Below are 72089 nucleotides of genomic sequence, written 5' to 3' on the forward strand. Positions count from 1 at the left end.
GACAGTTTTCCTCTACAGGCCTCAATAGCTGACAAAGGATTGATGGCCCAGTTGGAAAAATGTAAAAACAGTTGGATAAATCTTACATTAAAAGTATGGCAGAAGGTGGTTAATTCATGTGGAATTAATAGCATGTTAAAACTCTTCAGATGGTGTGCATATGATACCGAATTCCTTCCCAGCAGAGGAGATAAAGGATTTGAGCTATGGATAAAGAAAGGTCTTACAACCTACCTCTCATTTATAGATAAAAGAGTATTACAAAGTTTCCAAATCCTGCAGGACAAACATGGCTTAGAACATAATGACTTTTTTAGGTACCTTCAAGTACGAAACTATATTAACCAGAGTTGTAGATATACAGACCTATCAACAGTATAATTAGAATTTTTCAGGATTCTGAATTCGGCTTGCAGTTCAATACCTAGTAAATCAGTTCTTCGATTATATAATGCACTCTCCCAAGCTAAAAATGTAAATACACTGTATATTAAAGAGAAGTGGGAGAAAGAAGCGGGTTTGATACTTTCAGAGGAGGCTTGGGGGAAAATCTGCAGCTTTCGATGATCCTCGACTAATTCTTTGACTTGGAGAGAACATTGTTGGAAAAACATTATAAGATACTTTAAGACCCCATATCAGGAAAAATATAAAGGTACAAATGTGATGTATTGGAGAAGGTGCGGCTCCAAGGAGGCAAATCATTTTCATATTTTCTGGGATTGCCCTAAATTAAGTCTATTTTGGGAAGGTATTCATAGAACATTAGTTAAGGTACTTAGGTCCCAGATACCTCTGAACTTTGAGACGCTCTGTTTGGGGCATGTATTGTTTCTTGAACAGAAGGAAGATATAAAGTTGCTGCAGGCCCTCTTAGCGGCAAGTAAGAAATCAATCACTAGAAAATGGCTAAATCCAATACCACCTACATGAGAAGATTGGTACGAAATTATCTTGGAAATATTTAATATGGAAAAGTTGACTTACTCCCTGAGAATTCATAAAGAAAAAAATTATCAAATCTGGAATAAATGGATTGAATATATAACCCCAATGCGAGCAGACTTTAGATGACTCTCCTAATGATTTATACTGCTCTTCTCATCAACACAGTAATATTGCTAACGTAAGCACCCCTAGTCTAAATGTCTGTTTTTTTTTTTGTTTTCTTTTGGAAAATAGAGAATTAACACAAGTAAAGGGAAAGATTTGGGAAAGGGATAAAAATATGAAAAAAATAAGTAAATAAGTACATAAGGATTGGATAATTATGTCTGCGGGCAGGAGCAAGCATGAACAAATTAGGATATAAACACCTACAATGGTTGTTACATAGGCTTATATACAACATTTTGGACCAGTGGAAATGGTCCAGAAGGGTTATATGGAAACTATTATTACCATTTTTCTTAACAACTAATTCTATTACTTAGCCTAATAGGTTAGATTTACCACAGTACATAATTATCTATTTAAGTGTTTATTTTCCTTTTATATCATCTCAATGTGTACTTAAGAATGTATAAATAATTGTAGTTTTATACATATAAAAAATGGAAAAGGTTATATGTGTGAAAAAAGTACATGATATTTGTGAATTCCTTATCCAAATAAAAATAAAATTTTAAAAAAAGAGGATTTCCATAGCCATAGGAACACATTGGGACATGATGCATTTTGAAAACTTCAATGTCTTCACTATTGTTCCAACCAGTTCCTTTCAACAACACATCCTCCCACCTCCCCCCGCCCCAGTCCTACGGACTGGAGTATGTTCCGACCTGATAATATTTGCTTTTGGTCTCATCAGATTTTCGGTCGTGAACTATAACCTTCAATCCCATCTCCTCTTGCCACGGCTCCAGGAAAAAAAAAACTGCACAAGTTCGTCCAACTGTCCACATAGAGAATGCTTTCTGTTCTGGCGAAATTCCTTGTAAGCCTCATATGCACACCACAAAACAGGTGTCTCTCAATCCTCCAGCCCCTTCTGCTCTGTGAACGTCAATGTATGCAAAGTATTCATGTTGTACCTCGCAGTACAGAAATCACAATAATACGTATCATCCATTAAACAAGCCGATCGCAGTTTTGGAGGGCACCACAGATTCTCTCTCTCTCTCTCTCTCTCTCTCTCTCTCTCTCTCTCTCTCTCTCTCTCTCTCTCTCTCTCTCTCTCTCTCTCCCTCACTCTCTCTCTCTCTCTCTCCCTCTCTCTCTCTTTCTTTCTGGCTAGATCTCTCCCTCTACGTCTCTCTCGCTAGCTCTCTTTCTCTCTGTCTCATTCTCTCGCTAGCTCTCTCTCTCTCTCTCTCGCTCTCTGTATCTCACGCTCGTCGTTTTCTCGTTCACTTTTAGTCATCCTGCATCTATTGTTCTTCCAACTTCGAGTACTATTTTTATTCTTTTACCGGTCTTCCCATTTTATTGCAGGATAACACGTTGCTTTCCAATTATCTTTTGACCTTTGTCAAACTTAGGATGTGTATAAAAGACTACTGCATCAGAAACACCAAACACAAAATGCTAGAGGAACTCAGCAGAATTCTAGTGTGTTCCCTTGGATTTCCAGCATCTGCAGATTTTCTCGTGTTTCTACATCAGCAACGTTGTCAATAAATCGTTTCCATCCCGACCTTTTTCTCTATTGTATCTTTATTGACCAGGATGAAGCTGAATGACTCAGTGACAGATCAAAATGCGAAACTACAGAAAAAAAAAGGAAGGATTCGGACAGCGTCGCTGGTCTTCGTCGAATACTGAATAAATAGACAACAAAATGAAATCTCTAAATGTAGCTGCTCCGTGACAAGGTTCAGTCTTGTAATTAAAGCTACCGGCCTATTTCCACCAGAGACACTACTGAGGTGATGCCAAAGAATTTTCATGTACACAGTATATGTACATCAGAGACAATGGTGTTGAATCAAATTGTTTGTTGTAGTAACTGTAACTGAGAAAGTTAGTGAGGAGTATAACCGTATCTCTGGAGACTGAGCCTCTGTATAAATCAGGGTTGATGTGAAGCATCAGCTCAGTGTCTGCCGGAGCTGTGAATTCAGGAGCAACAGTAACCACAGATTCTCATGAAATGGTGTATCCAGTCATCTGGCGGATACGAGACATTTACTATCCTATTATTTCAGCCTTTGGAATACCCGGTAAGTCGCAGTGTCAGCTGCTGTTGGTGAGAAATAATGTTTAATTCCAATGTTCTGATTGTTCCTGTCACTGCCACATTCCAATCCCAGTATTCCGCATTTCAGGATTGGAATGGAAACACCGGGATAATGGATTTTGGGATCTGGATCTAAAATAAACAGCTGCAGGAATTCAGGGAATCTGTCAAACTCTGTGGAACTGAATGGGTCAGCAGCGTTCTACCAACGGTTTGGATCAATAATGGGATGTTCGTGTTTCTGTATTTTTGGTCTTGTAGCAGCTGCACCGCATTTGCAAATATTGTGTTGAAACAGCCCGCGGACATTCTACCAATTGATTGTCCGTATTTGTATATGAGCGATTGACTGAGTTCGGTGCGGTGCTCAATCCATCGACTGGCAGTAACGCGTTAGCAAATGTCAGGAGTTCCATGATGTTTCACGAGCCTGTTGTGGATTTTTAATAACTGTGCGCAATATTACTGAATATAAAGCAGTTGATGGACAACACAATAAACACGAAACCCCAAGCAGCTTGTACAGAACGAGAAAGCAGTTAACACACGTGTCTGGGGTCTATCCGAGGACAGTTCGTGGAGAACTGTTTTACCACATATTCTGTTTTAGCCGAATTAGCGTTTCCAGTTTTTCCTGTTTTTGTTTCGTCCGTCGGCAGCTCTGTCGCTGACAGTGATCGCCATGATTGTCCAATGGAGGAATCCCGCCATCAGCGTCCGAACGAGACGCGGAAGGCACCGGTAGAAAATGTTCCATCCAGTATTGACTCTGGGGAGGTAGTTACTCATTTTTAGCTTTCCGCGGACATTTCACATTTCGGTCACAGTAAGTAATCCGTATTCAAATTATTTTACTATGTAAACTCCTTCCTTGTCTCCGCCAGATCTGTGCCCTCCCATGCTAAATCCAACAATTAAGTGGCAATATCACAGGATCCCCTGAACCTGCTGCACTGGCTTCTAATCAGTATTTTCTCAACTTGTAGCCTCTCTCGGCCCTCCCACCACTAAATTCAAAAATTAAGTGGAAAGATTACAGGATCCGCTCGAACTGCAGAATTGGATTCTGTTTGGAATTTCTCAAACTGCTGTTCCCTGTCTCTTTTCCAGCGAACTTGGTGGCGATTGTGATCCTGTCCCGAGGAAAGTGCGGTCTCTCCAAATGTATCACTCTCTACATTGTGGGAATGGCAGCGGCCGATCTCCTGGTCGTTATTTTGAATCCGCTACTGAAGTGGACTGCTGAGATTTATTTTCCCCGATCATTCCTGCTCATCACTGCTGTATGCAGACCCGTCACCTGGTTGATGTTTGCGAGCACAGCGACCTCAGTCTGGCTGACTGTCGCATTCACCGTCGATCGATTTGTGGCTATTTGCTGTGAGAAGCTGAAAACAAAATATTGCACCGAGAGAACGGCGGCTGTGGTTATCGGGACAGTGAGTGTGCTGGCCTGTTTGGAGACTGTTCCCTGGGGCTTTGTGTACGGGGCTGGAAAAATAATTGATGGTGTTTCCTGGTATTGTGTTTTAACACCGAGCTTCACAAACTCTCCCTCATGGGCGGCATTTGAGATTTTTCACCGCATTTTCTACCTTTGCGTCCCTTTCATTCTGATGTTGCTGTTCAATATTCTGACTGTCAGGCGGATTTTAGCTGCCAGTCGAGCCCGCAGGGGGCTCCGGGGACAAAAGAGTGGAGAGAATGACAAGGACCGGGAGATGGAGAACCGACGTAAATCCATCGTTCTGCTGTTCAGCATAACCGGTAGTTTCATATTGCTGTGGGGAACACTGGTGGTATTTTCTATCTATAGACAGATTACAAACAGTTATGTTCGTTCTGTCACGGATCCTCTTTACGTCACAAAGCAAACATCGACAATGCTGCAGGTTCTCAGTTCCTGCACCAACACGTGTATTTACGTCCTGACTCAGAGCAAATTCCGAGAGGAACTAAAGAATGCGGTGAAAGACCCACTGAATCTGATTTTGAAACTAATGAAACGTTAGAAATAAATGCTGTAAAGTATTACAATTTAGCTGCCTTCATATGTCCTATTCTAGCTCCCCACTTGTGGGTAAATGGTAACAATGTGATGAACAGAGTTACAAAACAAATACGAGAAAATCTGCAGATGGTCGCAATTCAAAACAACAAACACAAAATCAGACCCTGGTGACCTTTCTCAGAGAAAATGCTGCAGGAACTCAGCAGGTCTGGCAGCATCTATGGAAAAGAGTAAATTGTCGACGTTTCGGGCCGCCACCCTTCATCAGAAACCTGTCAACTGTTTACTCCTTTCTATTATGTGTGTGTTGCTTAGTTTTACAAGACAGCTGTTCAAAGCTGATCCCGATGGCATCGCTGGCTTCACATTCCCAGAGAAATCCCCTTTACACCTCACGTCCCGCCATGCTAAAATTAAGCTCGAGGCGAACCTGTTTCCCCTGCTTCCAGGTTCTGACAAAACTGCCTGATCTTGGATAATATTTTCGACTGTATCAACCACTCCTGCTTCCGTCACAACCCGTCTTTTCCTTCGCCCTCTTTTCTCCTCCTTCTCTACCTGGAGTTGTCCCTTCTCATTGACACTTTGAACTATCTCTATGTAACAGAGATTTTTTTTTTTTACAATTGAAGACAAATTACCTTTACCTTCACTCGTAGCTCTGTGTGATGGAGAGGGAGAGATCGTGAAGGAGTGAGCGTGAGAAGGAGACATCGCCAGGTTTGACGATGGGAAGGAGAGAAAGTGAATGAGACCTGGCAAGAAAGAGGGCGCGGGGAAGAGCGCGCGAGGTAGAGAGCCTGAGGGAGCGAGCGTGAAAGAGAGCACGAGGGTGAGAGCGTGCACAGTGGTGAGCGCGAGGGCAAGCGAGAGAAGCAGACATCGCGTTCGGAGAGAGGAGTGGGACGGAGGGAGGGAGAGAGAGAGAGAGCGAATGAGACTGGGATGGAGGGAGCGGGAGAAGGAGACATCCCGAGGTCTGAGGCGCGAAGGATAGTGAGGAAATGAGACATCGCGAGTGAGAGGGTGCAAGGGAGAGCGCCGGAGGGACAGGGCGTGAGCGAGGATGAGCGTGAGAAGGAGTAATCGCGAGTGGGAGAGAGGTAATGAGTCATCGCGATGGAGAGAGGGAGAGACAGAGAGGGAGAATATGAAGGGGAGGGACTAAACAGGTTGCATGACATTGTCGGATCTCTGTTTCCCTCGAACACTGAGATCGGACTGTGTCTGGTGGATGATCAGCATTATTTTGATTCATGTATTCCTAGTATTGTAGATATTTGTGTTTCTTTCTGTACAAAAACCGTGCGAGTTCTAATAAAGTGTTTTGTTTTAACACGCGTGCAGTCTCCTTTGTTTGGGAACGCATCTGTAAAAAACCTGAGCCGAATCAAAATGAATACTGAATGAATTATAACACAATGTTCCTTACAAAGAGGCTATCAGATAAGTTCCTGAACATACAGGAAATAGATAGATATGAATCACATGCAGCAAACTCTTTAGCCGAGGAGATACAGACAGGAACATCTGTGGTAATGAATGAGATTGCAGGAAGGTGCGTTACCTTCATCATGCTCTGACCAAGGATGTCTGTGAAAAGGTACAGACCATTGTTAAAGGGTAGGATGAGCAGCCAGAAGTCATGGTCCTTATTAGAACTAACAACAGAGAGACAAGTTCCCAGAAGCAAAAGTTAAGGAGGTGAGCAGTGAGTTAAAAAATAAAAATAAAAAACTCTGGGGTGGTGATTTCAGGATTACTTTCGATGTCACATGCTTGCGACGTAAGTGATCATATGCTACTGCACTTAAACGTGTGGCTCACAATCTGGGGCAGGAGGGACGGCATCAGGAACACTCATCATTGGGCTCTCACGTATAGGAAGGATGGGTTGCACTGTAGGGTAAATCATATTCTCACAAAGAATCTTCCTGGAGCCACCCTGATGATTTTGATCATGTAGCATCTGGAGGGTGTGTTGGTGTCCAGAGTTACAGGTGAGTAGGTTGCATTGGTGGAAGGTAGAGATGAGGTCAAAGAAAACCTAAAGGAAGACAAGATGGGATCTCCATAATGAGCACAGTGGCATCGAACGGCAAAAGTGAACGGGGAAAACTGTTAAGGCAGACATACCCAGATCCTGCATTTATACACGGCACGGTGATTCATCCGTTGCAGCGATCTGGTTGAGAGAAGGTCAGGACTGGTATCTTAACATTCCAGGATTTAGATGATTTAGAGAGTCCAGAGGGAGCTAAAAGAGGTTGAGGAGCCGCACTGCTGATCAGTCAGAATGTCACCAGCTCGAAGTCATCCCGGAAGCTCAAACAGTAAGACAATGTGGAGGGACTGAGGAATAAGAAAAGTGTAATACTGTAGGCGTCACAATAGCCAGCAAGAGAGGGGAACAGATATGTCAGCAGGTTACTGACTGATGTAAAACAATGGAACACACTAGTTGGTGAATCATCTCCACAATGACTTGCACTTCCTTACCATCTGAGGCTTGGACGGGGGATTATATGTCAGGTGTATTTATGATGGTTTACAGAAACAGCATGTAAACGGTTCACCAGGGAGGGTACATACTTGAGATGTTAGTGGGAAATGAGCCTAGCGAGATTAGTGGGGTTTCATGGAGATAGATTTACGGATTATAATTCTGGAGGTTTTCCGGTGGTTATTATGAAGGGTAAATCTGAACCTGCAGGTGGACGAATCAGAATCAGGGTCATTATCAACGGCATGTGTCGTGAAATTTGTTAATTAGTAGTCGCAGTTTAATGCAAAACATAATATAGAATTAAAAAAAAGGAATAATAAATCAAACAATCAATAAATAATTAAACCTCAGTGTACATGTATTGAATATATGAGAAATTGTGCAAAAAACTTAAATACTGTATATCAAAACAAGTCAGATGATTTCCAGGGGTTCAATGCCAATTTAGGAATCGGATGGCAGAGGGGAAGAAGCTATTAATGAATCACTGAGTGTGTGCCTTCAGGTTTCTGTATCTCCGACCTGATGTTAACAGTGAGAAAGGGGCTTGCCTTGGGTGCTGAAGTTCCTTAATAATAGATGCTGCCTTTCTGAGACACTACTCCTTGGCTATTTAGTAGGCTTCCACCCAAGATGGAGCTGACTAAATGTACACCCCTCTGCAGCTTCGTTCGCTCCTGTGCAATAGCCCCCCATACCAGACAGTGAAGCAGCCTGTCAGAATGCTCTCCACGGTACATCAATTGACGTTTTTTGAGTGTACTTGTGGACATAACAAATCTCTTCAAACTCTAATGAAGTATAGTTGCTATCATGCCTTCTTTATAAAAGTATCGATATAGACATAGACATAGCATTGTACAGCACAGTACAGGCTTTTCGGCCCACAATGTTGTGCCGACCCTCAAACCCTGCCTCACATATAAGCCCCCACCTTAAATTCCTCCATGTTCCTGTCTAGTAGTCTATTCAACTTCACCGGTATCTGTGCCTCGACCACTGACTCAGGCAGTGCATTCCACGCACCAACTACTCTCTGAGTAAAACAAATTCCTTCCTCTAACATCCCCCTTGAACTTCCCACCCCTTACCTTAAAGCCATGTCCTCTTGTATTGGGCAGTGGTGCCCTGAGGAAGAGGCGATGGCTATCCACTCCGTCTGTTCCTCTTATTATCTTGTACACCTCTATCATGTCTCCTCTCATCCTCGTTCTCCCAAAGAGTAAAGTCCTAGCTCCCCTAATCTCTGATCATAATGCATACACTCTAAACCAGGCGTCATCCTGGTAAATCTCTTCTGTACCATTTCCAATGCTTCCATATCCTTCCTATAGTGAGGCGACCAGAACTGGACACAGTACTCCAAGTGTGGCCTAACTAGAGTTTTATAGAGCTGCATCATTACATCGCGACTCTTAAACTCAATCCCTCGACTTATGAAAGCTAACAGCTCATAAACTTTCTTAACTACCCTATCTACCCATGAGACAACTTTCAGTGATCTGTGGACATGTACCCTGAGATCCCTCTGCTCCTCCACACTACCAAGTATCCTGCCATTTACTTTGTACTCTGCCTTGGAGTTTGTCCTTCCAAAGTGTACCACATCACACTTCTCCGGGTTGAACTCCATCTGCCACTTCTCAGCAAACTTCTGCATCCTATCAATGTCACACTGCAATCTTTGACAAACTTCTACACTATCTACAACACCACCAAACTTTATGTCATCTGCAAACTTGCAAACCCAGGCTTCTACCCCCACATCCAGGTCGTTAATAAAAATCACTAAAAGTAGAGCTCCCAGAACCGATCCGTGTGGGACACCACTATTCACAATCCTCCAATCTGAATGTACTCCCTCCACCACGACCCTCTGCCTTCTGCAGACAAGCCAATTTTGAATCCACCTGGCCAAACTTCCCTGGATCCCATGCCTTCTAACTTTCTGAATACGCATACCGTGTGGAACCTTGTCAAATGCCTTACTAAAATCCATATAGATCACATCCACTGTACTACCCTCACCTATATGTCTGGTCACCTCCTCAAAGAACACTATCAGGCCTGTTATATACGATCTGCTCTTCACAAAGCTATACTGACTGTCCCTGATCAGACCATGATTCTCTAAATGCCCAGAGATCCTATCTCTAAGAATCGTTTCCAATAGCTTTCCCAAGACAGACGTAAGGCTCACTGGTCTATGATTACTCGGACTATCCGTACTATCTTTTTTTGAACGAGGTGTCAACACTCGCCTCTCTCCAATCCTCGGGTACCATTCCCGTGGACAACGAGGACATAAGGATCCCAGCCAGAGGCTCAGCAATCTCTTCCCTCGCCTCGTGGAGCAGCCTGGGGAATAGTCCGTTAGGCCCCGGGAACTTATCCGTGCTAATGTATTTTAATAACTCCGACACTCACTCTCCCTTAATATCAACATACTCCAGAACATCAACTTCACTCATATTGTCCTCACCATCATCAAGTTCCCTCTTATTGGTGAACACGGAGGAGAACTATTCATTGAGGACCTCGCTCATTTCAGGTAGCGTACTACCAACGGTTTGGAATCAATAATCGGATGATCGTGTTTCTGTATTTTTGGTCTTGTAGCAGCTGCACTGCATTTGCAAATATTCTGTTGAAACAGCCCGCGAACATTCTACCAATTCATTGTCCGTATTTGTATATGAACGATTGACTGAGTTAGGTGTCATGTTCAAACCATCGACTGCCAGTAACGCGTTAGCAAATGTTCGGAGTTCCATGATATTTCATGAACCTGTTGAGGTTTATTGATAAATGTGTGCAACATAATTGAATATAAAGCAGTTGACGGACAACACAATGAAATATTTGCTGAGCAGATTATCTCAAGCGAGGGTCTAGTGAGATGGATGAACTGAGGGAAATACATATTAGTAAGGAAGTGGTGTTAAGTAAATTGAAGAGATTTAAGGCAGATAAATCCGTAGGGCCAGATGGTCTGCATCCCAGAGTGCTTAAGAAAGTAGCCCAAGAAATAGTGATAATTTTTCAAAAATCCTTAGATTCTGGATTAGTTCCTGAGGATTGGAGGGGGGCTAATGTACCCCGCTTTTTTTTAAAAAAAGGAGGGAGGGAGAAACCAGGGAATGATAGACCGGCTAGCCTGACATCGGTGGTGGGGAAGATTCTAGAGTCAGTTATCAAAAATGTGATAACAGCACATTTGGAAAGCAGTGAAATGACCGGACAAAGATAGCATGGATTTGTGAAAGGAAAATGATGCATAACGAATCTCATAGAATTTTTTGAAGATGTAAGTAGTAGAGTGGATAGGGGAGAACCAGTCGATGTGGTAAATTTAGATTTTCAAAAGTCTTTTGACAAGGTCCCACACAGAAGATTAGTGTGCAAACTTAAAGCTCACGGTATTGGGGGTATGGTATTGATGTGGATAGAGAATTGGTTGGCAGAGAGGAAGCAAAGAGTGGGAATAAACGGGACCTTTTCAGAATGGCAGGCAGTGACTAGTGGGGTACCGCAAGGCTCTGTGCTGGGACCCCAGTTGTTTATAATATATATTAATGATTTAGACGAGGGAATTACATGCAGCATCCCCAAGTTTGCGGACGATTGGGAAAAGGGGAGGTGCAACGAGACCTGGGTGTCATTGTACACCAGTCGTTGGAAGTGGGCATGCAGGTACAGCAGCCGGTGAAAAAGGCGAGTGGTATGCTGTCATTCATAGTAAGAAGATCCGTGTATAGGAGGAGGAAGGTACTACTACAGTTGTACAAGGCCTTAGTGAGACCACACTTGGAGTATTGTGTGCTGTTTTGATCCCCTAATCTGAGGAAACACATTCTTGCCATAGAGGGAGTACAGAGAAGATTCACCAGATTGAGTCCTGGGATGGCAGGACTTTCATATCAGGAAAGACTGGATCGACTAGGCTTATATTCGCTGGAATTTAGAAGATTGAGGGGGGATCTGATTGAAACGTATAAATTTCTAAAGGGATTGGACAGGCTAGATGCAGAAAGATTGTTCCCGATGTTGGGGAAGTCCAGAACGAGGGGTCACAGTTTAAGGATAGAGGGGAAACCTTTTAGGACCGAGATGAGGAAAAAAAAACTTCTTCACACAGAGAGTGCGAATCTGTGGAATTCTCTGCCACAGGAAACAGTTGAGGTCAGTTCATTGGCTATATTTAAGAGGGAGTTAGATATGGCCCTTGTGGCTAAAGGGATCGGGCGGGGGCGGGGGAGGTTATGGAGGGAAGGCTCGTACAGGGTTTTGAGTTGGCTGATCAGCCATGATCATACTGAATGGCGGTGCAGACACGAAGGGCTGAATGGACTACTCCTGCACCTATTTTCTATGTTTCTATGTTTCTATGTCCTAGCCCAGACCCTCTATCCTAGCCTCGTCTAGGGCCTGTGTCATGTCCAGCATCGTTTCTTTCTCACTTCCCCTGCTTGCTTCACACACCAAGTCCTGTTCTAAGTACTTCAGTGTTGGTATCTTGCATTTGGATCCGCTCCCATCGTCCCCGTTAAGACATAGCTGGAGCTTTTGGAAAGCATATAGTTGGATAAGTCACCGACACCGTACGGGATGTACCTCAGCCTACTGTGGAAAGCGAGGGAGGAGTTTGCTGAGAGTCTGATGAATATCCTTGAATCATCAGTAAGGACGGGAGTTTTTCAGAGGATAAGATGTTTGCGGATGTCGTTCCCTTATTCAACAAAGGGAGTTGGGATAGCCCAGGAAATTATAGGCCAGCGAGTCTTACGTCAGAGGTTGGTAAGTTGGTGGAGAAGATCCTGAGAGTGTCACAAAGGCGGGGGCTTTGGGAGCAAGGGTGGACCCAAATGCAAGACACATCTTGTGAGGTTACTTAGAATTAGTTTATTGTTCGATACCAGGACAGCAAGGCAGGAGCAGGAAAGAGCGAACTGGACAAGGACCCAGGACTACGTCTAAACTGGGACTAAGGGTCTGGGCTTGGACTCGGAATCGGCTCCCAGAACTAGAGGAGACATGAAGAGGCTAGGGTATGGACTCCGAGCCAGAGACTGGACGAGGACCCAGTACCTGGATCCTGCCTCGGACTCGGACCCCAGAACCAGGCAAGGACATGACATGGGCTAGGGAGAGGAGGAACATGGGAACACAGAGCCTCGGTCTCAGGGAGCAGGTACATGGAACCATGGACACATACACAGAACACAGAGTCGGGACCCTACCTTGGGTACAGGACAAAGGGCCGGGACTCATGACCCTTCGCGGGGCAACAGCAAGATGGCCTGACTTACCCCGCGGAGGCGAGGACAAGACAAGACAAGACACGACTCCCCGCGGGGCAACGGCAAGACAGCCTGACTTACCCCACGGAGGCGAGGCGAGGACAGGACAAGACATGACTCCCCGCGGGGCAACGGCAAGACGGCCAGACTTACCCCACGGAGGCGAGGACAAGACAAGACAAGACCAACACGAATGAACACCAGACAGCACCTATCTAGCTCCAGCGATGGAACTAGACCGAAGTGCGGGCGCGGGCTGCAGACGAGGGCTGGAGGCGAGAGGGGCAGAGTAGGTATTCAGACAAGGGGGTGGGACAGGAATCACATACCGCCAGGGCCAGGACTTGACTCAGAACTGGGAAGCTGCCAGGACCAGGACTTGACCTGGTGCTTGAATGCCGCCAGGGAAAGGACTTGACTTGGTGCTTGAATGCCTCCAGGGCCAGGACTTGACTTGGTACTAGAATGCCGCCGGAGCCAGGACTTGACTTGGACCCTCCGGGTAGTGGCGAGCTCTCGACTTGGCCCGGGAACAGTAGACAGCGGTTCTTGATTCCCTCCGGCGGGTTAACTGACGGACCTACCTCGGTGAGGAAACTTTGCAGGCTCGCTTTGGCGAGGTAACTGGACAGGGTTGCTACGGTGAGGAGAGGCGAATTACCGGCACTCGCTTCGGGCGGAGACAAGGCTTGCTCCGGCCAGATGTCACTGGCACGCCGAAAATTTTCAGACGCTCCCGTGCCGAACGGCTGAAAGCCGGAGACTATAAACTATCGGGTCAGCCAAGCGTTAATTGCCTCTAATCACCAAAGCCAAGGGACATGGAAAAACAGGGAATCAACGGTCCGGATCGTAACATAAACAAGGTAAATTTAAAGGGACCCTGATCCGGACCATGACAGAGAGGTAGGATTTCTGAACATTTGGAGAGGCATAATATGATTAGGAATAGTCAACATGGCTTTGTCAAAAACATGTCTTGCCTTACAAGCCTGATTAAATATTTTGAGGATGTAACTGTGAATATTGTTGAAGGTAGAGCCGTCGATGTAGTGTATATGGATTTTAACAAGGAATTTGGTAAGGTACCCTTTGCAAGCCTTTTTGAGAGAATAAGGAGGCATGGGATCCATGGGATCCAAAGGATCTTTGGTTTGTGGATCCAGAGCTGGCTTGCCCACAGAAGGCAAAGCGTAATTCTACACGGGTCATGTTCTGCATGGAGGACCGTGACCAGTAGTGTGCCTCAGGGATCTGTTCTAGAACAACTACTCTTTGCGATTTTTATAAATGACCTGGATGAGGAAGTGGAGTGAGGGGTTAATAGATTTGCTGATGACACAAATGTTGGGGGTGCAATGGTTAGTGTGGCGGTCTGTATGAGTTTACAACGGGACATTGATAGGATGCAAATCTGGGCTCAGAATTGGCTGATGGGATTCAACAAATTAAGTGTGAAGTGTTTATTTTTGGTAGATCAAATATGATGCCAGAATATAGCATTAATGGGAAGACTCTTGGCTGTGTGGAGGATTAGAGGGATCTTGGGGTCCGAGTCCACAGGTCACACAAAACTGTTACGCAGTTTGACTCTGAGGTTAAGATGGCATACGGTGTATTAGTCTTCATCAATCGTGGGATTGAGTTTAACAGCCAAGGGCAGCTCTTTTGGACCTTGGTCAGACCCCACTTGTAGTACTGTGCTCAATTCTGATCGCCTGAGTACAGGAAGGACGTAGAAACCATTGACAGGACGCAGAGGAGATTTACAAGGATGTTGCCGCGATTGGGGAGCATATCTTATGAGAATATTTTTAGTGAACTCGGACTTTTCTCCTTGGAGGGACGGAGGATGACAGATGACTTCATAGAAGTGCAGTAGATTAGGAGAGGCATTGATCGTATGGATAGTCAGTGTTTTTTTCTTTTTTTTCCAAGGGCTGGAAGATGGAAATCAGGAGGAGCTGAGGGCAATACAGAGGTACCTGAAAGCCAGGTTCAGGGAGGCTAAAGACAGGTACAGGAGGAAGCTTGAGTGGGAACTCCAGCAGTACAACATGATTGAGGTCTGGAGGGGGATGAGGACCATCACTGGGTTCCGGCAAACTAGCAACAGAGGAGCTGAAGGCAGTGTGGACAGGGCCAACGAACTTAACCTGTTCTTTAACAGATTTGACATTGTGGCCCCTGCGCATCCCCCACATGGCTCATCTGTTGTCTGGCACCAACCAACGCATATTCCACTCTCCCCTCCTACCCCTCCTAACAGTCCCCCACTCTGCTCTAATGCCTATACACCTTCCCCACATGAAATCACCACTGTGGGCTTCACAGCTGAACAGGTGAGAACTCAGCTGAAACATCCCAACCCATGCAAGGCTGCAGGACCTGATGGTGTCAGTACCAGGGTGCTCAAAGCCTGTGCCCCTCAGCTAAGTGGAGTACTTCGCCATGTATTCAACCTGAGCCTGAGGCTCCGGAGGGTTCCTGTGCTGTGGAAGACGTCCTGCCTCGTACCTGTGCCGAAGACGCCACGCCCCAGCGGCCTCAATGTCTACAGAGCAGTGACATTGACCTCCCACATCATGAAGACCCTAGAGAGACTTTTTCTGGAGCTGCTCCGGCCTATGGTCAGGCCACACTTAGACACCCTCCAGTTCACCTACCTTCCCCGACTAGGAGCTGAGGATGCCATCGTCTACCTGCTGAACTGTGTCTACGCCCACCTGGACAAGACAGCGAGCACTGTGAGACTCATGTTTTTTGACTTCTCCAGTGCGTTCAACATCATCCGCCCTGCTCTGCTGGGGGAGAAGTGTGACAGCGATGCAGGTGGATGCTTTCCTGGTGTCATGGATTCTTCATTACCTGACTGGCAGTCTACAGTACATGTGCTTGCAACTGTGTGTGTCCGACAGAATGATCAGCAGACCTGGGGCTCCACAGGGGACCGTCTTGTCTCCCTTTCTCCTCAGCATTTACACCTCTGACTTCAACTACTGCACAGAGTCTTGTCATCTTCAGAAGTTTGCTGATGACTCTGCCATAGTTGGATGCATCAGCAAGGGATATGAGGCTGAGTACAGGGCTACGGTAGGAAACTTTGTCACATGGTGTGAGCAGAATTATCTGTAGTTTAATGTTAAAAAAAGACGAAGGAGCAGGTGGTAGACCTGAGGAGAGCTAAGGTACCGGTGACCCCTATTTCCAAACAGGGGGTCAGGGCGGACATGGCGGAGGATTACAAATACCTGGGGATACGAATTGACAATAAACTGGACTGGTCAAAGAACACTGAGGCCGTCTACAAGAGCGATCGGAGCCGTCTCTACTTCCTGAAGAGACTGAGGTCTTTTAACATCTGCCGGACGATGCTGAGGATGTTCTACGAGTCTGTGGTGGCTAGTGCTATCATGTTTGCTGTTGTGTGCTGGGGCAGCAGGCTGAGGGTAGCAGACACCAACAGAATCAACAAACTCATTCGTAAGGCCAGTCATGTTGTGGGGATGGAACTGGACTCTCTCACGGTGGTGTCTGAAAAGAGGATACTGTCCAAGTTGCATGTCATCTTGGACAATGTCTCCCATCCACTACATAATGTACTGGTTGGGCACAGGAGTACATTCAGCCAGAGACTCATTCCACCGAGATGCAACACAGAACGTCATAGGAAGTCATTCTTGCCTGTGGCCATCAAACTTTACAACTCCTCCCGTGGAGGGTCAGACACCCTGAGCCAATAGGCTGGTCCTGGACGTAGTTCCTGGCATAATTTACATATTACTATTTATGGTTTTATTACTATTTATTATTTATGGAGCAACTGTAACCCAAATTCAATATCCCCCGGGATCAATAAAGTATGACTATGACTAAATTGCTAGCACGAGAGGACATCTGTTTGAACGTCGGTACAGAGGAGATGTCAGGTATAAGTTGTTTTTTTTTAACGCAGAGAATAGCGACTGCGTGGAATGGGCTGCCTGCAGCGGTGGTGGTGGCTGAAACGACAGGGACTTTTTAGAGACTCCTGGATGGCTACATGGTTCTTAGGAAAATAGAGTGCTATGGGTAAGCCGAGGTAGTTCTGTTACGTCATCAGCAACAATTAATGTAGAATTGAGTCAGGCTTTATAAACAAACAATCACATTTATTAAACTCTGCTCAACAATAGCGAAAAGTATTCAAACGACTAACCTAACCGGAAGTTAACTGCTACACGGCAACTCTGGAACAGTTCTTAAAATGGTAAATACGAACAGTCTTAAAGTGGTAAACTCAAACACAGCCTTAAAATTGTAAATTCTGACATCCAAGTGATTTACACAGTCAATAAGGAGAGACTTCTCTGGAAACGAATTTCTTCGAGGACGTGACATTACTGTTGATTCTGTCCAAAGGATTCACGACGAAGGAAATAAAATGGCTTAAAGTAATTGACCTTTTCCTGGCGAATGAACACTACACAAAACTTCCTGATCTTACAGGGTTATCTCAGATGCAGGTCACTATTTCTGAACAAAGATTCAATAAGGTCGATCCTGTATTAAACCACCGAACGACAGCAACTTTACTCAATCCTTGAGGTTTTCGTACTTTAGTAAGGTTTTCTCTCTCCAATGCTAGACTTACAATGGAAAGTAAAACTCCACCTTAAAACGAAACTGCGCCATGATAAAAATATGCAGCATAACGGAATAACTGACGAATTAAACAACGAACCAAACTGCGTAGCAACAGAGGTCTCCCTTTTATATACCAGTTGGGAACATGTCATCACGTGACCTCGCACTGGCAGGAAAATTGCATCACCTCACCATTACCAGATTATTATATCATGCTCACAAGATACTCAGTTACATCACGGTCATAGGACAATCACGAGATACACATGATGTATGTAACAGTTCTAAGGTAAGGATATCTTCAGCATAGCTTTGTGGGCCGAAAGGCCTGTACTGTGTTGCAGGTTTACTATGTTTCTAACATTATCAATGTTTTCGGTGAAATTCTTAACTCTGCACAAACTTACATATGCTCGTAAATGCAACAAATTTTGCTCTAAGATAATCTGAGTTAATTTTGAAGAAATTGCAATGACACACTACTCTGTTGCTTTTATTATTTTCCATAACATGCCTACATTCTTGTTCCTCTTTCAGCCGGTGGCATTTCCAAGACTTTTGGAAATTGAAGCACAGATAATACAAGTTCTCCTTTATCACCTCTGGGTTAATTCGTCAGAGATGCCCAGTGAGATGGAAGGCACAGACAGTGTCTGTGAATAGCAGTGCAATTATGGGGGTACAGGTGTCTGTCTTTGAAGTGACTGTGTTGTACAAGTGTTTAATGTTGAATTACTGTGCTGGGTATGTGCAGGTCCATGTGCTCACTTCACAGTGCTCTGAGTATTATAGGCCTGTGTCCTGGTAATGAAGGTCTAGATATTGTAAAGTTCACTGTCCCTGTACTCAACTACTGCCTTTCTTCTGCAGTCACATATGCAGGACATGTTTATACCTGAGTTAGACTCTCCCCTTGTAGTACGGGCCAGCTATTGTTAAGTTTTGTCTCTATAAAGTACGCTGCCAGCAGTTTAAAAATCATATTTAACTGCATGTGGTCTGTGTATCCCAAAGGACCAAATAACCCAAATGATTTACCCATCTAAATGGTCTTAGAGTCCCAACAGTACCTTCTCATTAGTATCAACACGCCAGAGAATATCACCATGCCCCCTTTCTGATCACGCTGTCCTCCATGTCCTCCTCTATAGTGAACGCTATTGAATGCAAAATATTCATTTTCTACCTCGCATGCTAACTCTTGCCTCCAGGCAGAAACTCAGTGTATTCATTTTCTGGTTACTGTTCGCGCTCCTGATTCTGAGTGTGACTTGTTTCGTGCTTCTGGTATAATCCTCTAAGACACTATCTATTTTCATCTTCCACAACCTTACACATGACTGCTCTTGCATTTATAAAATAATACAATATTTCTCATCACATCAAGCTCTTGAACGACCCTGCCCTTCTCTACCTTCCTCACAGGAACCGTGAACACCTGATTTCTGACCGGCTAGACGGTAAGTGACGCTCGCATGTCCGACATCCCTTAAAACCAGCTCTATCCAGTAACATCAGCTCCCAGACTACTCTTTATGATTCCTGATCAATTCTTCTGCAATTTGTCTTCCACAAGCTTACATTCATGCACCTGCAGGTCCATTTTTATCCTTATCAATAACCATCTGAAAACTTTCTGCATTATCATCTTTAATTATTTTCCCAATCATCTTGCTAGGCTCATTTCCCAATAATTTGCCAAATATGTCCCTCACTCTGGCGGACCATCAATACACTATTTCTGGAAACCTTTCGGAATACACCACACAAATAATGTCCCATCCAGGCCTCTAGTGTTAAGGAAGCCCCAGTCATTCTGAGAAGATTATTCACCCACGAGATCGATCCTATTGTTTTTACATTAGTCCATAACCTGCTAACAAATCTTTTCCTCTCAGTTGCTAGCTATTGGGAGGCCTACAGTATAACCCCATCACAGTGTTTGCACCTTCCTTATTCCTGAGTTCCACTCTGATTGTCTTACGGGATATTCCTCTGGGATGACCTCAAGCTTGTGACATTCTGCCTGATCAGTATAACAGCCCTCCAACCTCTTTTAGCACCCTGTGACACTGTGACATTGCTAAACCAGGCTCTAATTACACCTGCTTTCACTGTTCTACACTCTGCAGTGAAATAAACTCACTTCTGCCCTTCGGTGCCAGCTCCACCTTCCGCTCAATGCTACTTACTGACCTGCAGCTCCGGATCACAACAACCCCTCCACATGCCCCATGATAAAAATCATCAGGGTGGCTCCAGCAAGATTCTCTGAGTGAATATTAGCTTCCCTTCACTGTAACCCATCCTCCTTACACCAGTCCCTCTTATTCTGCAAAGAGGCCCAATGTTCCATATTCCTGATGCACCTTCGCCCCCGACCTCCACTCCCGCACCAGATTGTTAGCGACTCATTGAGGTGTACCAAATTACGATATCTTACCTCGCAAGCATGTGGCAATGGAAGAAATCCTGAAATCACCACTCCAGCTATCCTACTTCTTAACTCCCTAAATACTCTTTGCAGGACCTTTTTTCTCTGTTATTAGCTCTAATAAGGACCACCATTTCTGGCTGATAACCCTGCCCTTTCAGAATGGCATGTCCCGTCTCAGAGACATCCTTGTCTCTGGCATGATCCAGGTAACGCACTTCCTGCAATCTCACTCATTTCCACAGATACTCCTATTTATGACCACACCCACCACACCCCGGCTAAAGTGAGTGTTGCACACATCAAAGTTGCTGGTGAATGCAGCAGGCCAGGCAGCATCTCTAGGAGGAGGTACAGTCGACGTTTCAGGCCGAGACCCATAGGAAACCATAGAAACCATAGAAAAACTACAGCACAGAAACAGGTCTTTTGGCCCTTCTTGGCTGTGCCGAACCATTTTCTGCCTAGTCCCACTGACCTGCACATGGACCATATCCGTCCATACACCTCCTATCCATGTATCTATCCATGTATCTATTCTTAAATGTTAAAAAAACCCGCATTTAGCACCTCGTCTGGCAGCTCATTCCATACTCCCACCACTCTCTGTGTGAAGAAGCCCCCCGCCCCACAATGTTCCGTTTAAACTTTTCTCCCCTCACCCTTAACCCGTCTCCTCTGTTTTTTTTTTCTCCCCTTGCCTCAGTGGAAAGAGCCTGCTTGCATTCACTCTATCTATACCCATCATAATTTTATATATCTCTATCAAATCTCCCCTCATTCTTCTACGCTCCAGGGAATAAAGTCCTAACCTGTACAACCTTTCTCTGTAACTGAGTTTCTCAAGTCCTGGCAACATCCTTGTAAACCTTCTCTGCACTCTTTCAACCTTATTTATATCCTTCCTGTAATTTGGTGACCAAAACTGAACACAATACTCCAGATTCGGCCTCACGAATGCCTTTTCCAACCTCATCATAACATTCCAGCTTTTATACTCAAAACTTTGATTAATAAAGGCCAATGTACCAAAAGCTCTCTTTACGACCCTATCTACCTGTGACGCCACTTTTAGGGAATTTTGTATCTGTATTCCCAGATCCCTCTGTTCTACTGCACTCCTCAGTGCCTTACCATTAACCCTGTATGTTCTACCTTGGTTTGTCCTTCCAACGTGCAATACCTCACACTTGTCTGTATTAAATTCCATCTGCCATTTTTCAGCCCATTTTTTCCAGCTGGTCCAAATCCTTCTGCAGGCTCTGAAAACCTTCCTCACTGTCTACTACTCCTCCAATCTTTGTATCATCAGCAAACTTGCTGATCCAATTTACCACATTATCATCCAGATCATTGATATAGATGACAAATAACTATGGACCCAGCACTGATCCCTGTGGCACACCACTAGTCACAGGCCTCCACTCGGAGAAGCAATTCTCTGCTACCACTTTTTGGCTTCTTCCATTGAGCCAATGTCTAATCCAATTTCCCACCTCTCCATGTATACATAGCGACGGAAGTTTCCTAACTAACCTCCCATGCGGGACGTTGTCAAAAGTCTTCCTGACGTCCATGTAGACAATATACACTGCCTTCCCTTCATCCACTTTCCTGGTAACCTTCTCGAAAAACTCCAATAGATTGGTCAAACATGACCTACCACGCACAAAGCCACGTTGACTCTCCTTAATAAGTCCCTGTCTGTCCAAATACTTGTAGATTCTGTCTCTTAGTACTCTCTCCAATAACATACCTACTACCGACGTTAAACTTACCGGCCTATAATTTCCCAGATTACTTTTCGATCCTTTTGTTAAACAACGGAACAACATGAGCCACTCTCCAATCCTCCGGCACCTCACCTGTAGACAGCAACATTTAAATATTTCTGCCGGACTTCCGGGTCATCAAGGGAATGGCGGCGTAAGGAAAAGGTCTCTCGACAAAAAAGAAGGTAAACTCCCCCAAAATCGAACTTAGACAAATACAATATTGCATAACTATATTAATAAAAGGGGCAAGGATGATGTCTAAGAACAAGATTAAAAAGTCCCTCCGAAGGCTGATAAACATAAAGAGACGCAGCAAGGCGACGGGCCTAGCTCCCCCACGTCAAGCCAGGACGGAGATAATGAGGCGGAATTGGTGACTCTGTCTTTGATTCTCGGAGAGATTCGCGAGTTCCGACAAGATAACAGCAAACAGCTGGAAGATATTAAAGGAGAAATAGTAAAAACTAACTCGCGGATAGATGAAGCCGAAGCGAGGATTGTTGTAATTGAAAAGAAGCTAGAAAACGCAGAGGAGGTGATAGCAGAAATGCTGAAGCTACAAGACCAGCTCCAGTGGAAACTAATAGATCAAGAAGGCCGCTCGAGAAGGGAAAATGTGAGGATCTACGGAGTTCCCGAAGGAACTGAAGGTAAACCCGGATTGATGATTTTCTTGGTGGAGAAGCTGCTTAGAGAGAACCTTGATATACTGGCCGCAAAAGACCTACAGATAGAATGGGCTCACCGCGCGTTGGCACCACAGCCTCCGGCAGGCGCCCAGCCCAGATCGATTCTGGTCAGATTTCTCAGTTACAGAACGAAGGAAGAGGTGCTTAAAAGGGCATGGCAAAAGAAAGGTTTCATGTGGAACAACTGTAAAATCAGTTTAGACCACGACTACGCACCGGGGATTCTTGCCAGACGGAAGTAATATACGGAAACACGGAGAGTCCCGATGGAAAATAACATCAGATTCCAGACCCTGTATCCAGCTCGGCTGAGAGTCTTTTACGACGAAGGGACAAAAACTTAGACTACAGTGGAGGAGGCAACGTCGGACCTGGCGGACCGGGGACTACCTATTAAAGTTATCACCCAACCGGAGTCGCTACTGGAGAGGATTCGGCAGAAGTCGTGGCAGTTACTGGGGCGAGGACGCTCCACACGAACCAGAGTGTCAAACTACAAGGAAAAGCTGCAAATATTCAGACGCGAATGTACAGAGAGCACAGATTAATTAAGAGAAATGACTGAAAAGAGTAAATCGGACTTAAAGGTAAAATGAAAACTGGTAACTGAAAATAAACTAGGCGGAATAACTTGAATGATAGCAATTTGGTCGAGACATAAATAGGACAAAATTCTCTATGAGTATTCAAACTGCTGAGGGCCCTCTAACACAGGGTGAAGATAGAGGTTATCCCTCTGAACTGAGGCGGGTCGGTGCTCAGGCCTCACTGTGGGAAGTCGGGAAAATTTTTCAAATGTTACACGTTCAAAAATGTCTAGAGTGTGGTTATATGTCTTGGTTTAGTGTTGTGAAGGGATTGCTTAATGTTTGGTTAGAAAAGGAGAGTGCTTTTTTTCTACTAGAGAAAAATGCAAACTGAATTGTTAAAAATAATTTCCTATAATGTTAATGGGGTTTTGAATCCAATTAAAAGAAATAAAAGTATGTCTAAATTGAAAAAAGAGAGGGCACAAATAGCTTTCCTCCAGGAAACACATATGTGCCAATATGAACATGGAAAATTAAAAAGAATGGGCTTTAAGCATGTATTTTATTCATCATATAAATTGAGTCACAAAAGAGGGGTAGCTACTTTAATATCAAGTACTCTTAATTATGAACATATTTCAGAGACTAGAGACAAAGGAGGACGGTTCGTAAAAATCACAGGAAGAATAGAAGGTACAGAAATAACATTGCTGAATGTTTATGCTCCTCCAGGTTGTGAATGGTCATTTTATAGACACATTTTTGACCGAATGGTCAGTTCTCGAGGAGTAGTAATTTGTGGAGGGGATTTTAATATTAGATTAAATCCTATATTAGATTCTTCAAGAATAGTTACTCAGAATAAACCTCTGACTCGGAAAGTGAATTCATTGATGGAGGAGTTGGGAATTATAGATGTCTGGAGAGAATTACACCCTACTAGTAAAGATTATACATATTACTCTTTCCCTCATTCAGCCTATTCAAGGATAGACTATTTCTTTATCTTTAATACAGATAGACTCAGGATAAAAAATCTGTAATATTGCAACAATTGATCTGTCGGATCATAGCCCAGTCACTATGTCTCTAATCCTGGAAAGGAAAATGTGGAAAACACTATGGAGACTAAACTCACATAGACTCAAAAACCCGAAAGTAATGGAGAGATTAAGGGGAGAAATAAAAGAATATCTAGACCTTAATGACACGGGAGAAACATCACCAGTGATCTTATGGGATACATTGAAAGCTGTACTGAGAGGGAAAATTATTTCCATTACCACCCACATGAAAAAAATCAATGCACAAAAATTAGCCGACCTTCAAGGAAAATTAAAACAACTTCAAGTTGTGGATAGCAACAAAAGTAATTCAAATCGAAAACGGGAAATTAGGAAATTGCAAAGTGAAATTGACAATATTTATACGTTGGAAACTCAAAGAAATTTTCTTTACCTGAGACAAAAGAATTATGAAGTAGGAGGTAAATCAGCTAGATTATTAGCATATAAATTACGAAAACAACAAGCAGACAATACAATTCATAAAATAAAGAATCCAAAGACAAAGCTTGTGGAGAGTACAATAGGGAAAATTCAAGAGAGTTTTGAAACATATTATCGAGAGCTGTACTCCCAACCCCGGGCCCCCAATGAGCCCTATATAGACAGTGTATTGAATCTTTTAGATCTACCTAAACTTACAGATTTACAAAATGGAAGTTTATTAGAACCAGTAACTGTCAAAGAACTGAACGTGGCCATCTCTAGGTTAAAGGCTGGAAAGTCCCCGGGTTCTGATGGGTTTACCTCAGAGTGGTACAAGTCCCTGAAGACACAGTTAGCCCCATTATTACTTAACACCTTTAATTGGATCTTACAGAGAGAAGGAACTCCACCTTCCTGGAGAGAAGCGATTATTTCAGTAATTCCTAAAGAGGGTAAAGATAAACTAGAATGTGGCAATTATCGGCCAATTAGTGTTCTTAATTTAGATTACAAACTATTTACATCTATATTAGCGCGCAGATTGGAAAAACCTTTTACCTGGCCTAATCCACTTAGACCAGACTGGATTTATTCAACAAAGACAAACACAGGACAACATAAGGAGAACTCTGCACATATTAGAACCGGTTAATAAGAACGAGACAGAGACAATGGTAGTGGGATTGGACGCTGAGAAAGCTTTTGATTCGGTTAGTTAGGCATTCCTATACAGAGTGTTAGGAAGATTCGGCTTTCAAGAAAAGTTTATTAAAGTAATTCAGACTCAATATGACAGCCCTACAGCCCGAATTAAGATAAATGGGGACATCTCCGACTCCTTCATCTTAGAGAGGGGCACTAGACAGGGATGCCCAATTTCTCCGCTCCTTTTTGCGCTATATATTGAACCGCTTGCCCAACTAATAAGACAGAGCGAAATCGTAAACGGTATCAAGGTGGCAGGGATTGAACAGAAAGTGGCGTTATTCGCAGATGATGTTTTGATCTATCTGAGTGAACCAGAAAAATCATTTATAGGATTGTTTACACTATTTGGATGACTTTGGGAAAATATCAGGTTATAAAATAAATGTAAAGAAAACGCAAGTTATGTCCCTAAATTATACACCATCCAAAAAATTGCAGGATACATACGATCTTAAGTGGGAAGCTAAATCATTAAAATATTTAGGAATAACTCTGCCGAAGGATCTTTCAACACTGTCACAGGTAAATTATGGGCCATTAATCTCAGAGATAAAAGCAGATATGCATAGATGGAATCTTATCCCCTTTTTAAGTTTAAATTCAAGGATAAATACTATAAAAATGAATATTCTTCCTCGGTTATTGTATCTTTTCCGTACTTTACCGGTAGAGGTGGATGATAATCAATTCAGGGAATGGGACAAATGGATTTCCTGCTTCATTTGGCAAGGAAAGAAACCTAGAATTCGATATAACACCTTACAGTTAGGGAAGGAAGGAGGAGGCGTGGTTCTTCCTTGCCTGAGAAATTATTTTTATGCCTCACAGATAACCCCTCTGTTATATTCGTGTAATAGAGAATATAAGGCTAGATGGAAGGAAATAGAATTTGGATTAGTTGACAGTTTTCCTCTACAGGCCTCAATAGCTGACAAAGGATTGATGGCCCAGTTGGAAAAATGTAAAAACAGTTGGATAAATCTTACATTAAAAGTATGGCAGAAGGTGGTTAATTCATGTGGAATTAATAGCATGTTAAAACTCTTCAGATGGTGTGCATATGATACCGAATTCCTTCCCAGCAGAGGAGATAAAGGATTTGAGCTATGGATAAAGAAAGGTCTTACAACCTACCTCTCATTTATAGATAAAAGAGTATTACAAAGTTTCCAAATCCTGCAGGACAAACATGGCTTAGAACATAATGACTTTTTTAGGTACCTTCAAGTACGAAACTATATTAACCAGAGTTGTAGATATACAGACCTATCAACAGTATAATTAGAATTTTTCAGATTCTGAATTCGGCTTGCAGTTCAATACCTAGTAAATCAGTTCTTCGATTATATAATGCACTCTCCCAAGCTAAAAATGTAAATACACTGTATATTAAAGAGAAGTGGGAGAAAGAAGCGGGTTTGATACTTTCAGAGGAGGCTTGGGGGAAAATCTGCAGCTTTCGATGTCCTCGACTAATTCTTTGACTTGGAGAGAACATTGTTGTTGGAAAAACATTATAAGATACTTTAAGACCCCATATCAGGAAAAATATAAAGGTACAAATGTGATGTATTGGAGAAGGTGCGGCTCCAAGGAGGCAAATCATTTTCATATTTTCTGGGATTGCCCTAAATTAAGTCTATTTTGGGAAGGTATTCATAGAACATTAGTTAAGGTACTTAGGTCCCAGATACCTCTGAACTTTGAGACGCTCTGTTTGGGGCATGTATTGTTTCTTGAACAGAAGGAAGATATAAAGTTGCTGCAGGCCCTCTTAGCGGCAAGTAAGAAATCAATCACTAGAAAATGGCTAAATCCAATACCACCTACATGAGAAGATTGGTACGAAATTATCTTGGAAATATTTAATATGGAAAAGTTGACTTACTCCCTGAGAATTCAAAAAGAAAAAAAATATCAAATCTGGAATAAATGGATTGAATATATAACCCCAATGCGAGCAGACTTTAGATGACTCTCCTAATGATTTATACTGCTCTTCTCATCAACACAGTAATATTGCTAACGTAAGCACCCCTAGTCTAAATGTCTGTTTTTTTTTTTTTTGTTTTCTTTTGGAAAATAGAGAATTAACACAAGTAAAGGGAAAGATTTGGGAAAGGGATAAAAATATGAAAAAAATAAGTAAATAAGTACATAAGGATTGGATAATTATGTCTGCGGGCAGGAGCAAGCATGAACAAATTAGGATATAAACACCTACAATGGTTGTTACATAGGCTTATATACAACATTTTGGACCAGTGGAAATGGTCCAGAAGGGTTATATGGAAACTATTATTACCATTTTTCTTAACAACTAATTCTATTACTTAGCCTAATAGGTTAGATTTACCACAGTACATAATTATCTATTTAAGTGTTTATTTTCCTTTTATATCATCTCAATGTGTACTTAAGAATGTATAAATAATTGTAGTTTTATACATATAAAAAATGGAAAAGGTTATATGTGTGAAAAAAGTACATGATATTTGTGAATTCCTTATCCAAATAAAAATAAAATTTAAAAAAAAGAGGATTTCCATAGCCATAGGAACACATTGGGACATGATGCATTTTGAAAACTTCAATGTCTTCACTATTGTTCCAACCAGTTCCTTTCAACAACACATCCTCCCACCTCCCCCCGCCCCAGTCCTACGGACTGGAGTATGTTCCGACCTGATAATATTTGCTTTTGGTCTCATCAGATTTTCTGTCGTGAACTATAACCTTCAATCCCATCTCCTCTTGCCATGGCTCCAGGAAAAAAAAACTGCACAAGTTCGTCCAACTGTCCACATAGAGTATGCTTTCTGTTCTGGCGAAATTCCTTGTAAGCCTCATATGCACACCACAAAACAGGTGTCTCTCAATCCTCCAGCCCCTTCTGCTTTGTGAACGTCAATGTATGCAAAGTATTCATGTTGTACCTCGCAGTACAGAAATCAGAATAATACGTATCATCCATTAAACAAGCCGATCGCAGTTTTGGAGGGCACCACAGATTCTCTCTCTCTCTCTCTCTCTCTCTCTCTCTCTCTCTCTCTCTCTCTCTCTCTCTCTCTCTCTCTCTCTCTCTCTCTCTCTCTCTCTCTCTCTCTCTCTCTCTCTCTCTCTCTCTCTCTCTCTCTCTCTCTCTCTCTCTCTCTCTCTCTCTCTCTCTCTCTCTCTCTCTCCCTCTCTCTCTCTTTCTTTCTGGCTAGATCTCTCCCTCTACGTCTCTCTCGCTAGCTCTCTTTCTCTCTGTCTCATTCTCTCGCTAGCTCTCTCTCTCTCTCTCTCTCTCGCTCTCTGTATCTCACGCTCGTCGTTTTCTCGTTCACTTTTAGTCATCCTGCATCTATTGTTCTTCCAACTTCGAGTACTATTTTTATTCTTTTACCGGTCTTCCCATTTTATTGCAGGATAACACGTTGCTTTCCAATTATCTTTTGACCTTTGTCAAACTTAGTATGTGTATAAAAGACGACTGCATCAGAAACACCAAACACAAAATGCTAGAGGAATGCTTGTGTGTTTTCTTGGATTTCCAGCATCTGCAGATTTTCTCGTGTTTCTACACCAGCAACGTTGTCAATAAATCGTTTCCATCCCGACCTTTTTCTCTATTGTATCCTTATTGACCAGGATGAAGCTGAGTGACTGAAGGACAGATCAAAATGGGAAACTACAGAAAAAGGTAGGTGTCGGACAGCGTCGCTGGTCTTCGTTGAATACTGAATAATTAGACAACAAAAATTAAATCTCTAAATGTAGCTGCTCTGTGACGAGGTTCAGTCTTTGTAATTAAAGCTACCGGCCTATTTCCACCAGAGACACGGCTGAGGTGATGCCAAAGAATTTTCATGTACACAGTATCTGTACATCAGAGACAATAGTGTTGAATCAAATTATTTGTTGTAGTAACTGTAACTGAGAAAGTTAGTGAGGAGTATAACCGTATCTCTGGAGACTGAGCCTCTGTATAAATCAGGGTTGATGTGAAGCATCAGCTCAGTGTCTGCCGGAGCTGTGAATTCAGGAGCAACAGGAATCACAGATTCTCATGAAATGCTGTATCCAGTCATCTGGCGGATACGAAACATTTACTATCCTATTATTTCAGCCTTCGGAATACCCGGTAAGTCGCAGTGTCAGCTGCTGTTGGTGGGAAATCATGTGCATTTCCAATGTTCTGATTGTTCCTGCCACTGCGGCATTCCAGTCCCAGTATTCCTCATTTCAGGATTGGAATGGAAATACCGGGATGATAGATTCTGGGATCTGGATCTAAAATAAACGGCTGCAGGAATTCAGGGAATCCGCCAACATCTGTGGAAATGAGTCGGTCAGGCAGCGTTCGACCAACGGTTTGGGATCCATAATGGGATGTTCGTGTTTCTGTATTTTTGTTATTTTAGCAGCTGCGCAGCATTTGTAAATGTTGTGTTGAAACAGCCCGCGGACATTCTAACAATTGATTGTCCGTATTTGTATATGTGCGATTGACTGAGTTAGGTACGATGTTCAAACCATCGACTGGCAGTGCCACTTTAGCAAATGTCTGGAGTTCCATGATGTTTCACGAACCTGTTCTGGAATTTTAATAACTGTGTGCAATATCACTGAATATAAAGCAGTTGATGGACAACACAATAAACACGAAACCCAAACAGCTTGTACAGAAAGAGAATCCAGTTAACACACGTGTCTGGGGTTTATCCGCAAACACTTCTGAGGAGAAATGTTTTAACTGTTTTCCCACATATTCTGTTTTACCCGAAATAACGTTTCCAGTATTTCCTGTTTTTGTTCCGTCCTTCAGCGGTTCTGTCGCTGACAGTGATCACTTTGACTGTCTAATTGAGAAATCCCGCCATCAGCGTCCGAACGAGACGCGGAAGGCACCGGTAGAAAATGTTCCATCCAGTATTGACTCTGAGGAGGTAGTTACTCAGTTTTAGCGTTCCACTGACATTTCACATTTCGGTCACAGTAAGTAATCCGCATTCAAATTACTTTACCGTGTAAACTCCTTCTCTGTCCCCGCCAGCTCTGCGCGCTCTCTCGACCCTCCCACCGCTAAATTCAACAATAAAATGGAAATATCACAGGATCCTCTGAACCTGCTGCACTGGCTTCTAATCAGTATTTTCTCACTTGTACCCTCTCTCGGCCCTCCCGCCACTAAATGCAACAATTAAGTGGAAATATTACAGATTACAACTCGAACTGCAGAATTGGCTTATGTTTGGATTTTCTCAAACTGCTCTCTTCCAGCGAACTTGGTGGCGATTGTGATCCTGTCCCGGGGAAAGTGCGGTCTCTCCAAATGTATCACCCTCTACCTTGTGGGAATGGCAGCGGCCGATCTCCTGGTCATTATTTCGAATCCGCTACTGAAGTGGACTGCTGGGATTTATTTTTCCCGATCATTCCTGCTCATCACTGCTGTATGCAGACCCGTCACCTTGTTGATTTTTGCGAGCACTGCGACCTCAGTCTGGCTGACTGTCGCTTTCACCGTCGATCGATTTGTGGCTATTTGCTGTGAGAAGCTGAAAACAAAATATTGCACCGAGAGAACGGCGGCTGTGGTTATCGGGACAGTGAGTGTGCTGGCCTGTTTCGAGACTGTCCCCTCGGGCTTTGTGTACGAGTCTGGGGAAACAATTGATGGTGTTTCATGGTATTGTGTTTTAACACCGAGCTTCACAAACTCTACCTCATGGGCTGCATTTTACATTTTTCACCGCATGTTCTACCCTTGCGTCCCTTTCATTCTGATGTTGCTGTTCAATATTCTGACTGTCAGGCGGATTCTAGCCGCCAGTCGAGCCCGCAGGGGGCTCCGGGGACAAAAGAGTGGAGAGAATGACAAGGACCGGGAGATGGAGAACCGACGCAAATCCATCGTTTTGCTCTTCAGCATAACCGGTAGTTTCATATTGTTGTGGGGAACACTGGTGGTATTTCCCATCTATAGCTTGATTAAAATGAGTTTTTTTAATTCTGTCACGGATCCCCGTTACGTCACAGACCAAGCATCAGTAATGCTGCAGGTTCTCAGTTCCTGCACCAACACGTGTATTTATGTCCTTACTCAGAGAAAATTCCGAGAGGAAGTAAATAATGCGGTGAAATACCCACTGAATCTGATTTTGAAACTCCTGAAACGTTAGAAATAAACGCTGTGAAGTGTTACAATTTAGCTGCTTTCATACGCCCTATTCCAGCTCCCCACTTGTGGGTAAATGGAAACAATGTGATGAACAGAGTTACAAAACAAACACGAGAACATCTGCACGTGGGCGCAATTCAAATTAACAAACACAAAATCAGATCCTGATGAAGGTTCTCACACAAAATGCTGGAGGAACTCAGCAGGTCTGGCAGCATCTACGGAAAAGTGTAAATTGTCGACGTTTCGGGCCGACATCCTTTATCAGAAACCTGTCAACTGTTCACTCCTTTCCATTTTGTGTGTGTTGCTTAGAGTGACAAGACAGCTGTTTAAAGCTGATCACGACGGCATCACTGGCCTCACCTTCCCAGAGAAATCCTCTTTACACCTCACGTCCCGCCGTGTTAAATTGAAGCTTGAGGAGAACCTATTTCCCCTGCTTCCCGGTTCTGACAGAACTGCCTGTTCTTGAATATTTTTTTCGTCTGTATCAAGCACTCGTGCTTCCGTCACAACCCGTCTTTTCCTTCACCCTCTTTTCACCTTCTTCTCTACCTGGAGGTTTCCCTTCTCATTGCCACCTTGAACTATCTTTATGTAACAGAAAACATTATTTTTTTTTACACAATTGAAGACAATTTAACATTACCTTCACTTGTAGCTCGGTGAGATATGTAGGGATAGAGAGAGAGAGAGAGAGAGAGAGAGAGAGAGAGAGACTGAGAGAGGGAGAGATAGAGAGAGAGACAGAGAGAGAGAGAGAGAGTGTGTGTGTGAGAGAGAGAATGAGATATCGTGAAGCAGTGAGCGTGAGAAGGAGACAGCGTCACGTTTGACGGTGGGAGAGAGAGAAAGTGACTGAGGCTTCGCGAGAAAGGGGGCGCGAGGAAGAGCGCGCAAGATGGTGAGCCTGAGGGAGAGGGAGCGAGAGTGAGCAGGAGGGTGAGAGCGTGCGCGAGGGTGGGCGTGAGGGAAAGCGAGAGAAGCAGACATCGCGTTAGGAGAGAGGGGTGGGAGGGGGAGAGAGAGATAGTGAGAGCGAATGAGACTGTGAAGGAGTGAGCTCGAGAAGGAGACAGCTCCAGGGCTGAGGGCGCGAAGGATAGTGAGCGAATGAGACATCAGGAACACCCATCATTGGGGTCTCCGGTATAAGGAGGATCGATTACTGAAGGGTAAACTATATTCTCACAGGGAATCTTGCTGGAGCCACCCTGATGATTTTTATCAAGTGGCATCTGGAGGATATGTTGGTATCCAGAGCTACAGGTCAGTAGGTTGCATTGGTGAAAGGTAGAGATGAGGTCAAAGAACACCTAACGGAAGTCAGGATGAGCACAGTGGCACCGAACGGCAAAAGTGAGTTTATGTCAGTGTAGGGTGTAAAACAGCTAACGCAGACGTACCCAGATCCTGCATTTATACTCGGTACAGTGATTAATCAATTACAGAGATCTGGTTGAGAGAAGGTCAGGACTGGTATATAAATATTTCAGGATTTAGATAATTTAGAGATTCCAGAGGGAGATAAAAGAGGTTGGGGAGCTGCACTGCTGATCAGACAGAATGTCACAAGCTCGAGGTCATCCCGGAAGCTGAACCAGTTAGACAATGTGGAGGGACTCAGGAATAAGAAAAGTGTAATTCAGTAAACCTTATAATAACCAGTAAGAGAGGGAAACAGATATGTCAGCAGGTTATTAACTGATGCAAAACAATAGAATACACTAGTTGGTGAATCACCTCTCCAGAATGACTTGCACTTCCTTACCATCTGGGGCTTGGATGGGGCATTATTTGTCAGGTGTATTCATGAAAGTTTCCAGAAACAGCATGTAGATGGTCCACTAAGGAGGGGACATACTTGAGATGTTAGTGGGAAATGAGCCTAGAGAGAAGATTGGGGTTTCATTGAGAAACATTTACGTATTATAATTCTGGAGGTTTTCTGGTGGTTATTGAGAAGGATAAGTCTGAATCTGCAGGTGTACGAATCAGAAGCAGGTTTATTCTCAACGGCATGTGACATAAAATTTGTTTATTAGTCGTAGAAGTTTAATGCAAAGCACAATATAGAACAAAAAATAAATAGTAAGTCAATCAATAAATAAATAAATAAATACACATATATTGAATAGATGAAACAATGTGAAATAAACAGAAATACTACATATTAAAACGAGTCAGATAGTGTCCAGGGGTTCAATGTCAATTTAGGAATCGGATGGCAGAAGGGAAGAGGCTATTACTGAATCACTGAGTGTGTGCCTACGAGTTTCTATATCTCCGACCTGATGGTAAAAGTGAGAAAGGGCATGCCTTGGGTACTGAAGTTCCTTAATCAAGTATGCTGCCTTTCTGAGACACTGCTCCTTGGGTACTTTGTAGGCTTGTGCCCAACATGGTGCTGACTAAATGTACAACACTCTGCAGCGGCTTCTTTCGGTCCTGTGCAGTAGCCCTCCATACGAGACTGTGAAACAGCCTGTCAGAATCCTCTCCACCGTACATCAAGTGAAGTGTTTGAGTGTATTTGTGGACATCAGAAATCTTTTCAAACTCTAATGAGGTATAGCTGCTATCTTGCCTTCTTTATAACTGTATCGATATGTTGGAACCAGGTTAGATACTCAGATATCTTGACACCCAGAAACTTGAAAGTGCTCATTCTCTCCACTTCTCATCCCTCTGTGAGGATTGGTATGTGTTCCTTCGTCTTATCTTTCCTGAAGTCCACAATCATCTCTTTCGTCTTACTGACGTTGAGTGCCCGGTTGTTGCTGCAACACCACTCCACTAGTTGGCATATCTCACTCCTGTACGCCCTCTCGTCACCTCCTGCAATTCTATCAACAATGATTGTATTATCAGCAAGTTTATAGATGGGTACATAGAGGGTAGAACAATGGGCTAAGCACACACTCTTGAGGTGCACCAGCGCTGATCGTCAGCAAGGAGGAGATGCTATCACCAATCTGCACAGATTGTGGTCTTCCGCTTAGGAAGTCCAGGCTCCAACAGCAGAGGGAGGTACAAAGGCGCAGGTTCTGGTACTTCTCAATCAGCATTGTGGGAATGATGGTATTAAATGCGGAGCTATAAAGTTGTGGATGGCAATTTGCAGTAGATTGTGGAGGAATTATAGGGAGTAGTCTCGGAGCCGATGTTACTGGTTATGACCGTAAAAGTATGACACGTAAGAGTGACTTACAGTCCAACTGGTCATAATTCAGGAGTTCCCTGTGCCTGTCAGTAAGGTAGAGAAGGACAGGGTCCTGAAGGAATTCAATGTGATGAGAAATATTGTGTTTGTTTAAACATATAAGAGGTGTCATATGTAAGCTTTAGGACGATGAAATTGGGCAGGGTCTTGGAGGAACATACAGGAAGCAAGGAAGAAGTCACAGTTTGAATCAGGAGAGCGCGCTGTACCAGAAATATCTTCAGTCAGGAGTGTTAATGAATAAAATTTGGTCTTATGCAGACACTGAAAACAAACAGTATAGTGTAGAACGGACAGGACTACTCAAGGAAACTCGTGGCAGTTTATGCCTGGAGCCGCCCACTCCTACGGACTGCAGTATGTTGGGACCTGATGATATTTGCTTTTCGTCCCATTAGATTTTCTGTCGTGATGATGACTCAGAATATACTACAGTACGACATGTGAACAGGCACTTCAGCCTATAATACTATGCTGAAGTAATTGAGCTACTAAGTAAAGGTTCAACTCAGCTAATTTCTTTTGCCTACAGGATATCCATCTCCCTGATATCTCCGCATATTCATGTGCCTATCTAAGAGGCTCTTATTAACCTCTATATGTTGGTCTCTACCACCTGCCTGGCAGTACGTTCTAATTATCCACCACTCCATGTGTGTGACAACAAAACCTCCTCTGAACTTCGCCGTTTTGCCTTAAATTCATCCTTTTCTTAACTGGTGATTTCTGTCTGGCTAAAATGTACTTCTGGCTTATCAATGTCTTTCAGAACTATAACCTTCCATCTCATCTCCTTTCACCATGGCTCCAGGAAAAAAAAAACTGCACAAGTTTGTCAACTGTCCACATAGAATTGGCTTACTATTCTGGTGAGCATCCTTATAAACCTCATCTGCACACCCCAAAACAAGTGTCTCTCAATATTTGGGCCATGTCAGAACTGGGTGACAACAAGGACAACAAATTGTGTGAATAAACAAAAAAAGCAAAATAAATGATAATAAATATGAAGTAGATATCGGAAACATGAGTTGTGTTGTCGCTGAATATATGTTCATTGTTGGTTATGTGAAATTATCCCCTCTACTTGAAAACCCTGTTCATTGAGGGATAATAGCTATTCCTGAACCTGGTGCTGTGGGACCTGAGGCTGCAGTAACGCCTTCCCGATGGCAGGATCGAGAAGCAAGTATCATCTGGATAATGGGGTCCTTGATGATGGATGCTGCTTTTCTGTAAAAACGCTCTTTGCAGATGTGCTCAGCGGCGGGGAGGGCTTTACTTGTGATAGGTTGGCTGCATCCACAACTTTTCATTTCCGATTCCTTTCATGTCATTGGTGCTTCCATACCAGACCGAGATGTATCCAGTCAGGAGATTCTCCATTATACACCTATAAATGTTTGTCTAAGTTTTAGACAACATACTAAATCTGCTACTCTGTTGCTATTGCATATTTCCAATAGCCTGTCTACATTTCTGTTCATCTTTCTCCTGTTGGCATTTTGAAAATAGTTGGAAATTGAAACACGCAACATCTCAAGATACTACTTAATCAATTCTACGTTACTTCCTGAAAGATGCCCACTGGGAGGAAGGGGATAGGCAGAGTCCATGAATTGCAGTCCATTATTAGGGTTGTACAGGCCTCTGTCCTTGAATTGCTGGGATTGCACTAGAGTTTAACGGCGGAGTGCAGGGTGTGTAGATGTCTGTGTGCTCCCTGCACAGTGCTGTGAATTTTATAGGTCTGTATCGTGGATGTGATTGTCTAGATATTGTGAAGTTATTTGTCCCTGTAGTCCACCACTGATTGTTCATGGACAGTCTCATATGCAGGGCATGTTTGTACCAGAGATTCAGCCTGGCCTTCCTCACCATGCTGAGTTGCAGCAGTCTGTGTTCCTGCAGTACATTTTTTGCTTTCTACTTGTCCGCCTCCCTGCTGTGCAGTGCTGGAGCTAAAGCGGGCAGTGTTCATGCAGTCCAGAGCTGGTTTGTGCAGGTCAGTGTTCTTGCAGTTTTGCAGGTGGCTGCTGTACACAACGGGATGAATGTGGTCTGCGTTCGGCTGTGAAATTACGGTTCAATCTGGGGATTTTCATGTCTTTATCTGTAGAGCAAATGGGCTGGTACTTGAAACCTGTGGCATCAGAGAGCTAGAACTGGACGAGACCCCGAAGCCATAACATGGTCGAGGAAGAGACAGGAACGCAGAGCTTTAGTCAAGGGAGAGACAGGAACATGGAACACAGAACCGGGACCCCACTTTGGAAACAGGACGTAGGGCCAGGACTTATACACAGAACACAGAATATAACAAGAGGGTTCCTAACACTAGGTAGCGGCAAGCAGCCAGACGTACCTAGTGAAGACGTGGCACAGAGACAGTTCAAAACCATGATAGACAGTTCCTTATTTTGCTCAGGCGATTGAACTCGATAGTGGTGCAGGCGAGGGTTACAGGCGAGGCAGGGCTTCAGACGAGGCAAGGTGAGGCAAGGCTTCAGATGAGGCAAGGTGAGACAAGGCTTCAGACGGGGCATAGAAGGAAGGGGAACAGCAGGGATTCAGACAGGGTGTATGGACAGCAACAATCCAGCAGTCAGAGGCTGAATCCTGAAGCTATTTATGAGGCCAAACGAGAATCAGCTGCCTCAGCAGAATCTGGGGAATACTAGAAAACCTGGAATGAGGAACCTGAACCGCACCGTTAACCGGAATGAGGATTTCACGGACCGGACCATGACAAATCTAGCTGTTTCCTGGAGACCAATCTGAGTGTTTCAGATCATTAGTGGACACAGGATCATAGGGGGATGCACTAGAATATACAACCCATCATTTCTAGGGGACTCCAGGGGGGGATGTTGCCTCCCTGGTGCAAAGTTCAAGGATGTTTCTGAGCTGCTGCAGGACATTCTGGAGTGGGAAGGTGAACAGCCAGTGGTCGCGGTGCACATAGGTACCAACGATATAGATGAAACATGGGATGAGGTCGTACAAGGTGAATTTAGGGAGTTAGGAGATAAACTAAAAAGTAGGACCACATAGGTAATAATATCTGGATTACTACCAGTGCCACGTGAGAGTCAGAGTACAAATAGGAGGATATTTCAGATGAATATGTGGCTTGAAAATGGTGCAAGGGGAAGGAATTCAAATTTCTTGGGCACTGGAACCAGCTCTGGAGGAATTGAGACCGGTACAAGCCGAACGGTATACACCTGGGCTGGACTGGAATCAATGTCCTAGGGGAAGAGTTTGCTACTGTTGTTCAGGAGGATTTAAACTAATGTGGCAGGGGGATGGGAACAAGTGCAGAGAGACAAAGGGGTGTAAAATGAGAGTAGAAGCAAAAAGTAGTAAGGTGAAAAGTAAAAGTGGCAGGCCGGCAAATCCAGGGCAAAAATCAAAAAGGGCCACTTTTCAACATAATTGTATAAGGGCTAAGAGTGTTGTAAAAGCAAGCCTGAAGGCTTTGTTTGTCAATTCAAGGAGCATTCGTAACAAGGTGGATGAATTAAAAGTGCAGATTGTTATTAATGAATATGATATAGTTGGGATCACAGAGACATGGCTCCAGGGTGACAAAGGATGGGAACTCAACATACAGGGATATTCTATATTCAGGAGGCATAGACATGAAAGAAAAGAAGGTGGGGTGACATTGCTGGTTAGAGAGGAGATTAACGCAATAGAACAGAAGGACATTAGCCGGGAGTATGTGGAATCGATATGGATAGAGCTGCATAACACTAAGAGGCAGAAAGCGCTGGTGGGAGTTGTGTAATGGCCAACTAACAGTAGTAGTGAGGTTGGGGATGGCATTAAACAGGAAATTAGAAATGTGTGCAATAAAGGAACAGCAGTTATAATAGGTGACTTCAATCTACATATAGATTGGGTGAACCATATTGGTAAGGGTGCTAAGGAAGAGGATTTCTTGGAAAGTATGCGGGACAGTTTACTGAACCAACATGTCGAGGAACCAACTAGAGTACAGGTCATTCTAGACTGGGTATTGAGCAATGAGGAAGGGTTAGTTAACAATTTTGCCGTGTGAGGCCCCTTGGGAAAGAGTGACTATAGTATGGTGGAATTCTTCATCAAGGTGGAGAGTGATATAGTTAATTCAGTAACAAAGGTTCTGAACTTAAAGAAGGGTAACTTTGAAGGTATGAGTCGTGAATTAGCTAGGATAGACTGGCAAATGATACTTAAAGGATTGACGGTGCATATGCAATGGCACGCATTTAAAGATCGCATGGATGAACTGCAGTAATTGTTCATCCCAGGTTGGCAAAATAATAAACCAGAGAAGGTAGTGCACCCGCGGCAGATAAGGGAAATTAGGGATAGTATCAATTCCAAAGAAGAAGCATACAAATTAGCCAGAAAAAGCGGTACACGTGAGGACTGGGAGAAGTTCAGAGTGCAGCAGAGGAGGAAAAAGGGCTTAATTAGGAAAGGGAAAAAAGATCATGAGAAAAAGCTGGCAGGGAACATAAAAACTGACTGTAAAAGGTTTTATAGATATGTGAAAAGAAAAAGATTGGTTAACACAAATGTAGATCCCTTACAGTCAGAAACAGATGAATTGATCATGCGGAGCAAGGACATGGAAGACGAGTTGAATAACTACTTTGGTTCTGTCTTCACTTAGGAGGACATAACCTTCACTTGCAGCTCTGTGAGAAATATAGGGATAGAGAAAGAGAGACACAATGTAGAGTACCTGAGAGAGAGGGCGCGAGAGTGAGCGCGAACGAAAGCGAGAGAAGCAGACATTCCGCTCGAAGAGATGGGTGGGAGGAAGGGAGACAGAGAGAGAGAGATAGTGAGAGCGACTGAGAAGCAGTGAACGCGAGAGGAAAACATCTCGAAGGCTGAGGGCGCGAAGGATAGTGAGCGAATGAGACATCGCGAGTAAGAGGGTGCAAGGGAGAGCGCACGAGGGACAGGGCGTGAGCGAGGGTGTCCGTGAGAAGGAGTCATCGCGAGGGGGAGAGAGGTGATGAGACACCGCGATGGAGAGAGGGAGAGACAGAGAGAGACAGAGAAGGAAAAGGGAAGGGACACAACAGGCTGCATGACATTGTCCGATCTGTTTCCCTCGAACACTGAGATCAGCTTGTGTGTGTGGTGGATGATCAGAATTATTTTGATTCATGTACTGTTACTATTCTATACCTTTGTTTTCTTTTCTGTACTAAAACCGTGGGAGTTCTAATAAAGTGCTTTGTCTTAACACGTGTGTAGTCTCCTTTGTTTGGGAACGCATAGATAAATAACCAGATCTGAATCAAAAATGAATACTGAATGAATTTTAAAACCATTTTCCTTATAAAAAGGCTACTAGATAAGTTCGGAATTTATAGGGAATAGCAGGATTTGAATCACATGCAGCAATCTCTTTAGCCGGGAGATACAGACAGGAATATGTGTGCAAATGAGTGAGATTGCAGGAAAGTGTGTTACCTTCATCATACTATGACCAAGGATGTCTCTGAGAAGGTACAGACCATTCTGAAAGGGTAAGATGAGCAGCCAGAGGTCATGGTCCTTATTAGAACTAACAACAGAGAGACAAGGTCCTGCAAGGAAAAGTTAGGTAGGTGAGCAGTAAGTTAAAAAATAAAACCTCTGGGTGGTGATTTCAGGATTACTTTAGACGCCACATGCCTGAGACGTACGGGATCTTATGCTGGTGCACTGAAATGTGTGGCTAACAATATTGTACGGGAGGGTAGGCATCAGGAACACCCACCATTGGGGTCTCCGGTATGGGGAGGATGGGTTACACTGAAGGGTAAATCATATTCTTGCAGGGTATCTTTCTGGAGCCAGTCTGATGATTTCTATCAAGTGGCATCTGGAGGTATGTTGGTATCCAGAGCTACAGGTCAGTAGGTTACATTGGTGGAAGGTAGTGGTGAGGTCAAAGAAAACCTCAAGGAAATCAAAAATGGGGTCACCTTAATGTGGACAGTGGCACCGAACAGTAAAAGTGAGTTCATTTCAGTGTAGGGTGTAAAACAGCTAAGGCAGACGTAGCTAGATCCTGCATTTATACACGGCACAGTGATTCATCCATTACAGAGATCTGGTTGGAAGAAGGTCAGGACTGGTATATAAATATTCCAGCATTTAGTTGATTAAGAGAGTCCAGATGAGCTAAAAGAGGTTGGGGAGCTGCACTGCTGATCAGACAGAATGTCACAAGCTCGAGGTCATCCCGGAAGCTGAACCAGTTAGACTATGTGGAGGGACTCAGGAATAAGAAAAGTGTAATACTCTAAGCCTCTTAATAGACAGTAAGAGAGAGAAACAAATATGCCAGCAGATTACAGACTGATGTAAAACAATAGAATACACTAGTTGGTGAATCATCTCCAAAATGACTTGCACTTCCTCACCGCATGAGGGTTGGATGGGGCACTATTTGTTAGGTGTATTCATGAAGGTTTCCAGAAACAGCATGTACACGGTCCACCAGGGAGGAAACATTCTTGAGATGTTATTGGGAAATGAGCTTAGCGAGATAAGTCTGAACCTGCAGGTGGACGAATCAGAATCAGGTTTATTATCAACGGCATGTGACGTGAAATTTGTTAATTAGTAGCAGCAGTTTACTGCAAAACACAATATAGAACAGAAGAAGGAATGATAGATCAATCTATAAATAAATAAAAAGGTAAATCACAGTGTACATATGTTGAATAGATTAGAAATTGTGCAAAAAATGTAAATACCATCTATTAAAACAAGTCAGATAGTGCCCAGGGGTTCAATATCAATTTAGGAATTGGATGGCAGAGGAGAAGAAGTTGTTATTGTCATACGGTGGTGGCTGGAACAGACACGGACACTGAAGTACTAGGGACAGTACCAGGATACAGGGTGAGGGCTAGGACATGGTCACGAAAACCGGGAACCCAGAACAGGACTGGAAAAGAGATCTCCGGGCCCAGGCTTGCACGCCGAGATAGAGACTGGACGAGGACCCAGTAGCTGGGTCTTTCCTCTGGCTCTGAATCCAGAACTAGACAAGAACGAGACTTGGCTGGCAGGCAGGACGAGGCTGGAATCTTCAGACTTGAGGCGAGGCTGTAGACCAGAGACTTGAGGCGAGGCTTGAGACTAGAGGCTTGAGGCTTGTGGTCTTGAAGATTGGCTTGGGGTCTTGAAATTCGGCTTGGGGCGAGGCTCGAGGCTTGGGATCTTGAAGCTCCTCCTGGGCAGGGCGCGTACGCCTGTGCAGGGCGCGGATCACCTGGGCAGGACGCGGATCTCTACCCGACGCAGGCGAGGGACAGGGAGGGAGAGAACCAACCGCAGGGTAACGGCAAACTGGCCTGGCTAACCCGACAGAGGCAAGGGGCAGGAAGGGACAGGACCCACCGCAGAATAACGGCAATGTGGCCTGGCTTACCCGACGGAAGCAAGTGACAGGAAGGGAGCTAGGTTCAGGGTGGCTCCAAGACAAGACTTCAGGCGAGGCAAGGCGAGAGTTACCGGCAGGAAAAGAGAAGGTTGCAGGCAATGCAAGGCGAGACAAGAACTTCAGGCGAGACGACAGTTACCGGCAAGACAACGCAAGGCTTCAGGCGAGGAAACAGAAGGCAGCGGCAGGGATACAAGGAGTAAGGACAAGAACAATCCAGCAGCCACGCTCCGGTCTCTGGAAGTATTTATGCAGTCAGCCCCCACGAGAATCAGCTACCTGAATTAGTCCTCAACAGGAGGAGAAACAGCGTAGACAGGAAAACCTAGAACAGGGGTCGATGGACCGGACCGTAAACCGGAATGCGGACTTCACGGACCGGACCATGACAATTTTTGAATCACTGAGTGTGTGCCTTCATGTTTCTGTATCTCCAACGTGATGGTAACAGTGAGAAAGGAGCATGCCTTGGGTACTGAAGGATCTTAATAATGGATGCTGCCTTTCTGAGACACTGCTCTTTGGGTACTTGTACGCTTGTTCCTAAGATGGAGCTGACTAAATGTACAACCCTCTGCAGCTTCTTTCGGTCCTGTGCAGTAGCCCTCCATACCAGAGAGTCAAGCAGCCTGTCAAAATGCTCTCCACGGTACATCAACTGATGTTTTTGAGTGTATACGTGGACATACCAAATCTCTTCAAGGTCTAATGAAGCATAGCTGCTATCTTGTCCTCTTTATAACGGTATCGATGTGTTTGAACAAGGTTAGATACTCAAAGACACTCAGAAACTTGAAACTGCTCACTGACTCCACTTCTGATCCCTCTATGAGGATTGGTATGCGTTCCTTCGTCTTACCTTTCCTGAAGTCCACAATCATCTCTTTCGTCTTACTGACGTTGAGTGCCAGGTTGTTGCTGTAACACCACTCCAGCAGTTGGCATATCTCACTCCTGTACGCCCTCTCGTCACCACCTGCAATTCTATCAACAATGATGGCACTATCAGCAAATTTATAGATGGGTACATAAAGAGTAGAACAATGGGCTAAGCACACACCCTTGAGTTGCACCAGCGCTGATCGTCAGCAAGGAGGACACGGTATCACCAATCTGCACAGATTGTTGTCGTCCGGTTAAGAATTCGAGGCTCCAGTTGCAAAGGGAGGTACAGAGGCGCAGGTTCTGCTACTTCTCAGTCAGCATTGTGGCAGTGATGATATGAAATGCTGAGCTTTAATTTTTGGAAGGCGAATAGCAGCAGAATTGTGCTGGAATTATAGAGAGTAGTCTGGCAGCCGATGTTACTGGGTAACCGTAACAGTCTGACATGTGAGAGTGACTTACAGTCCAGCTGGTCAGAATTCAGGAGTTCCCTGTCCCTGTCAGTAAGGTAGAGAAGGACAGGGTCGTGAAGGAATTTAATGTGATGAGAAATATTGTATTTGTTTAAACATGTAAGAGGTGTCCTATGTAAGCTTTAGGAAGATGAAATTGGGAGACTTCCGGTGGTGCCCATGGAGTGAGATCGTGTTCTTGATCCGCACCATCACCTCTGATCGTTATCCTATGATCAGCTACATTTAAGCTAACTTTTAAGGCACCGACCTTTCCAATACCTTGCAGCTGATTGCCAGTATATATTTGGATGTTTTTAACGTCCGGTATGTCTAAGAACGGGGAAAACGGCAAACCTCCTGTAAACCGAAAGCTACCGACTCCCCTCCGGTTGAATCGGCGTTAACTATGCAAGCTATATCGGATAGGATCCATGCGGAGATTTCATCTAAACTGAGAGAATAATCGATGAAATCGATAAGATGAAAACAACTATCACGGAACATCAGACTGCTATATCTAATCTCCATGTTCATACGCAATAGAATGAACTCAAAATGGGGGGAAAAATGAAGAAACAATTACTACAATGAAGAAAATACTTGAATTCCCTACCTTTAAAAATTCTGATTTAGAATGCAGAATGCGCCGTCAGAATATAAGAATTATTGGACTCAGAGAATCCGTCGAATCTGAAGACCCTATTCAGTTTTTCTCTCAAATTTTAAAAGATTCATTTCCCACCGTGTTTACTGATCAACCACCACTACTTGATAGGGCTCACAGAGTCCCATTATATTTGTCTAAGTCAAACAAACCTCGGCATGTTATTTTACGATTTTATTGTTTTCAAGACAAGGAAATGTTGCTTCGTTTTGCTCGACCTAAAGGCTACATTGATTTCTCTGTTCTCCGTTTTCGGTTGGTGGAGGATTTTAGCAAACAGGTTCGCGACCAACGTGTTCGTTACAGATCTGTGATGGCGGAATTCTACAAGCTGGATTTAAAACCTGTGCTGCTCTGTCCCGCACGTTTCAGGATCTGATTGTCTGACTGGTCTTCACGTTATTTCGACTCTCCGTCGGAAGCCCAGGGCTACCTGGATCAACCTCCGCCTTCAACATCCTAATCGCACTATTAAATCATCAGTAACTGATTGGAGGCTGTTAATCTGTTGGGTTTTAATTTCTTATTTTGCACAATCTGAGGGCAGAAATGTTTTTTTTTGTTTACTCAATATGGTTGTCAAATTCTTCTTTTTTAACTGCGTCATTCTTCTTCCCTGGGGATTCTGGGTGGCCATTCTCATACCATCAGTATTCGCACTTACCCGGAGGCCTTAAACTTCGCAACTATTTTTTTTCTAGTTTTTTCAAGTCTATGCAGTTATTTTTTCTCCTTTCCTAATTATACGGTTTGCTGTATGTTAACTGTTTTATATATATATATATTCGCTTTGTATTATGTCGTTTTTGTTTTAGTCGTAGTACTTCTTGATTTTTTCACTCTTCTACTGTTTTACGATTTTAGCTGATCTTTTTATAGATACATTTTTTGTTGAGCGTCTATGGGAAGTCACGGCGGTAGATTTAGTGCTTGCTTCTATCTGGCTAGTCTATCTTAGATTTAGCTTTGGGCTTTTGGGGTTGGGGTGATGGGGGAGGTCTTCACTTTTTAGTTTTTTTTCTTGGGCTACGCATATATTACTGAAGTATTTTTCGCGTCCTCTTTCTTGGTATCTCACGTTTACTCTGTTCCCTTTTCGGGTTCGTGGGTTGAACCTATTGTCAATCCTCCCTTTATTTGAGTATTGACTTTAGGGGTTATGTATTCTACAATTAATTTTGACTCTTGGAATACTGATGGTCCTAATCATTCAATTAAAAGGGGAAAAAAAGCCTTCAATGTTTTCTGGAGATTTAGAGCACATATTCTATTTTTACAAGAGACCCATGTGCGGAGCGGGGACTGATTACGTTTTTTTTCAAGTTCTGGAAAGATAAAAATGTCGTTCGAATTCCAATGCCAAAATTAGAGGAGTTTCTATCATAATAGATCTCTGAATTACATTTGTGCAACAGGATATTATCTCTGATCCGAATGGTAGATTTTTTTTTTACTGTTTAGTCGTTTATTCTTTAATAAAAAGGTAGTTCATGTTAACGTTTATACTCCAAATTCGGACTGTCTGGAATTTTATAAATCGTTATTTAATTTGTTCCCGAATTTAACTGAGTTTTCACTAACCTGGGGCAGAGATCTTAATACCTGTTTATCTCCATTATTGGACCGTTCGGCCCCTATACAGACAGTACCCAATAAATTCGCAACCTTGATTAATTCATTTCTCTCAGAGTCTGGGTCGACGAATGTTTGGCGGTTTTTGCACCCCCAGGAAAAATACTTCTCTTTTGTTTCACATGTTCAGTACTCTTCCTCAAGGATTGATTTTTTTTTTAATTGACTCTCGTCTTATTTCTTCTGTGGTGAAATGTGAATATGACTCTATAACCATTTCAGATGGTTGATTTTTTTTTTAACAATTAATAGTACAGAGGATATTTCCATAAACAGCCTTTGGGATACTTTTAAAGCTTATATTCGTGGCCAGATCATTTCGTACTCTGCTGCTTTGAGGAAAAGGTTGAAGAAGGAAGAGTTGGTTCTTCTGGACAAGATTAGTGAAATAGGTAAGAAATATGCTACAGCTCTATTTGAGAAGCTGTATAAACAACGAACTGAACTTCAAATGGAATACACTTTATTACTTCCGTTCCCTATTGCAAATCAATTAATGAAGACAAGAAGCGAATTTTATCTACATAGTGACAAAGTTGTTAAACTGTTGGCTAATCAGTTGAAGGCTAACTCCATTAAATATCAAATTCATCAGATTTATAATCAAGAAGACCAACTGACGTTTGATCAAGCTGAGATTAATCAATCTTTTTAAAAAAATTATTCTTCTTTATATCAATCAGAATCTCCACGAGATTCTGAACATATGTGTGACTTTTTAGATATCCTTAAATTCCCGAAGATTACACACGATATATCTTCTATGTTAGAAACTCCCTTACACTATTGATAAGATTAAGAATATTATTTTTTTTCTATGAACTCGGGGAAAGCTTCTGGCCCTGAAGGGTTTACCGTGGAATCTTTTGCATCCTCATTAGTCACCTGGTTATTTAGGGTTCTGGAGGCCTCATTAAAACTTGGTAAACTACCAGAATCCTTTTATAGAGCATCGATCTCTTTAATATTAAAGAAGGAGAAAGACCCCGCTCAACGTTCAACTTATAGACCAATATCCTTGTTAAATGTTGACTCTGAGATTTTTTTCTGAATTATTAGCAAATAGACTAGAAAAAGCACTTCCTTATATTATTTCGGAAGACCAAACGGGTTTTATTAAGAATCGCTACTCTTTTTATAATATTCATACACTTTTAAATATTGTCTATACCCCGTCACAAAACGATCCTGAATGCGTCATTTCCCTAGACGCTGAAGAAGCCTTTGAGAGGGTCGAATAGCCCTACCTATTTAAGGTGCTTGAAATGTTTAACTTTAGCCCGAAAATTATATCCTGGATCAAATTGGTATACCGTTCTCCTACGGCTTCAGTTCGTACTAACACTGTAAACTCACCTTCTTTTCCTCTTTTTCGAGGTACTAGACAAGGTTGTCCTCTTAGCCCTTTATTATTTGATATAGCATTAGAACTTCTTGCAATTGCTGTTCGAGAATCTCCTAACATTATTGGTATAACTTGTGGGTTAAAGTCTCATAAAGTATCACTTTATGCTGATGACTTAGTTTTATAATTTTCTAATCCTCAAAAATCTATACCAGCAGCTTTAGATTTGTTAGCACAATTTAGTCTTTTTTACAGGATACAAATTAAATCTTAATAAGAGTGAACTTTTCCCTAGTAATAAGCAAGTTCCCTTACGTCAGAACCTGCCGTTTAGATTGGTTAATAATCAGTTTTCATATCTTGGGATTAAAATTACCTGTAAACTTAAGGATTTATTTAAGACTAATTTCTTACCCTTAATTGACCACATTACACAACTTTTGTTTAAATGGTCTCCACTTTATTTAACTTTGACTGGTCGTATTAATGCTGTGAAGATGTTTATTCTGCCAAAATGTTTATATATATTTCAGGCATTACCAATTTTTCTTCCAAAATCCTTTTTTTGATAAAGTAGACTCTAAAATCTCTTCATTTATTTGGCAAAAATAAAAACCCGCGATTGGGTAGAATACATCCACAGAAAGCTAAGAGAGATGGAGGCTTGGCATTACCTAACTTCAGATTTTATTATTCGGCAATTAATATTCGACATATGAAATTTTGGTTACTTAACCAAGATATACCATCCATTCCTAAATGGGTAGTTTTAGAATTACATTCTGTTCAAGGCTATGCACTTGGCTCGATATTATGTTCTTCTCTTCCTTCCGATTTGAAACGATATAAACAAGTTTGCAACCCGATAGTTAAACATACCTTACGCATCTGGTTTCAATTCCGAAAATTTTTCGATCTTAATCAATTTGTGCTAGCGATTCCTATTATTGGCAAAATATTTTTCCCCCTCCTCTACCGACCGTGCCTTGCAAATTTGGAAGACTAATGGTATATAACGGTTTTTGGTCTTATTTTCGTATGGTTCCGTTATGTGTTTTGAACGGTTATCTAACAAATACAATTTACCAAGAACACATTTTTTTAAGATATTTGCCAGTTAGAAATTTCCTAAATACCATACTCTCTTCCCACCCGGCGTTACCCCCTACAAATATTTTGGACGCTATCATTAACCTCAACCCGTGTCAGATAGGTGTAACGGCTATTATTTATAATACCATCATGAAACTGAGGATAGTTCCATTCGATAAGATTAAGACTAACTGGGAAATGGAATTGGGCCTTACTATCTTGGCGGATGACTGGGCTCATATTTAAAAACTGGTTAATGCTTCCTCTATCCGTTCCAAACACTCCTTAATTCAATTTAAAGTTGTCCATAGAGCACACATGTCTAAAGATAAATTAGCTCGTTTTTTCATTCTCATAATAACCCTCTCTGTGATAGTTGTCATGGGGAGATAGCTTCCTTGACTCACATGTTTTGATCTTGTATTACTCTGGAAACTTTTTGGAAAGACATTTTTAATATTATTTCAAAGGTTTTGAATATTGATATTTCTCCCCATCCTATTACTGCTATCTTTCGATTACCTAAAACTTCTAGTAAGTTATCCCCCTCAGCACGTAGAATGATTACATTTCTTACTTAATTGCGAAAGGATGTATTCTACAACATTGGAAGGAGGTTAATGCCCCAAATACGTTTTTTTTTTCGTTCTCTCTAACGATACTGTGTGTAAATTTGGAAAAGAATCAGAAGTAATCTTTATGATACTTCATCTAAATTTGAACAGACCTGGAGATCTTTCATTCAATATTTTCATTTAATATAACTATTTTTTTTCTCTCTGAACATATATACACTCCCTCCGTGGATTTTATCTGTTATTATTGGAGGTCGGGTTTGAGGACGTGATTGTTTAATTTGTTTAAGTCTACATAGTTAGCCCATTGCTTTGCTTTGTAGCTTAGTTGCACGGCAGTTTTTTTGTGTTTTGTTTTTTTAGTTTTTTTCCCCTCCTTATTAACATATATGGAAAACCAGTATACAACTATATTGCCTCGTTATTGTGTAACTAACTTACGTTGTTTGCATTTTTTTATATTAATATGTTTTTGTATATCTATATTGTAACAATGTATTGGTTGCTATAGGTTTTACCTTTTGTGTACTAATTGAGTATAAAGATTTAAAAAGAAAAGGAAAATGAAATTGGGTCGGGTCTTGGAGGAACATACAGGAAGCAAGCAAGAAGTCACACTGTGAATCAGAAGAGTGTGCTGTACCAGAAATATCTTCATTCAGAAGTATCAACGAGTACAAGTTAGTCTGATGCAGACACAGAAGTGTCTTTACACAGAAGACACAAAAGTGGTACACTTTGGAAGGACAAACTCCAAGGCAAAGTACAAAGTAAATGGCAGGATACATGGTAGTGTGGAGGAGCAGAGGGATCTCGGGGCACATGTCCACAGATCCCTGAAAGTTGCCTCACAGTTGGATAGGGTAGTTAAGAAAGCTTGTGGTGTGTTAGCTTTCAGAAGTCGAGGGATAGAGTTTAAGAGTCGTGATGTAATGATGCAGCTCTATAAAACTCTGGTTAGGCCACACTTGGACTACTGTGTCCAGTTCTGGTCGTCTCACTATAGGAAGGATGTGGAAGCATTGGAAATGGTACAGAGGAGACTTACCAGGATACTGCCTGGTTTAGAATGTATGCATTATGATCAAAGATTAAGGGAGCTAAGGCTTTACTCTTTGGAGAGAAGGAAGATGAGAGGAGACATGATAGAGGTGTACAAGATAATAAGAGAAATAGATAGAGTACATAGCCAGCGCCTCTTCCCCAGGGCACCACTGCTCAATACAAGAGGACATGTCTTTAAGGTAAGGGGTGGGAAGTTCAAGGGGGATACTAGAGGAAGTTTTTTTTACTCAAGAGTGGTTAATGCGTGGAATGCACTGCCTGAGTCAGTGGTGGATGCAGATACACTAGTGAAGTTTAAAAGACTACTAGACAGGTATATGGAGGAATTTAAGGTGGGGGCTTATATGGGAGGCAGGGTTTGAGGGTCGGCACAACATTGTGGGCCGAAGGGCCTGTACTGTGCTGTACTATTCTATGTTCTATGTTCTTTGCTCAGGATCAACCCTGTTTATCTGACTCCAACATTTGACTCTAACTGTGAATAACTTGTAGTCGTGGCCGAGTGGTTAAGGCGATGGACTAGAAATCCATTGGGGTTTCCCTGCGCAGGTTCGAATCTTGCCGACTACGTGATTATATCGGTTTTGACTCCCTGATCCCTCCCACGGATACAGATAGTAAAAAGCCAGTCGAAACACCGATCTCTGTTCGCCGCCTCCAAAACCAGGGGAATTGTCCATGTGTTTTGCTTTCATTCAGGTGGCATCTACTATGCAATGGGTCAGTGCGTTCGGCTGTTATCCGAAATGTTGGTGGTTGCAACCCATCCAAGGGCGCTTTTGATCCAATAGCCTTTGCTGTCCGTTTTGTGCGCTCCGTGCTGTCCCTAGTAAATTCGTTTAAAAAATATCCACATATGGAAAACAGAACACTACCACGACCTGTCTTGCTTATGTTTATGTTTACATAAACTTAAAATATTTTACATCGACGATCAAACCAGCAGACACTCTTACAAGGCACCAATGTATTTCATGTTTATATTTATGTAAAGCTTTTATAGATATGTAAAAAGGAAAAGACTGATAAAGACAAATGTAGGTCCCCTGCAAACAGAAACAGGTGAATTGATTATGGGGAGCAAGGACATGGCAGACCAATTGAATAATTACTTTGGTTCTGTCTTCACTAAGGAGGACATAAATAATCTTCCAGAAATAGTAAGGGACAGAGGGTCCAGTGAGATGGAGGAACTGAGCGAAATACATGTTAGTAGGGAAGTGGTGTTAGGTAAATTGAAGGGATTGAAGGCAGATAAATCCCCAGGGCCAGATGGTCTGCATCCCAGAGTGCTTAAGGAAGTGGCCCAAGAAATAGTGGATGCATTAGTGATAATTTTTCAAAACTCGTTAGATTCTGGACTAGTTCCTGAGGATTGGAGGGTGGCTAATGTAACCCCACTTTTTAAAAAAGGAGGGAGAGAGAAACCGGGGAATTATAGGCCGGTTAGCCTAACGTCGGTGGTGGGGAAACTGCTGGAGTCAGTTATCAAGGATGTGATAACAGCACATTTGGAAAGCGGTGAAATGATCGGACAAAGTCAGCATGGATTTGTGAAAGGAAAATCATGTCTGACGAATCTCATAGAATTTTTTGAGGATGTAACTAGTAGAGTGGATAGGGGAGAACCAGTGGATGTGGTATATTTGGATTTTCAAAAGGCTTTTGACAAGGTCCCACATAGGAGATTAGTGTGCAAACTTAAAGCACACGGTATTGGGGGTAAGGTATTGGTGTGGGTGGAGAATTGGTTAGCAGACAGGAAGCAAAGAGTGGGAATAAACGGGACCTTTTCAGAATGGCAGGCGGTGACTAGTGGGGTACCGCAAGGCTCAGTGCTGGGACCCCAGTTGTTTACAATATATATTAATGACTTGGATGAGGGAATTAAATGCAGCATCTCCAAGTTTGCGGATGACACGAAGCTGGGTGGCAGTGTTAGCAGTGAGGAGGATGCTAAGAGGATGCAGGGTGACTTGGATAGGTTGGGTGAGTGGGCAAACTCATGGCAGATGCAATTTAATGTGGATAAATGTGAAGTTATCCACTTTGGTGGCAAAAATAGGAAAACAGATTATTATCTGAATGGTGGCCGATTAGGAAAAGGGGAGGTGCAACGAGACCTGGGTGTCATTATACAGCAGTCATTGAAAGTGGGCATGCAGGTACAGCAGGCGGTGAAAAAGGCGAACGGTATGCTGGCATTTATAGCGAGAGGATTCGAGTACAGGAGCAGGGAGGTACTACTGCAGTTGTACAAGGCCTTGGTGAGACCACACCTGGAGTATTGTGTGCAGTTTTGGTCCCCTAATCTGAGGAAAGACATCTTTGCCATAGAGGGAGTACAAAGAAGGTTCACCAGATTGATTCCTGGGATGGCAGGTCTTTCATATGAAGAAAGACTGGATGAACTGGGCTTGTACTCGTTGGAATTTAGAAGATTGAGGGGGGATCTGATTGAAACGTATAAGATCCTAAAGGGATTGGACAGGCTAGATGCAGGAAGATTGTTCCCGATGTTGGGGAGGTCTAGAACGAGGGGTCACAGTTTGAGGATAGAGGGGAAGCCTTTTAGGACCGAGGTTAGGAAAAACTTCTTCACACAGAGAGTGGTGAATCTGTGGAATTCTCTGCCACAGCAAACTGTTGAGGCCAGTTCATTAGCTATGTTTAAAAGGAAGTTAGATATGGCCCTTGTGGCTACAGGGGTCAGGGGGTATGGAGGGAAGGCTGGGTTCTGAGTTGGATGATCAGCCATGATCATAATAAATGGCGGTGCAGGCTCGAAGGGCCGAATGGCCTACTCCTGCACCTATTTTCTATGTTTCTATGTTTCTATGTTTCTATGTAATCGCCACTTGAACCAGAGGGATAAATTCTCTCAACTTCACTCACACCAACACTGACTCACTTTCAAACTCGACATTTGATGCTATCGACATTATTTGTTTTGTTATCATTATTATTACTTTCTCAGCTCAAGCTAGTAAAACTTGAAGTACGGGCGTACTGATGCACGCTCATTCCTCAATAGCCACGGACTTCGGACTATTCTAGTGGTGTATAGTATAATGATTTCCAGGAGATTTGCAGAAATATTGCTTTGCTGGTCTAACTGTTTAACACCATTGTGTAGTGACTTTGAGATGATAGTTGTTGATATTACCATTGGGACAATGTATACCCTGTTCATGCTCGATCGTCTTTCAATTTGTTCTTTTAATTCAGTATATTTCTTGTGTTTGTTAATTGTTGTATATTATGTGTGTTTGCAATGGCTATATGGATTATGTACGTTGTTATTGCCTTTTAATACGGTAATATTATATATCTAGATGGTTATTATGGATTGTACTATCTGCAATAATGTATCAGTCAGAAAATAATTTGTAGGACTCTGACCCGAATCTAGAACAGGTTTGTATTTACCGTAAGTATGGCGTCTTTTATGAGTTTGTACTTTAAAGCACGATTTTGGTGAATGATGTTTGTCAATTCACTGTCCCTGTGTAAGTAATCAGATTGAGTTAAACTGCTACTCCATCCTGCAATGCGTTGGATTGTTTCTGGTGTCCCTTGTCATTGTCTGCATTTATCGACTTTAATTTGTTGGGCTTTTGTTATGTATTTATAACATGTTTGTTCACCAGATTGATTCCTGGGATGGCAGGTCTTTCATATGAAGAAAGACTGGATGAACTGGGCTTGTACTCGTTGGAATTTAGAAGATTGAGGGGGGATCTGATTGAAACGTATAAGATCCTAAAGGGTTTGGACAGGCTAGATGCGGGAAGATTGTTCCCGATGTTGGGGAGGTCTAGTACGAGGAGTCACAGTTTGAGGATAGAGGGGAAGCCTTTTAGGACCGAGGTTAGGAAAAACTTCTTCACACAGAGAGTGGTGAATCTGTGGAATTCTCTGCCACAGCAAACTGTTGAGGCCAGTTCATTAGCTATGTTTAAAAGGAAGTTAGATATGGCCCTTCTGGCTACAGGGGTCAGGGGGTATGGAGGGAAGGCTGGGTTCTGAGTTGGATGATCAGCCATGATCATAATAAATGGCGGTGCAGGCTCGAAGGGCCGAATGGCCTACTCCTGCACCTATTTTCTATGTTTCTATGTTGCTATGTTTGTGTTGACCACCTGGCCCTGTATTGCCACAAGGAACCCCTCTGTTTCTGGGAAGTGGTCTCCAACTCCGAGCCAAACGTTCCACGTTTCCTTCTTCACATCTAGTCTGCTCAGATCATGGGGATGTTTTCCATGGAGTGTTGCTCTTCCATTGGTTAACTTATATATGATAATTACTTTACGTTTCTATATTTTCAGTCTGTTATGGTTTCTACATTTTTTGACCGTCTTGTGTGCACTCTTTCATTGATTGTATTCTGTTTCTTCGGACTTATTGTGAATCCACTCAAGAAAATGCAAAAAAAAAAATGGTAGCATATTTGTGCTTTGATAATGAATTTACTTTGAATTTGTAAGTGTTCTGCGCTGCGACACAGGACCCACTCCGTCGGTGCCCTCTGGTGGCTGGTGGCTGGCACTGCTTCACAGATCTCACCGCGATCTCCGGGTCGTTTTATGACCCTGGAGCAGGGATGTTTCGCTGCTTGTTCACATCAACGTGCACGTTAAATAAAGCAAGGACTTGCTGCTCCACTGCCAAGCTCTCGCACGTCTGTCACATTTGTACAAAGGGAAACAAATTTAATGTTTCAGGCGGAAACGCAGTCGTCACCACTGGGGAAGAGAGAAAATAAGGTTTTTTTTTTCAGTTTCAGACAAGGTGGGCGAACGTGATCGGGCAAAAGAAAAGCCGCGGATCTGGTGAGACCAAGTGAGTGACTGTGACTGTTATCATCGGGACTTTTGTTTCTATGTTATATGAACAAAAAAAAACTGTGGGGAATGTCCAGCACGGCAGACTATGGTAATGAAAGGAGGGGGAAAAATCTGAGTCAAAGACTTTGGTCTAGGGGATCTCAGCATGTCAGTCAGCATCTATGGAGAGGAATGAAAAATCGAAGTGTCAGGCCGTGTTCCTTCATCAGTACTCAAAGGAGGTGGGATGAAGCCAAAATAAGAACGATCGGGAAGAGAAGGAGTAGAAGCTACAAGGCGATAGGGGAAGCCAGGTGAGGAAGGAAGGCTGATATATTGGGGAAAGGGGATATTGAAAGCTAGGAGGTGATAGGTGAGGCCAGGTGAGGAATGAAGATAGATAATTTGGTGAAGGGGAGTATTAAAAACTGGGAGGTGATAACTGAGGCCAGGTCCGAAAGGAATGTAGATATATTGAGGAAACTGGAGATTGAAAACTGGGCGAGGAAAAAAAATGTAGATATGTTGGGGAAAAGGGAAATTGAAAACTGGGAGGTGATAGGTGAAGCCAGGTAAGAACAAAAGGTAGATATGTTGGTGAAAGGGCAGTATTGAAAACTGGGGGCGATAGGTGAAGGCAGTTGAGGAAGTAAGATAGATATGTGGGGAAAGGGGAATAAATGAGAGGTGGAAAAGGAAAAGGGTTAAAAAGCAGATATCCGATTGGAGGGGAAGGGGAGAAATAGAGGGAGGTGGTAGACATGGGAGGAACAGTGAAGACGCAAGAGGGAATCCCGAATGGAGAATTAAAACAAAGAGAGGAGAATGGAGAAATTACTTGGTTAGAGAAATCGATGTTCATTCTATCAGGTTGAGGGCTACCCAGACGGAATATGAAGTGTTACTCCTCCATCCCGAGAGTGGTTTCATCGTGTCAGCAGAGGACTCCATGGGCCAACATGTCATAATGGGAATGGGCAGTGGAATTAAAATCGTTGACCGTTGGGAAATACTGCTCGTTGCAGATGGAACAAAGTTGCTCGACAAAATGGTTCTCCAGTCTACCTTCAGTTTCGCCATTGTAGATCAGGCCGTATTGGGAGTACCCGAAACAGTTGATAGCCCAGGCTAGCTCAGAGCTGAAGTGTTTCCTCACCTGGAAGGACTGTTTGGGATTCTTAATGTTGTGAGGGAGGAGGTGAACGGCCAGGCACAGCATTCTTCCGTTTGGATAAATGTCAGAAGGGAAATCAGTGGGAGTGTGTAGTCGTGGCCGAATTGTTCGGCGATGCACCCGGAATCCATTGGGAATTCCTCGAGCAGCTCCGCGTCCTGACAACGGTATATATCCAACATTTTCTGTTTGATATTGTCCGTAACTCTCTCATGCAAAGAACAGTCATGTAGATTGTGAAAAACCGGGTCCCGCCCAGAAGCGACTGTTGGTCACGTTCCACAACGCAGAATTGAACCATTTATTCCTACTTTCAGCAAAACTTGTCTCTGCGGCGCATTGGTGAGCACGTCCGGTTGTTAACCGACAGGCTGGCGGCCAATGATCCGGCAGATTTGCTTCTGTTGTGTTTCATTGCCAGCTGGAAAACGCTGCGCTGAACGGAGGCCGGGGCTCCCTATTGCGGCCGCGATGGGAATTTAAACAGTTATATTTCAGACACATGTACCGAGATACAGTGAAAACCTTCTCGTTCATACTGTCCCTGGAGATGAAATAATTACATAGAAACATAGCAACATAGAAAATAGGTGCATGAGTAGGCCATTCGGCCCTTCGAGCCTGCACCGCCATTCGATATAATCATGGCTGATCATCCAACCCAGAACCCTGTACCTGCCTTCTCTCCATACCCCATGATACCTTTAGCCACAAGGGCCATATCTAACTCCCTCTTAAATATAACAAATGAACTGGTCTGAACTATTTCTTGTGGCAGAGAATTCCATAGATTCACCACTCTCTGTGTGAAGAAGTTTTTCCTCATCTCGGTCCTAAAAGGCTTCCCCTTTATCCTTAAACTGTGATCCCTCATTCTGGACTTCCCGAACATCGGGAACAATCTTCCTGCATCGAGCCTGTCCAATCCCTTTAGAATTTTATACGTTTAAAAAAGATCCCCCTTCAATCTTCTAAATTCCAGTGAGTATAAACCCAGTCGATCCAATCTTTCTTCATATGAAAGTTCCGCAATCCCAGGAATCAATCTGGTGAACCTTCTTTGTACTCCCTCTATGGCAAAGATGTCTTTCCTCAGATTACGGGGTCAAAACTGCACACAATACTCCAGGTGTGGTCTCACCAAGGCATTGTACAACTGCAGTAGAAGCTCCCTGCTCCTGTACTCGAATCCTCTTGCTAAGAATGCCAGCATAACATTTGCCTTTTTCACCGCCTGCTGTACCTGCATGCCCACTTTCAATGACTGGTGTACAATGACACCCAGCTTTCGTTGCACCTCCCCCTTTCCTAATCGGCCACCATTCAGATAATAACCTGTTTTCCTGTTCTTGCCACCAAAGTGGGTAACCTCACATTTTTCCACATTAAATTGCATCTGCCATGAATTTGCCCACTCACCTAACCTATCCAAGTCACCCTGCATCCTCTTAGCATTCTCCTCACAGCTAACACAGCCGCCCAGTTTCGTGTAATCCGCAAACTTGGAGATGCTGCATTTAATTCCGTCGTCTAAATCATTAATATATATTGTACACAACTGGGGTCCCAGCACTGAGCCTTGCGGTACGACACTAGTCACTGCCTGCCATTCTGAAAAGGTCCCTTTTATTCCCACTCTTTGCTGCCTGTCTGCCCAACATTTCTCTATCCACATCAATATAACACCCCCAATACCGTGTGCTTTAAGTTTGCACACTAATCTGCTGTGTGGGACCTTGTCAAAAGCCTTTTGAAAATCCAAATATACCACATCCACTAGTTCTCCTCTATCCACTCTGCTAGTTACATCCTCAGAAAATTTTATGAGATTCGTCAGACATGATTTTCCCTTCACAAATCCATGCTGACTTTGTCCGATGATTTCACCGCTTTCCAAATGTGCTGTTATCACATTTTTGATAACTGACTCTAGCATTCTCCCCACCACCGATGTCAGACTAACCGGTCTATAATTCCCCGGTTTCTCTCTCTTTCCTTTTCTAAAAAGCGTGGGTATATTAGCCACCCTCTAATCGTCAGGAACTAATCCAGAATCTAACGAGTTTTGAAAAATTATCACTAATGAATCCACTATTTCTTGGGCTACTTCCTTAAACACCCTGGAATGAAGACCATCTGGCTCTGGAGCCTTTAATCCCTTCAATTTACCTAACATCACTTCCCTAATACCACGTGTTTCCCTGAGTTCCTCCATCTCACTAGACCCTCTGTTCCCTACTATTTCAGGAGATTATTTATGTCCTCCTTGGTTAAAACAGAGCCAAAGTAGTTATTCAATTAGTCTGCCATGTCCTTGTTCCCCATGATCAATCACAACAGCGCATTGAGATCGCACAAGGGAAAGCAATACCAGAATGCAAAATAAAGTGTAACAGCGAAAGGGAAAGCATAGTGCAGGTAGGTAATAAGGGGCAGCATCATAACGAGGTGGCTTGTGACGTCATGCGTACACCTTATCGTTCTATGAAACGATTCAGTAGACAAAGCAGCGGGACTGAAACTAACCATGAGTCTGTGACACGTTCTTTCGGGCTTTCGTGCTTTCTGCCCAACGGAAAACGGGCAAGGTGAGAATATTTGGGATGCGGGGTGTCTTTGGTCAGAAATATGTATGTTCGATTTGACCAGAAAGTTCGTTTCCTGGAGCGGAGTCCTTGAGACTAACGGACTTGCCGGGACTACTGTTGTGTTTTTCATTTAATTCGGGGTCCTCGATCATTCAGTCGGAGTCCGCTGGCTTTCATAGAAACCATAGAAACCATAGAAAAACACTACGGCACAGAAACAGGCCTTTTGGCCCGTCTTGGACGTGCTGAACCATTTTCTGCCTGGTCCCACTGACCTGCACACGGACCATATCCTTCCATACAACTCCCGTCCATGATCTGTCCAATTTATTCTTAAATGTTAAAAAATAATCCGCATTTACCGCCTCGTCTGGCAGCTCATTCCATAGTTCCACCACTCTCTGTGTGAAGAAGCCCCCTCTAATGTTCCCTTTAAACTTTTCCCCCCTCACCCTTAACCCATGTCCTCTGGTTTGTTTCTCCTCTTACCTCAGTGGAAAAAGTCTGCTTCCATTCACTCTATCGACACCCATCATAATTTTATATACCTCTATCAAATCTCCCCTCATTCTTCTACGCTCCAGGGAATAAAGTCCTAACCTATACAACCTTTCTCTGTAACTGAGTTTATCAAGTCCCGGCAGAATCCTTGTAAACCTTCTCTGCACTCTTTCAACCTTATTTATATCCTTCCTGTAATTTGGTGACCAAAACTGAACACAATACTCCAGATTCGGCCTCACCAATGCCTTATCCAACCTCATAACATTCCAGCTCTTATACTCAATACTTTGATTAATAAAGGCCAATGTACCAAAAGCTCTCTTTACGACCCTATCTACCTGTGACGCCACTTTTAGGGAATTTTGTATCTGTATTCCCAGATCCCTCTGTTCCACTGCACTCCTCAGTGCCTTACCATTAACCCTGTATGTTCTACCTTGGTTTGTTCTTCCAAAGTGCAATAACTCACACTTATCTGTATTAAACTCCATCTGCCATTTTTCAGCCCATTTTCCCAGCTGGTCCAAGTCCCTCTGCAGGCTCTGAAAACGTTCCTCTCTGTCTACAACACCTCCAATCATTGTATCATCAGAAGATTTGCTGATCCAATTTAACACATTATCATTGATATAGATGACAAATAACAATGGACCCAGCAGTGATCCCTGTGGCACACCACTAGTCACAGGCCTCCACTCGGAGAAGCAATTCTCTACTACCACTCTTTGGCTTCTTCCATTGAGCCAATGTCTAATCCAATTTACCACCTCTCCATGTATACCTAGCGCCTGAATTTTCCTAACTAACCTCCCATGCGGGACCTTGTCAAAGGCCTTCTTGAAGTCCATGTAGACAGTATCCACTGCCTTCCCTTCATCCACTTTCCTGGTAAACTCCTCGAAAAACTCCAATAGATTGGTCAAACATGACCTACCACGCACAAAGCCATGTTGACTCTCCCTAATAAGTCCCTGTCTATCCAAATGCTTGTAGATTCTGTCTCTTAGTACTCTCTCCAATAGCTTACCTACTACCGACGTTAAACTTACTGGCCTATAATTTCACGGCTTACTTTTCGATCCTTTTTTAAACAACGGAACAACATGAGTCACGCTCCAATTCTCCAGCACCTCACCTGTAGTCAGCGACATTTTAAATAATTCTGCCAGGGCCCCTGCAATTTCAACACTAGTCTCCTTCAAGGTCCGAGGGAACACCCTGTCAGGTCCCGGGGATTTATCCACTTTAATTTTCCTCAAGAGAGCAAGGACCTCCTCCTTTTCGATCTGTACAGTTTCCATGATCTCACTACGTGTTTCCCTTAATTCCATAGACTTCATGCCAGTTACCTTAGTAAATACAGACGCAAAAACCCTATTTAACATCTCCCCCCTATCCTTTGGTTCCGCACATAGTCGACCACTCTGATCTTCAAGAGGGCCAATTTTATCCCTTACAATCCTTTTGCTCTGAATATACCTGTAAAAGCTCTTCAGATTATCCTTCACTTTGACTGCCAAGGCAACCTCATGTCTTCTTTTAGCCCTCCTGATTTCTTTCTTAAGTATTTTCTTGTACTTCTTATACTCCTCAATTACCTTATTTACTCCCTGCTTCTTATACATGTCATACAACTCCCTCCTCTTTTTTTTTTAATCAGAGTTGCAATATCCCTTGAGAACCAAGGTTCCTTATTCCTATTTACTTTGCCTTTAATCCTGACAGGAACAGACAAATTCTGCACTCTCAAAATTTCTCCTGTGAAGGCTTCCCACCTACCGATCACATCCTTACCAGAGAACAACCTATCCCAATCCATGCTTTTTAGATCCTTTCTCATTTCTTCAAATTTGGCCTTCTTCCAGTTAAGAACCTCAACCCTAGGACCAGATCTATCCTTGTCCATGATCAAGTTGAAACTGATGGTGTTATGATCACCGGAACCGAAGTGCTCCCCTACACAGACTTCTGTCACTTGTCCTAACTCGTTTCCTCACAGGAGATCCAATATTGCATCCCCTCTAGTTGGTCCCTCTATATATTGATTTAGATAACTTTCCTGAACACATTTTACAAACTCTAAACCATCTAGACCACTAACAGTATTGGAGTGCCAATCAATATATGGAAAATTAAAATCCCCTACCACCACAACTTTATGTTTCCTACAGTTTCCTGCTATCTCTCTGCAGACTTGCTCTTCCAATTGTCGTTGACTATTGGGTGGTCTGTAATACAATCCCACTAATGTGGCCATACCTTTCCTGTTTCTCAGCTCCACCCATAAGGGCTCAGTAGACAAGCCCTCTAATCTGTCCTGCCTGAGCACTGCTGTAATATTTTCCCTAACAAGCAATGCTACTCCCCCACCTTTCATTCCTCTGCCTCGATCACATCTGAAACATCGGAACCCCGGATTATTAAGCTGCCAGTCCTGCCCCTTCTGTAGCCAAGTTTCACTAATTGCTATAACGTCATAATACCACGTGTCAATCCACGCCATTAATTCATCCGCCTTCCCCGCAATACTCCTAGTATTGAAATATATACACCTCAGAAGATTTTTACCACCATCACAACCTTTCTATTAGCGGATTTGCTTGAACTTTTAACATCATTTATTTTCACCCCAGCCACATTGTCAGCTCTGGCACTCTGGTTTCCATTCCCCTGTAAATCTAGTTTAAAGCCTCCCGAATAGTATTAACAAACCTCCCTGAAAGGATATTCGTCCCCTGTATTTCAAGTGTAACCCGTCTCTCTTGTACAGGTCCTACCTGCCCCAGAAGTGGTCCCAATTATCCTGAAATCTGAAACCCTGCCCCATACACCAGTTCCTCAGCCACTTGTTCAATCTCCAGTGCATCCTATTCCTACCCTCACTGGCACCTAGCAGAGGTAGCAATCCTGAGATTACCACCCTCGGGGTCCTGCTTTTCAACTTCCTACCAAGCTCTCTATACTCACTCTCCAGGACCTCCTCACTCTTCCTTGCTACGTCATTGGTACCGATGTGCACCACGACATCTGGTTGATCACCCTCCTACTTCAGAATGTCATGCAATTGATCAGGGACATCCTTGACCCTGGCACCCGGGAGGCGACAAACCATCCTGCATTCTCTGTCACGACCACAGAACCTCCTATCTGCACCTCTAACTATCGAGTCCCCTATCACTACCGCTCTCCAGTGTGGTAACTATCTCAGGCCAGGACATAGTCTGCCAGTTCAAATTTCGCATTTTAAAAGTTTGAGCCTGCTGTGGCAGAATGCAATTGCGGATGGTCTGAATGGCCAGTGGTTTGTTTCCTTCCAACGGGACCCCGGCATACTCCTTCCAATATTCCTGAATTGGACTCTAACATCAAAGGCTCCTTCGTCCTATCTCTGCAGACATCTAGTACCTTCTCTAGATCCCCGTGCCGCGGCGCTGCTCTCATAATGGCTTCTTTTCCTCTATGTTGTAACCAGTATGCGAGAGATTCATTGCCCTCATGATGATTATTAGGTCGTCAATCCCCATTTTCCCCAGATGGGTCCTGCACTGTATCCTTCAACGCGGCCAGGAACTACCATAGGCTCACTTCAGGGGGTTCGCAAATCCTCCGGGGGAGGTTTATAAACCTCACACATTTGTTCCAGCCAATTAACAAATGAAGCGGGTCTTTTTACTGGGTTAGGTGCCGCCGCTATCATGGCCCGCGCCTCTGCAGGGGTCCACAGCTTTAATATTGCTGTCTCTCTCATCATTATTTTTGGAGCTTGCTGAACTGGGTCAGAATCGGGAGAGGCAGGAGAGGGCGAGTGATGTCGGGTTTGGCTTCTAGTTCGCCTAACAGTTCCTAATCTTTCTTCTACCAGACCTCCCCCCACTGCTCCCTCTTGTGGTTCGGGAGGTTGTTCGTCCACTGAAGGGGGCGGCGCTGCTTGTCCTTGTACACGATTATTCTGCTGACGCAGGCAGCGACCATTTCTATTACCTCGTCCATCACTCCGTCCGGTCCTATGTTGAGAGCATAATCCCTGCTGGCCTGGGACACCATTTGGGGTATCTGGGAATATAGAGGCACAGGAGCGGGCGTGGTGGGATAGGTTGGCGGAGCAGTAGGTGTCGCCGGGCCCTGATTTTTTGGAGAACCCGGTGTTTCGGGAGACTTCTCCTTTCTTTTTTGCTTCGGAGGTCGGTGTCTGTTTGCTACATCCATCCATTTTTTTCAAAACACCCCATCATGTACTCAAAATCCCAATTTGGGTTTCCATTTCCGTTCGCCACTTCTTCCCACCAGGCTCGTATTAATGGAATTTCAAAACTTACCCCGTGCAGTCACTCTGCTTGTGACCAGCCGTAGAGATCAGTGCTAAAAGTTACTGCATATCGGTCGTCCCCGGTTTCCCGGTGCACCAGAGGGTCTCCTAAGTTCCGTCGAGCCTTCGTCACAGTTCTCATTCGCTTCTCCGTTCCCTTACTTACTTTCAAGGCCCCTTTCGGTCTTGCTCATGGGGACGGGGTTGCAGGAGCAGCAGAAGCTGCTCGACTGCTAGAATTTCCCATTGTCTGCAAAAGAGCGCAGTTACGCCGCGCGTTTCTGGTCATCTATGTACAGCGCTCACCGGTGTCAGAGTTTCGTCAGCGCTCCCTTCTTTCCGTTATCCTCAGTTCGGTAGCTACTCTTTTTTACTTTTCAGTTCCCCTTTCAGCTAGGACCTCTACTGTCCGCCCCCCCTTTCAGCTGCGGCGTCAGAAACATTACGGCTGTTCCCCCTTACAGCTGGGACGCCGGTGCCTTTCCTAAATTGGATAGTCCCCGCTTTCTGATCGAGTTCTTTTTTTTTTAAATCCTGCTAAGTTGCTCGTTCCACTAATTCCCTTCTACCTTGATGGGCGGTAGAGCACTATGAGGATTCCATCCTTCGTTGCCAGATTGTTGTGGAAAAGGTATTACTCGGACACGAAGGGAGTTCACTATTGCAAGTCTTTATTATAACATGATATGCATCATGGGGAGCTCAATCTCTTAAAGCAGAGCTCTTGAGACTCTGCCTGAGTACACAGACTTTTCTCGTTATATAGATATAGTGTATGTTATCAAAAGCTTCCAAGCAAGTTTGTGAAATTCAGCATACAAGCAGATAATTGCTTTGCTCAATAATCTTGTCTTAGCAGAGTATAGAAAAATGTATAATTCGGTTACTATTTCCTTATCTATTCGAAGGCTACTTCTGCCTGCAGCCTTGAAGCAAGAACAATTACACAGTACAATTAAAGAAGAAACAGAATATCAGGTGATTATGCATTGATTATTCCTTTTCATGGAAGTTTAGTCATTTAGCAGTCCCCTCCAGGAGCAGTTCAAGGGTGCTGTTAAAAAACAAACAAAAAAAAAAAACTCTTTAACCCCTTAGTAACTAGCTTGTAACAAAATTTCTTCCACACAACAACACCTTTTCCTTTCTATCAAAATGCCAGAGAACATCCCTTTCCAATTAAACCTTCCAAAACGTTACATATGTCTCCTCTATCATTTTTAAGCAAATATAATACCTATCATAATCCTAAATTCCTGAACATCCCTTTCCTTCTCCACCTTCATCACAGGGTAAGGAACTCCGGAATTCTGACCGGCTGGACTGTAAGTGACTCTCACATGTCAGACATAGACTTAATTAGTAACATCGGCTCCCTGACTACTCTCGATGATTCCTGGCCAATTCTGCTGTAATTTGCCTTCCCAAATTTACATTCCTTCACCGTAGGTCCAGACTTATCCTTATTAAGAACGATCTGAAAACCTTTAGAATTATAATCCGTAAATCTTTCCCAATGAAATTCCAAACACCTCACTGGGCTCATTTCCCAAGTCTAAGTCTAACACGTCCCCCTCCCTGTTGAAACATCTACATACTGTTTCTGGTAATCTTCCTGAACACAACTAACAAATATTGCCCCATACAAGTTTCAGGTGCAAAGATAGTCCTTGTCATCACCCCCTAATGTGCTCTGTTGTTTTTTACATCAGTCCATAACCTGCTGACATATCTGTTCCTCTCTCTTTCTGGCTATTGGAAACTCTACAATATTATCCGTCACAGAGATGTCACCTTTCCTATTCATGGGTTCTACCCACCTTGTCTTAATGGATGGGCCTCTGGGATGACCTCAACGTTGCGACATTCTGCCTGATCAGCAGTACAGCTCCCCAAACTCTTCTAGATCCCTCCGGATAGTCTGAATCATATAAATCGCGGAATGTTTATTTGCAGTCCTGCCCTTCTCTCAACTATTTCTCTGTAATGGCTGACTCATCGTGCCATCTACTAATCCAATCTCTAAGTGCATCTGCCTTAACTGTTCTACACCCTGCACTGAAATAAACGCACCTATGACATTCGCTATCACTGTGCGCAATAACAAGGCCCCATATTGATTTCCTGTTGGTGTTCTTCAACCTCATCTCTACCTTCCACTCAAATCTACTTGCTGACCTGTAGCTCTGCATCCTAACTCCACCTCAACGTGATGAAAAAAACTCATCAGCGTCGCTCCAGCAACCATCCCTGTGAGAATATTAGTTGCGCTTCAGCAACTCACCCTGCAAACACCGTCCCACCTATCCTGGGAGAGAGCCCAATGATCTGTGTTCCTGGGTCCTGCTGCCCTCCCTCCTGCAGCAGACCGTAGCCTCCCATTTAACTGTACCAATTTACCATTTCTTACCAGGCAACCATGTGGCACCTGAATCAATCCTGAAATCACACCCCCCCCCACCCCCCGCCGAGTTCCAACTTCTTAGCTTTCTGCCCAACTCCTAAATTCTCTTTGCTGGCCCTTATCTCACTGTTGGTTGTTCCAATAAGGAGCATTACCTCTGGCTGCGCACCCTGCACTTTCAGAATGGCCGGTACCTTCAAAGAGACATTCTTGTCCCTGGCATAATAGACATAACGCACTATCCTGCAATCTCACTCATTTCCACAGATACTCCTGTCTGTGTCCCCACCTCCCCCACCCCACGCCCTACCGCGGCGAAAGTGATTCATATCCTTCAAACCCCGTGTGCCCATGAGGGAGGAGGAGAAGATAGCGGCGCGATGCAGCGCGCGCGGCCTCTCCGGTGAATGATATCAGCTTTCTGTCAATAGGGGGCTGTGCACAATTCTGAATTGATGGAGAAAGACGTGAGGGTACGCAGGCACATGTGGAGAAGCTTCTGAAGTGTCCTCTTCGCTGCCGCTGCTCTTGTTTGGTAACCGGAATCTCTGGAGCAGAAGGCCCCGATTCCTCGGCTTTGCTTGTTTCGGCGGCCGGGGCTAGGTCGAAGGCGCTCGGCACAGATTGGCGCTCGGGAGGCTGTATCGGATGGGCTGGTCGGACGTTCGAAGTTTTCGGATGGACGGACTCGGTGTCGGCTGTGGTCTGTGAAATGGGAGAAATGCCCTGCCATAAACTTCCAAGGCATCGGCAGTTGTCCGTGCCTTGGATGTTTATGGCAGGGAGTTTCTCCCTTTTGCCGCCTGCTATAGGAGTCTCGGGAGTCGATCGCGACTTGAGCCTTTTTTTTTACCGTGCCGATGGTCTGTTCTTTATCAAATCATGGCATTGTTTTGCACTGCTGTAACTACTTGTTACAATTATGTGCTTCTATCAGTGTTAGTGTGTGGTTTGTCCTGTTTTCTGTGATATCACTCCTGAGGGACATTCTATCACTTCCTAATGCATTTATGTATTTCTAAATGACAATAAAAGAGGGCTGAGTGTTCTCATAATCTAATAGCCTCTTTGTAGTGAAAATTGTTTTACAATTCTTTCATTCGTCTTTTTTTTTTGATTCAGCTCAGGGTATTGATATACACATTAGCAAACAGAGGAGCCTGTACACCTGTTGAAACAAAATACATTGTTGGACCTCATAAGATTTAAATACAGAAAGAAAAACAAATGTCTGCAGTAGTAGCAGCACAACATTCAAGATAATACATATCGTCCACTGATTATCATAGTGCTGGAAGGGAACCACAGATCCAACAATGTCACGGAGCCTGATCTCTCTCTCTTTCCCTGTCTCCCTTACGATGATTCATTCGCTTCACTATCTCTCTGTCTCTCTCATCCTCACTTTCTCTGTCCCTCCCGCACGCGCTCTCCCTCGCGCTCAATCTCACGTCATCTCCCTCGTGCGCTCTCCCTCACGTCATCTCCCTTGCGCGCTCTACCTCGCGCCCTCTCCCTCGCGCTCAATCTCACGTCATCTCCCTCGCGCGTTCTCCCTGACGTCATCTCCCTCACGCGCTCTCCCTCGCGCTCACTCTCACGTCATCTCCCTCGCGCGTTCTCCCTCACGTCATCTCCCTTGCGCGCTCTCCCTCACGCGCTCTCCCTCGCACTCAATCTCACGTCATCTCCCCCGTGCGCTCTCCCTCACGCGTTCTCCCTCGCGCTCACTCTCACGTCATCTCCCTCGCGCGCTCTCCGTCGGCCATTGTTTCTCGTGATGTCTCATTCTCTCTCTCTCTCTCTCTCTATCACTCGCGATGTCTCCTTCTGTCGTGCTCCCTTGAGCTCACCCTCGCTCAGATCCTCTCCCTCATGTACTCTCCCTCGCACCCACTCCAGCGTCATCTCCATGGTACCCTCTCCCTCACGTGTTGTCCCTCGTGCCCTCTTTCTCGCGATGTCTCATTCGCGCCCTCACCCTCGCGCTGTCTCCTGCCTGCGCTGACTTTCTCTGTCTCTATATCTCTCAAGGAGTTACGAGTGAAGGTTCAAAGGTGCAAAGGTACAATTTAATGTCAAGAAATGGATACAATATACATCCGGAAATGTTTTTCGCAAACATCCACGAAAACAGAGAAGTGCCCCAGGGAATAAACAACAGTTAAACGTGAGAACCCAACTGACCACCGCCAGCTCCCGCCTCCCGGGTGATGGTACTTTGTGTTCGAATCTAACAAAAGTTAAAATTCTCTTACAGGAAGATAGTTCAAGGTGGCGTGGTTGATACTAATGAAAACATATTCCAAGATCAGGCAGTTTTATCAGAACCGGGGAGTAGTGGAAAAAGATTCCCCTCAAGCTTCAATTTAACAGGGCGGGGCATGAGGGGAAATCTCAGGGATGGTGAGGCCAGTGATGCCGTCGGGATCAGCTGTAAACAGCTGTTTTGTAACTCCAAAGCAACAAACAAGAAATGGAAAAGAGTAAACAGTTGACAGGTCTCTGATGAAGGGTCTCGGAGCGAAACATCGGCAATTTCCTCTTTTCCACAGATGCTGCCTGAAATCTTAGTTCCTCCAGCATTTTTTGTGTGGAAAAGTGTAAACAGTCGACGTTTCGACCGCGCCCGTCTTCAGGATCTAATTGTGTGTGTCTGTGTGTGTGTGTGTGTGTGTGTGTGTGTGTGTGTGTGTGTGTGTGTGTGTGTGTGTGTGTGTGTGTGTGTGTTTGTGTGTGATTCTGTGTGTGTGTGTGTGTGTGTGTGTGTGTGTGTCTGTATTTTTTGCATGGGCAGATTTGTTTTGTAACTCTGTTCAGCAGACTGTCTCGCTTAACCCACAAGTTGGGGGATAGAATAGCGAGCTTGACAGCAGCTGAATTATAATACTTCATAGCATTTATTTCGAACGTTTCATGAGTTTCAAAATCGGATTCAGTGGGTACTTCACCGCATTCCTTAGTTCCTCTCGGAATTTGCTCTGAGTCAGGGTGTAAATACACGTGTTGGTGCAGGAACTGAGAATCTGCAGCATTTCCGATGTGCGGACTGCGATGTAAAGGGCATCCATGACAGAAGCAACAACACTCTGTCTATAGATAAAAAGTACAACGTATGGTCCCCACAACAATATGAAACTAGCGGTTATGCTGAAGAGCAAAACGATGGATTTGCGTCGGTTCTCCATCTCCCGGTCCTTGTCATTCTCTCCGCTCTTTTGTCCCCGGAGCCCCCTTCGGGCTCGACTAGCGGCTAGAATCCGCCGGACAGTCAGAATATTGAACAGCAGCATCAGAAAGATTGGGACAAAAGGGTTTAAAATGCGATGAAATATTATAAATATCAACCATGATGGAGAGTTTTTGTAGCTCAGTGTATAAACACAGTCCCAGGGAACACCATCAATTATATCTCCAGGCTCCACTATAAAGCTCCAGGGGACAGACTCCAAACAGGCCAGCACAGTCACTGTCCCCATAACCACAGCCGCCGTTCTCTCGGTGCAATATTTCGTTTTCCGCTTCTCACAGCAAATAGCCACAAATCGATCGACGGTGAAAGCGGCAGTCAGCCAGACTGAGCTGACAGTGCTCGCAGCAAGCAACCATACACCGAGTCTGCACACAGGAGTGATTCGCAGGAATGATCGGGGAAAATAAATCCGAGCAGTCATCCTGAGCAGCGGATCAGAGATAACGACCAGGAGATCGGCCGCTGCCATTCCCACCAGGTAGCGAGCGATACATTTGGAGAGACCGCACTTTCCCCGGGACAGGATCACAATCGCCACCAAGTTCGCTGGAAGAGAGACAGGGAACAGCAAGTTGTAAAACTACTGAGCAGAAGTCAATGCGGCAGTTTGAGGGGGTCCTGTAATATTTCCACTGTATTGTTGCATTTAACGGTGGGAGGGTCGAGAGGGGGCGCAGAGCTGGCGGAGATAGAGACGGGGTTAACATAGTAAAATAAAGTCAATATGATCTGAATACGGATTCCATACTGATGGCCGAAATGTGAAGTGGCAGCGGACAGACTAAACTGGGTAACTACCTCCTCAGATTCAATACCGGATGGACGCTGCGATGGACTGGATGGACTCTTCTACAGGCGACGCCCGTGTCTCGTCTGGATGAAATGAATAAATCCGGACGCTGATGGCAGGATTCTTCCATTAGACAACCATCAACTTACATGGCGATCCCTGTCAGCAGCAGAACAGCCGAAGAGCGGAACAAAAACAGGAAATGCTGGAAACGCTCATTCAGACAAAACAGAATATGTCGAAAAACAGTGAAAGTATCCCTCAACAGAACTGTTCTCAAGAGAAACACTGAGACGAGTGTAACTGGTTTCCTTTTCCACACAAGCTGCTTGGGGTTTAGTAATTCCAGCGTTCCCCGAGTCTGTTTCCTATTCCAGCATTTACCACTTCACTGACTTTACAGCAGAACATTGACTGATTCCAACAGATACAGCGCAGTCTGACACAACCTCACAGACAGACATGACAACTCCCACTGAATCCATCACAGGGAAGCAGTGGAGAGTAATTCAACGTCCAGCAGCAAACTCCGTACCGTTATCAGATGCCTGTAACAGTGACAGAACTAGATATAATTGAATACATTTCACAGCATTGATAACTATGAAGAACCACGTCGGTTGTGCTGATTAGCTCAGCAACGAGTTGATTGCGTTGTCCATGAACTGCTTTATATTTAGTCATATCGCAGACATTTATCAAAAATCCACCAGAGTTTCGCGTTACAACACGGAACTCCTCACAATTGTTACAGTGTTGCCACCAGTCGATAGATAGATTGATTGTTGCATCTAACTCAGAAAATCGCTCACATACAAATACAGACAATCAATTGGTATAATCCCCCATATAAACACATTATTTGCAAATGCAGTGCAGCTGCTACAGGTCTGAAAGCACAGAGACCCAAACATCCCATTTTGATCAATAACGGCTGGGAGAACACTGTCGGACCCGTTCAGTTCCAATGACAACATTGGAATTAAACTTCAACTCCCACCAATGGTAGATGACACTGCTGCTTACCGGGAATTCCAAAGGCTGAAATGAAAGGATAGTAAACGGCTGCTATCTGCCAGATGACTGGATCCACCATTTCAGAGAGAAGCTGTAATTTCTGATGCTCCTAAATTCACAACTCCGGCAGTCACTTTGAGATGAGACATTCAAAACGGCCCTTTATACAGAGGATCAGTCTCGAGAGATACTGTTATATCTCTGGCTAACTTTCACAGTCGCTTGAACAAACAGTTTAATCAAATGCCAATCTCTGATGTAAATCACAAACAAGAGAAAGAAAAAAAAAACTACAGATGCAGGAAATCCAAACAACACACAAAACATTCTGTCGGAACATGGTTCGCCCGAAACGTCGATCGTACTCTTTTCCTTAGACGCTGCCTGGACTGCTAAGTTCCTCCAGCATTTCGGATCTGTTTCTATGATGTAAATATTAAGCCGTCTGAAGACAAATATAATTTTAAAAAATCTTAGGCATTAGCTGAGCAGTGTCTTATCGGGTAGAAATAAAGCCGGAGATTCAATTACAATAACCGAGCTTTGTCACGGAGCGGCCAGATTTCACGTTTATGTTGGCTAATTGTTCGTCAATAAACAGATTCGTTCGATTCTGACCAATCCCTAATTTCTATCCCAGCAATTTCAAATTAAGAACCACCCTTCAGTCCTTTAACTCCTTACTAGCCGAACACACACACACACACACACACACACACACACACGGAGAGGAAGAGGGACAAGGGCGTATGTAAGGTTCATTTTGTACCTGTCAGTCTCTGGTACAGTGAAAGACAGTGGGATTCATTCTCTAACTCTCAGTCTGTCGGTGTGTGGGATTTTGTATTTTTTACATTATCTTCCATAACTCTGGCATTGAACCGTCATATATAATTACCTGCATTTTTGTTGAAACTACATATTCACAACTATATTAAACTACCTCCTGCTGATACTTATTAATTCCACAGAGTGACAGTTTGAATAAAGCTGGTTATATTGGATTAGTACTTCAAAAGTCATTGAGTCGGAAATGTTACCATCGGCCCACAATATATTTGCAAACAACTGATTTTTAATTTACACTAATAGAGTCTATTTAATTCTTCCAGTGACCATGGATATGGAGATACTGTACTGACGCACATTGAAAGAAATACTTGCAGACTGTGACATATCCCGTTCAACAATACAGTAGAAGAACGTGGAGATTCCCACTCCTAATTTTAATGTCAGTGTGTCTTTATGTCCCTGTGGTGTAATGACCAGGACTGTGCAGAACGCTTCAGGTTTGGCCAGACTTGTGTTTCCAGAGTTCCAACTGAACTCCCTGCTCTGTCATTTAGTACCTTCACCCATTGGATCAAGTCTCCATCGATTTTTAAATGACCCACTGAACTAAGTCACTATCTTCGGAGATCTGTCCTC

The 72089-nt window shown here is 43.6% G+C and overlaps 1 protein-coding gene and 1 non-coding gene across 2 annotated transcripts; both read left to right on the forward strand.

Moving 5' to 3' along the window:
• Nucleotides 1-4365: 4365 nt before the first annotated feature.
• LOC134341315 (uncharacterized) lies at nt 4366-31414 on the forward strand. The gene is made up of 4 exons (XM_063039200.1): nt 4366-4945; nt 14934-15012; nt 30058-30161; nt 30513-31414. Exons 1-4 carry the CDS (start codon nt 4366-4368, stop codon nt 31412-31414), a joined length of 1665 nt encoding a protein of 554 aa, XP_062895270.1.
• An 18873-nt stretch (nt 31415-50287) lies between these two features.
• Nucleotides 50288-50369, forward strand: trnas-aga (transfer RNA serine (anticodon AGA)). Its single transcript has one exon. It is a non-coding gene; the product is annotated as a tRNA-Ser (tRNA).
• Nucleotides 50370-72089: the final 21720 nt, after the last annotated feature.

The sequence above is a fragment of the Mobula hypostoma genome, assembly GCF_963921235.1.
Source record: "Mobula hypostoma chromosome 30 unlocalized genomic scaffold, sMobHyp1.1 SUPER_30_unloc_1, whole genome shotgun sequence".
Lineage (NCBI taxonomy): Eukaryota > Metazoa > Chordata > Chondrichthyes > Myliobatiformes > Myliobatidae > Mobula > Mobula hypostoma.

Excerpts from the sequence above, each read along its gene's own strand:
- LOC134341315 (XM_063039200.1), top strand. The coding sequence starts at position 4,366 with ATGGCAGCGGCCGATCTCCTGGTCGTTATTTTGAATCCGCTACTGAAG. Across the intron at positions 4,946-14,933 it reads TCTGCTGTTCAGCATAACCG|GGCTGGAAGATGGAAATCAG; the intron begins GTAGTTTCATAT and ends TTTTTTTCCAAG. Across the intron at positions 15,013-30,057 it reads TTCAGGGAGGCTAAAGACAG|CGGTTCTGTCGCTGACAGTG; the intron begins GTACAGGAGGAA and ends TCCGTCCTTCAG.